The 71,266-nt window shown below is 33.7% G+C and overlaps 7 protein-coding genes and 1 long non-coding RNA gene across 12 annotated transcripts; 4 read left to right on the plus strand and 4 right to left on the minus strand.

The window, feature by feature from the left end:
• The first annotated feature begins 810 nt into the window (after window positions 1–810).
• LOC144551595 (NAD(P)-binding Rossmann-fold superfamily protein) lies at window positions 811–4,079 on the plus strand. Its single transcript, XM_078299629.1, has 4 exons — window positions 811–954; window positions 1,771–2,032; window positions 3,093–3,275; window positions 3,558–4,079. The coding sequence occupies exons 1-4, from the start codon at window positions 908–910 to the stop codon at window positions 3,951–3,953; spliced, it is 888 nt and encodes a 295-aa protein (XP_078155755.1). The 5' UTR covers window positions 811–907; the 3' UTR covers window positions 3,954–4,079.
• Window positions 3,986–6,371, minus strand: LOC144551604 (uncharacterized). The gene is made up of 3 exons (XM_078299640.1): window positions 6,144–6,371; window positions 5,389–5,526; window positions 3,986–4,397 (listed from the first exon to the last, which is right to left on the minus strand). The coding sequence occupies exons 1-3, from the start codon at window positions 6,270–6,272 to the stop codon at window positions 4,218–4,220; spliced, it is 447 nt and encodes a 148-aa protein (XP_078155766.1). The 5' UTR covers window positions 6,273–6,371; the 3' UTR covers window positions 3,986–4,217.
• A 14,678-nt stretch (window positions 6,372–21,049) lies between these two features.
• On the plus strand, window positions 21,050–23,459 carry LOC144551610 (shewanella-like protein phosphatase 2). Its single transcript, XM_078299651.1, has 2 exons — window positions 21,050–21,583; window positions 22,562–23,459. The coding sequence occupies exons 1-2, from the start codon at window positions 21,114–21,116 to the stop codon at window positions 23,262–23,264; spliced, it is 1,173 nt and encodes a 390-aa protein (XP_078155777.1). The 5' UTR covers window positions 21,050–21,113; the 3' UTR covers window positions 23,265–23,459.
• Window positions 23,460–24,369: 910 nt separating this feature from the next.
• Window positions 24,370–34,433, minus strand: LOC144551618 (elongation factor). 3 transcript variants are annotated; one of them, XR_013510841.1, is made up of 7 exons: window positions 34,198–34,433; window positions 33,288–33,743; window positions 32,335–32,645; window positions 31,977–32,033; window positions 31,433–31,866; window positions 31,253–31,361; window positions 24,370–24,492 (listed from the first exon to the last, which is right to left on the minus strand). XR_013510841.1 is itself a non-coding variant. In XM_078299663.1 (6 exons), the coding sequence occupies exons 2-6, from the start codon at window positions 33,701–33,703 to the stop codon at window positions 30,704–30,706; spliced, it is 1,575 nt and encodes a 524-aa protein (XP_078155789.1). In that variant the 5' UTR covers window positions 33,704–33,743; window positions 34,198–34,433; the 3' UTR covers window positions 30,462–30,703. The 3 variants fall into 3 exon arrangements, 2 of the variants coding, with proteins under 2 accessions (XP_078155789.1, XP_078155802.1); XM_078299663.1 differs by lacking the exons at window positions 24,370–24,492; window positions 31,253–31,361 and adding an exon at window positions 30,462–31,060; XM_078299676.1 differs by lacking the exon at window positions 24,370–24,492 and having other exon boundaries at window positions 30,462–31,361.
• Window positions 25,202–26,177, minus strand: LOC144547704 (uncharacterized). Its single transcript, XR_013509146.1, has 3 exons — window positions 26,144–26,177; window positions 25,376–25,474; window positions 25,202–25,299 (listed from the first exon to the last, which is right to left on the minus strand). It is a non-coding gene; the product is annotated as an uncharacterized LOC144547704 (long non-coding RNA).
• LOC144551627 (shewanella-like protein phosphatase 2) lies at window positions 27,810–30,162 on the plus strand. The gene is made up of 2 exons (XM_078299689.1): window positions 27,810–28,341; window positions 29,323–30,162. Exons 1-2 carry the CDS (start codon window positions 27,872–27,874, stop codon window positions 30,023–30,025), a joined length of 1,173 nt encoding a protein of 390 aa, XP_078155815.1. The 5' UTR covers window positions 27,810–27,871; the 3' UTR covers window positions 30,026–30,162.
• Window positions 34,434–45,849: 11,416 nt separating the features above from the next.
• Window positions 45,850–53,396, plus strand: LOC144551657 (Polyketide cyclase/dehydrase and lipid transport superfamily protein). Its single transcript, XM_078299723.1, has 5 exons — window positions 45,850–46,025; window positions 46,421–46,673; window positions 51,499–51,657; window positions 52,122–52,268; window positions 53,122–53,396. Exons 1-5 carry the CDS (start codon window positions 45,982–45,984, stop codon window positions 53,251–53,253), a joined length of 735 nt encoding a protein of 244 aa, XP_078155849.1. The 5' UTR covers window positions 45,850–45,981; the 3' UTR covers window positions 53,254–53,396.
• Window positions 53,397–56,670: 3,274 nt separating this feature from the next.
• On the minus strand, window positions 56,671–66,762 carry LOC144551636 (leucine-rich repeat receptor protein kinase HPCA1-like). 3 transcript variants are annotated; one of them, XM_078299713.1, is made up of 20 exons: window positions 66,705–66,762; window positions 66,530–66,660; window positions 65,818–65,944; window positions 65,633–65,707; window positions 64,801–64,875; window positions 64,404–64,475; window positions 63,805–63,966; window positions 63,645–63,719; window positions 63,201–63,272; window positions 62,686–62,757; window positions 61,858–61,926; window positions 61,355–61,429; window positions 61,113–61,184; window positions 60,856–60,990; window positions 60,019–60,500; window positions 59,250–59,408; window positions 58,880–59,013; window positions 58,379–58,598; window positions 57,887–58,122; window positions 56,671–57,262 (listed from the first exon to the last, which is right to left on the minus strand). In XM_078299713.1, exons 2-20 carry the CDS (start codon window positions 66,630–66,632, stop codon window positions 56,792–56,794), a joined length of 2,886 nt encoding a protein of 961 aa, XP_078155839.1. In that variant the 5' UTR covers window positions 66,633–66,660; window positions 66,705–66,762; the 3' UTR covers window positions 56,671–56,791. The 3 variants fall into 3 exon arrangements, with proteins under 3 accessions (XP_078155839.1, XP_078155825.1, XP_078155831.1); XM_078299699.1 differs by lacking the exon at window positions 66,705–66,762 and having other exon boundaries at window positions 66,530–66,694; XM_078299705.1 differs by lacking the exons at window positions 63,645–63,719; window positions 66,705–66,762 and having other exon boundaries at window positions 66,530–66,694.
• Between the last annotated feature and the right edge of the window lie 4,504 nt (window positions 66,763–71,266).

The raw sequence follows: 71,266 nt of genomic DNA on the forward strand, positions 1-71,266 counted from the left end.
GTGATGCACGCAGATCGGATGGTAGAGGTACTCTTCATATTCAAATTAGAGTTTGATGGGCTTGATATGCTTTTAATAAAAGGTAAAAATGGGAATTTTATATATTTAGAATGAGTTTTAATATAAAAAACAATAAAATGGGTAAATTTGTGAGTTTTTTAAGTTTAGAGGAGAAAATACTTAATTTTGAAGTTTTTGAGGGGTATACGTGAAATTCCCCCTTTTCTTAAAGCCAGTTGACTTCTTTTATAATTTGTATCATTAAATCTAATTAGACTGGAAACAGAACAAGATAATCCTAACATTGAAATAAGAGAAACTAGAGCTCAAACTTTGCATGTTCAATTGTACAGTGTTCTATCGAAATATCAGAAGAAGATGGAGATCAAATCTGAACCGTTATTAATCTGTGCACTTGTACATACTGTTCTATATATCGAAATATCAGAAAAAGATGGAGATCGTGCACAAATCTTAACAAGCTGTGGCTGTTCAGATTAATTAACCTACAATTTAGTGCGTTTTATCCTTGAAATCTCCTCAGCTTAATTAAAAATGATATCACCTGCCCATCAGCTCTCTACGTCTGTTTCAGAAATCAAGTGTTTTTAATGGATTTGCATTTAAATATTGTTTTGTGACTTCTATCACAATTCCATTACAAAATATTGCACGAGTTATATATGTCGTTTTACTCAAGTTGAAATTAAACTTTGAACTACCAAAGTCGTCATCATCGGTCATCCTCTAATATTTAATTTGGCGCGTCGTAAAAATTAATGTCCCTCTCTGACTCTCTCCACATAACTGTATCTATATAAGCACACAGTCTCTATCCCCCAAGTATTACCAGAATTAATCACTTCTTTCTCTCTGTCGCCCTCTCTCTAGAGTCTAGATATCAACAATGGATATTGATTGCATTTACGCAAAGAGCACTTGCCCAACCATCAGGTTAGAAACTTATTTTGTTTTACTTTATTAATTATAGTCATATTTTTTTAATTATTTTTTTCTGAAAACATAGCTTTTTAATTCTTTGCATTTTTCGATCATAGAAGAGCAGATTTAAAGGAATTCAGATCACCCCCCGGTACCGTAACTAGAATTATCAAATCTGGACCGTTCTTTAACTCTGAAACAAATCTCAAAACGGACCCCCAATATCTATGGAACGCTATCCTTTGCGGAGTTTTTCCGTACGGAGCTTTTAATCTGGTCTGTTCGTTTCGGATCGAACGGACTGGATTAAGGGTTCACCAAATTTTGAGTTTTTTTAAAATTCGGGCAAGATTTGATCTGGTCCGTCCGATTCGAAACGAACGGATCAGATTAAAAGCTCCGCACGGAAAAACTCTGCGTATCTATAATAGGCACCGAATTATTTTGGCCAGGCTGGGATTAACTCCAGACCGTTCTTTTCCCAACAATTAGGTACGGTGCCTGAGGGGATACAGATTCGATTTAAAGGGGGTTCACGGGTGGCTGAACTCCCCTGTAATTGAAAAAACCTGTAAAAATTTCACGTGTAATTTCTTTTATATTTAATAAAATTCTATAGTTTTCTCCCCAATTAATGAAGTATTTGTTTAATTAAATCAACAAATATGTCTAGCTCTAAAATACATCTTGCCGATTAAATTCAGCCCTGATGTAGTAAACTTCTGATGCCGCCCCTGAGAGATACTGTAATCATTAACATATCTTCATACTTATTAGTATACTATACAAATTCCTTAATCAACATATTTGCTAATTTCATAAATTAAGGCAATGGTGGAGTAAGGATACTGTGGCTGTTGTCACTGGTGCAAACAAAGGGATTGGATATGCTCTGGTGAAGCGATTGGCAGAGCTGGGGCTAACTGTTGTGCTAACTGCTAGAGATATCAACAAGGGTAAAGCAGCGGTTGAGTCGCTCAAGGAGGTTGGGCTGCATGTTGTGTTTTGTTGGTTGGACATCTCAGATCCTTCGTCAATCGATTCTTTTGCATCTTGGTTGCAGCAGACTTATGGAGGACTAGATATCCTAGTAAGTAGATAAATTGAGTTTGTTGCTGATTCAACTTACATGTGCTGAGCAAACAGTTGGAATTTATATTTCGTTGGTCTTTTATTCCTTTTCTTTTTGGCAAAGACTTAGCTCACATGATTATAATGTCATAACTCATAAGCAATAACATTTAACATTCTAATTCCAATTAACTCCTTTTAGTAAATAAGTACCAGGAAGTTTTACTTTTTGAATTAGTTTATTAAAATAGATTTGAGTGCGGAGCATATGAACATTCCTTTTCTTTTTCTGGTATTGAAGCGCATGACATATTATATACATGGTGCACCCCACGTAGCAACCACTAGTATTTAACTAAAAGATACAATCAACCAAGTTCTATAGAAAAACTTATATTTTATAATAAATAGCTAAGAGCGCGTCTTTACATGTCAGCAAACATATATAAAGGCTAATTGCAAACGTCGGCTTTCGGTTGAACCAATGTAGGTGCCAAAGTCTTTTTTTTCTTTTTTTTTTTTTTTTTTCCGGGGAGTAAAATTAGAGGTTAAGACATCCAATTATAGAACAAAACCAAATCAGTTAGGGGGTGATGTGTTCATCAAATTTAAACCATTAAAATCCATGTACTTTATAAGTGATTTATGTACATACAAAATTTTAAAAGTTTCGAATTTATTTGTTATAAGGTCAAGTGGTCAAAGAAATAATTATTTTCTAAGTTATTTTCTAAGTTGTTTTCTATATTCATTTTTCATCATTTGTTTGACCGCTTGACTTTGTAGCAAGTAAATTCGAAATTTTCAAAATTTTGCATGTACACACATTACTCATGAAATACATGTATTTTAACAGTTTGAATTCGCCGTTTGAAACCAATATAATATGCTTTTGGAGTTGTGCTCACCAAACTCTCTTGATGAGCACATCACACTCTAACTTTGCTCTATTTTTATGATATTTTTCATTTACACACAAAAAGAGCTAAGAAAAATAGAAAATGGGAAAACAAAACTTCTTGTCAGCTAACAATTCTCCAAAAAATTGCATCTAATTGAACACTACAATTGCGTCATAGGTGAACAATGCCGCAGTCTCCTTCAACGAGATCGGTGCAAACTCAGTTGTGCATGCAGATACCGTGATTCAAACCAACTTCTATGGATCAAAAGGGCTCATAGAAGCGCTACTGCCGATTTTTCGTCAGTCAGCCACTGCCAGCCGGATACTTAACATAAGCTCCCAACTCGGGCTACTCAATGTAAGTATTAATCTCATGATTGCATAGAACATGCAACACATTACAACAGAAAGTATAGAAAAAAAGGCGCCTGTTTAAAATTGAATGCCGTTGATCCATCCTAGGATCTCAAAATGAACAGAAAAAAAATGAGCTAGCCCAAAGTGTAAGAAAGCTGAAATACGAACTTAAAAAAGAAAAGTAGGTGCTAAGTTTTAATTTTGAAATTGTTACCAGAAAAGAATAAAAAAAAGGAAGCACGATTAAAATAAATTAAAACTTGCTTAATCTAACTGCTTACAGAAACTACAAAATCAAGCATGGAAAGAAGTACTGATGGATGAACAGAGACTATCTGAAGAAAAAATTGAACAAATGGTGCTACAGTTTCTCAGTCAGGTTAAAAATGGAACTTGGCAAGAGGGAGGTTGGCCAAAGCTTTGGACTGACTACTCAGTGTCGAAACTTGCATTAAATGCTTATTCCAGACTACTTGCGGAGCGCCATAAAAGCCGAAATTTGAGAGTGAATTGTTTTTGTCCCGGTTTCACACGGACTTCGATGACACGAGGCCAAGGCTGTCACACGGCAGAAGAGGTTGCTGATGTGGCAGCCATGTTCCTGTTGCTCCCTAGTAATGAGTTGCCGACCGGCAAATTCTTCAAGTGTTCTAGTTCAAAACCCAGATCTAAAATTTAGGGAAGATTGATGTACTCTCCCCTGTACAGTAATTTATTGAAGAAGAAAAGATATTACCAAAATAATAATTATGCAAATTACAAAAGCAGCAATGCAGCATGGACATTTGCTGAAGTACAGTACATCCAAAATAAGTGGCTAAAAGTGTAAAAAGCTAAAACATTTATTTCTCTTTGTGAATAATTCAGCCCTTAATTTTAAAATTCTGCTGCAAGCATGAAAGGTCAACTCAAATCTGCAAAATGAAATTAAACCAAAAAATGCTCAGCTCATAGAAAGGGAAGATTTAATACGGTCAGCAATGTGAGGCAAAACCCTTTTGCTGTCATCAATGGCTTGATTTACACATGATTCTAGCTCATTTATGGCTTGCGTCTTTATCATTTGAAGTTTTGCATTTTCAAACCTATCTTGGCACACCATCAGAGACCTGTTCATCCTCTCCTGATAAAAGCACAGAAGAATATAGTTAATCTCACAAAAATCAATATGATTGTAACTAAAAATAGAATAATCTTAGTTTCCACAAAACAAGCATATCAGAAACCGTAGAGAATCAGAAATGTCTTAAACACATAAAGAGAAAAGCCCCGACACAGCTCATTAATGCAAATAAGTTATACTAACAGAACTTGGAAATTTAGATGTTTGCTTTCTCATATTTGAGATAAGAATTCACATAGCTGTGCTTTAGATTGGAGGTGAATTCTCCCCAATTTATCATATTTTTCTCAAACACCCATTTGAGCCCGAACTTTTTTTATCAAATAAAAGTGTAATTTTGAAATTAAATCACAAGGAAAAAAAAATAAGAGAAGGATTTCAGAATATAATTAAGGACAAACTTTTTTTCAGTCCCTACACATTATTTTTTTTCTGACACAAACAACAAAAACAAAAACAAAAAAACAAGGGAAGGGAGATGCTACTGTATATAAAAGCTGGGGATAGATAATATTTCCGTCTCCAAAGCAATTTCCCACCTTTATTTTTTCTCCTTTTCCCTTTGGCCCATACAAAGAAGAGGAGAAGTTGGGGATGGGAAAATGTTATCAATCCCCAGGTTTGGACGTTGTTAGCATCTCCTGTCCTTGTTATGTTTGTTGTTTCTGTTAGAAAAAAATACCAGTAGGGACAGAATTTTAAGACCTACTCTACCTTTTTTGAATTTCATTGGTTATTATCTAGAGATTTTATTTCAAACTTAACCTTTGTTCAAAAAAAAGTTAACATTTTAGCATATAAAATTTGGACTACCATACCAAAAAAACTAAAATTAGAACATGATGCAAATAAGAAAACAAAAGACCACAACCACAATAATGGTTGAACAAGGTCTCAACCAATTTGACTGATACCACAACCATACGTCCATACACAAGTGGTCCCGCAGAGTAAAAAATGCAAATGCAAATTATCTCATATTCAGTATTACCTGAAATTTGGCCATCTCAGATTCTACAAAGTTATTAGCATTGAGGACGGGGACACTGCAATTCTCCACACAATTATTTATCTCCTCCTGCCTTCTGCTCCGATCAAAACACTCGTATGCACATTTGAAGTAGGCTTTCTGTCAAGATACCAAAAAACAAAAGATTTATCTTCTATTGAACTAACAGACAAAGCCAGACATTTATTAAAAATAATCAGTCCTTCAAATTTCAAATGTTCTTTTTGGCCAAAGTTATTCAAGTTCCTTTCTAGACATTTAAAGGAGAAAATATCGTCATGATGACAAAGTTCATTTCCCTAAAACTGGGATTTATTATGGGTTCTAGAATACACTAAACTGAAACTAAAAACAAACTCTGGCAATAAAAATATAGGTGTGTTACTTTAGTCAGCACTTTTATTTTAGTTTTTAATGAACAATGGTTATAAAATTGATGATCACAACGTATTTATTGAACAAAGGATGAACAAAGTAACTCTATTTGGCACAAGTACAACAACTCCATTTGGAATATGGTCGCTATTTAGGGCTGACTAAAAAACACTGTAGACAAATTGGAAATACAGATCTTTATGTTATGTTTATCCAACCAATTGATTTCTATGGTACAAATACGGACTACGGAACCTAAATCAAACAGAACTTGTAACTGCCAAAACAGCAATATCAACAAATTGAAGGGCCTTTATGCAAACTTGCATACCAAAATTGAGAAAAAAAAATTGAAAGGGGACCTGAAGCGTGAAATTGACATGGTCTTGAACGGAGGCGAGCTGCTCCTGCGCCGCCGAATTTACCTCTTCCAACTTCTTTCGGATCCTGTCTGTTACGATCCGCTCCTCTACCGCCCCCAGGTGATCCATGTCCGATCCAATGTAGAACCCCCTGCGCTTCTAGTTAATAGCGGCGAGAAACGAGAGAACAAGAAAAATTGAATTCCAAGGGTTATAGAGGAAATGAAATAGATGGGTTTTTGTAGGGTTTTAATCGAGTGCGTATCCTCTGAAATATCTCATATTTTGCGTGACCGACGTATCCGGTGCCTGTTCGGGAGTGACATGGGGGCCCGTATTATTTGAGCTTTGAGATTCGCGCAGAACGTATTGAAACGGTGGATATTTTCCAAAAAGTCATGTAAAATATGAGATATCTCAGAGGATGAGAATTCGTTTTAATCTGGAGTCTACTTTACTTCTGTTATGTGGCACCTTTGTAAGACTTAGGTCCTGTTCGGCTGCACAGTGGGAATGGGAATAGGAACGGGAATAGAAAAAGTTTGAACTGAAATTTATTGTTCACGTGGGAAAAAAAAAATTCAGTCTGAGTGAATTTTTTTTTCCCACGTGAACAGTATTTTCGGGATTACATCCGAACAGGTCCTTAATGTGTAGCACTTCGTCATTCGTTTTAGGTTTAATTTTTTATGTGTCCTTCTACTTATTTTTTTATTTATTTTTTAAGACTTCAATATATTATATTTACCTCTCAACTCTTTTCATTATTTCTTATTTATTCCTTACAATTAGTTCACATACTTTAATTTTAATATTTTTCATTATACCTTTTTTTTATTTCATCTCTTTCAATTAAAGCAAATGAAGACATGGAAGAGAGAAGTATTAGAGACAGCACAGCTGTGCATAATTAGGATAGCTTAGTTTTAGCTTAACGGGCTTGTTAGAGATTAATGGATCCGATATTATGTAAGTTAGTTACAGGCTTACAGCAGCTGCTGATATATCTTGTACTGGCTATATATAGTCAAGAGGCTGTAAGAAACAGAAGCTTAATGAAAATTACAAATCAATCATTGTTACACTTTCTCTGTTTATCACATCTTATAAGAAGAGAGACAATGGTGGTTAGTGCATTTTAGCACCCTACTCCAAATTCAGTAGGAGTGTAGGACTAAATTCGTGATTGGATTAGCGGGTTACCGAAACACATTCTTTTTTACAATGTTCGCTTTACATTTCTTCTCTCATTTACCCTCAAGGTCTTTACTCGCCTAACGCTTTCCCGACCAAGTGCAAAAAGTAACCGAGAGATCCAAATCCGCACTACAACTCGCACTCTGATCCAAATTGTTGTGAATAAAAAAGCTCAGCTAGAGAAGCAAAGGAGAAGCTCAAAAATGGTCTCTCCTCCTCATCCTTCACCTCACCATTGTCTCTCTTACATGTCTTTCATTTGCTTTAATTTAAGGAGATGAAATAAATGAGGGGTATAATCGGAAATATTAAAATTAAAGTGTGTTGACTAAATGTAAAGAGTAAATAAGAAAGAATGAGAAGAGTTAAGAGGTAAATATAATATATTAAAGTCTTGAAAGATAAATAAGAAATAGTTGAAGGGTATACAAGAAATTAATCCTTTATTTTATTATGGTTATGTTTGATTGTAGAGTAAAATTAGTGAAAATTAAATTTATTTATTTCATGTTACTTTTTATATTTTATATTTTATTTGATAGTTAGAGTTATGATTTAAATTAATTTATTTGATGGAGTAAAATGTTAGGAAATGTGTCGACATTTTTATTAATATTCAACGTAAAATAAAAATGAATAATTATGTCTACATTTTCTGAGTATTTTTAAAAGTGTCCAAATCGGACATTTAATAGCCGTTCCTCAATGTTTTTTTATGGCACTATGAAGAGCAAGATGCTAGAATCTAAGATTAAAAATTTGAACTTTTTTAAAATATTTGTTAGATTACTTATTTTGATGTATAATTAGCATAATTATACTAAAATTAGTATCATGCCCGTGCGTTACAACAGAGAACAAACAATCTCATACAAAAGAAAAAAATTACACAAGATCAATCATACAAATGCATATATTAAATTTATGTAGTACATAATAATTTTGTGTACCAGTACGAATTGTGCAAAATGGTACGGACCAAACTTTTAGTTTAAAGTACTTGCCATGTTATGTTGTTGTTATATCGTAATACAAACCACAAATTCCATATTTTATTATTGAGTGATGCTTCTATGGACATAAGGACCTATTTGTAAAATGAACATATTTTTATTTTCAAAGTTCAAACAGTCGATCCGAACCGTTCATCTTGTTCTCCATATTAATATGTGCTTGGAGACCAAATTTTACATTTTTCTGAATTTTTTTACTATTTATTAAGATGGGTACAAAAAATATCAAATTCAGACCATTGAATTTTTTTACTATTTACATTTTATTAAATAAAAATATGTTCATTTTACAAATAGGTCCTTATGTCCATAGAAGCCTTTGCCTTTATTATTTAATAAAATGTAATTGAAGCCCAATCAGTGAAAAATGAATAGTATGTAATGTATATCAAATTTACATTTTTCATTCTACTCCAGTATCACACTAAAAAATTCAACTGATCAAATTTATTAAAAATAAGCATACTGTGTAAGGATTTTTACTAAAACTTGTCAATTCAAAGAACATACAAAAACAGAAACCAGATTACCAAATTAAAAGAGACAAAATTGCATCGATTAAGAGGGACAAAAGCTCATTAAAGTACTGAAAATATAAACAAATCAAACAGGATCATACCTGAACATAAAGATTGACCTTCCCCTTTTTAGTTATTTACAGTGACTACCTCAATAGTATGTACTGGTATAGAGCATGACAATTGTTCGATTTCAATATTTTTTCTTGACATGATCATTGAATATTTACTTACAAACTCAGGAAAATAAAAGACACTTCACAAAATGAAAGTTCCAATGAAGCACCCTTTCACCAGTTATACAAGTTGCAGCTTTCTTTTTCTTTTCAATACAAGTCAAAAGTGCACAATCATAATTAAGAAGAATAAAAACAATTCAAACAAAAATTAAAAATTTGAATGGATGGTACAACTGCAGCAGCACTCACCAACCAAAACTAAAACCATATCAATAATTGAACAATGACTTTTCTGATTACCATTTGAATAGAAATTAATTATTCATGGGGAAGTTGACGAAGTGAAAAACATGTTTCTCAATTTTTGAATAATTAATATTTTCATTAGTGATGTTTTTTCAGTGCCTTTTCATTTTCAAGGGTTTGTGTCAATATTGAGTTGGCTTTGTTATGGTAAATAAGAAATTAAGGTAAAAAGGGAATAAATAGGAATGAGAATAAGACCGGCATCAGGGAGGCCATCTTTGATCACAATAAATGTTCGGTTCTTTTCATGATCTAAGATTGCTATCTTTCGCGGGGCCTCAAGATATATTATATCTAGCTGCCATTCACCATAAAATCAAAATTTTGAGTTGTCATTCAAAAAAAGAAAAGAAAATAAAGCCTAGAGGTGCTACTTTTACCCGATTACCCAGATCCGATTCGGAACTGAACCGGAACCGACCCGGAACAGACCCGGAACCGATCCGGATCCGATTAATTTGGATAGGGTATGGTTTAAAAAATATAACCGGTTAAATTATGGGTACAATTACAAAAATAATAATTTAATATCTGACCCGGATCCGAACCGGAACCGATACTGTAATGGGTAGGATATGGGTATCATTTAATTATCCAACCCATAACCGAACCCGACCCGATACCCGTATAAATACCCGATAAAATATATATTAAGAACTCTGCATCAAGTTTTTGTGTTAGATAATATATTTCAGCTGTGTTATAGCTTGGTAAAACTTAACCAGGTTTATGCTGCTGTTTTACACTAGCTTTTTAATTACGGCTTTAACAAGCTCGGTTCTTCTGTGCTATATTTTACTAATAAAAAAAAATTCTGCTCATATGACTAATCTGATATATGATACTTCCAATTCAGTTTGCTATGTTTATACAAACATGAGCTTCAGAATCCGCTTTTAGCACAAGTAACAGAGTAATTGATGACAAACGAGCAAGTTTGAAGGCATCAACAATTGAAGCTCTCATTTGTTATATCAATTGGCAAAATAGTAATTGAGATAATGTACTTGCAAATGTTGAATCAATAGGATAATATTTTTTTTAATTTAGATAGATAACTAATAATTTATAGTTATTATTTTTATTTTGCTATGTAGCATGATATATTTTATTATTTACGAACAAGATCAATAGTGTAATTTTTATTTTGTAGCAGTTTTTTATTTATATTATAATGATTTATTTTATGAGATGTTTAAGAAATTATAATTATATTTAAATGTAAATAATTTTTCAAATGCTTTGGAGTTGTGACCTATATCCGCTCTGGATCTGGAACCGCTCCGTATCCAAATCGGACCCGATAATCCACAAACAAGTTATGGGTATCTATCTACCCGGAACCGAAAGACTAGACCCGAAATATCTAGGGTAGATAGGTATCCGGATCCGGACCCGACCCGGTTTAAAACAAATAAGTATATGGATTGAAGTTCGGATCCGAACACTTTTAGGGTACGGGTCCAAATATAATAATACTCGGATCCGACCCGACCTGATAACACCTCCGATAAAGCCACTTTTTTTTCGTTTTTGTGTTGAGATTTTTGGTAATTGTACAACAATTCCCGGTACAACAGTAAGATAAGAATAATAATATTTACCTCTCCCTCAACAGTAAGATAAGATAATAATATTTTGAAGTTTCATCGTCGTTTTTTTTTGTTTTTCTAAGTGAATATATCGTATCTCTTAGTATTTTTTAGCGTAATTTAACATAATTTCAAGTAATTTAGCGTATTTTATTATAATTAAGCTAATTATTAATCAAAAGAAGTAATCTGAATTTTTTATTTTAGATTTCAGCATCTTGTCTTCATAGTATCTAAAAATTAAAAAAATTGAGGACCGGTCTTTTAATGGCCGGTTGAGAAAAAGTGAGGACCAGCCATTTAATAGCTAGTTCGGTTGAGAAAACAATTGAGGACTAGCCATTAAATGGCCGGTTTGGGCATTTTTAAAAATACCCAAAAAACATGGGCATAATTATTAATTTCTATTTTAAGTTGGATATTCATAAAAATGTCAGAACATGTGTCTCTTTTTATGACAGTAGATCATACAAGTGGAGTAAGTACTAAGTAAGTTAATCCATCTAGATAAGTTAAATAAGTTACTCCAAATTAAGTTATCTCTTATTCATCTTACTCCTATTTTACTTCTTATTTAGCAGATCAAATGTAGAATAAGAAATTTATTCCACCTCTTGATCCACAATAAACATGACCTATGAAATTATGACATATTGATATATGGGTCTATTTATCACATGAAAAATAAAATTATAATTTTATTTTTTTATATCCGGACAGTCTAATCTAAAACGAATGAATTAGATGAGATTGACTCATGCTATACAGGAGACCTTCTTATGTAATATAACCCGTTTCTTGTAGAGATCAGAAAGTCCAAATATGTAATATTTCCGTGTATCCTTTTTATTTTTCGTGGAAATACTTGCAAAAATAAAAAATCGGCTCCAATGATGATATGCCAAATTTAACTATTTAAGCTATGACCAATGAAACAAGATGAAATACAACTGTGTATTAAAGCAAATCATACAGAACATATCAAATATTTATTTTTGCCGATTTAAGAAGATGAATTGTAATATGGAATGATACTAGAAATAAATATTGGTATTCGTTTTTTTTTTTTTTTTGAAAATAGCATTACACAGTGATGCCGCTTGTTTCAGAAAATAACTAAGAGACCGAACCCCCCTGGCCCCTAGTCCTCCCAAACGCTTAAGCAAACTCTAAAGAAAACACAAAACTGACCTGATATTATTTCAGTATTAAAATAATCCTCTATCGAATTCGCAAATTTCTCAATATATGGTTCAATCCCGGCGTACATGGCAAGGTACAAGAAGCGCTCAAGTCCCAGAGATGAGAAACAAGACATCGTCGACACATATCAGTATACCCATCTCAGCCCTTAACCAGCAAAGGCAAAATCCAGTATAGACAGACAACAAGCTTGAGGATGGAAAATAATTTAAGGTAACTTCTAGGAAAACTAATGAATTTTTGTCCTTGTCACAGTTTGGTCAATAAATTTTGATTAGTCTCTCTACTAATTTGAGGGTAAATTTCAAGGAAGATTACTAAGCTTTGCTTCTTGTTACAAATTGCTCCATGAACTTTGATTGATCCCACCAGAACCGTTCAATTTTCCTTTTGTTTTAATTAAATCGCTTTTTTATCATCTCTTCGTTCAAAATCTTGAGGCAGGTTGATGCTAGATTCACGTTAACAAAACAAATTTGTTTATCTTAGCAGCACATATGTCCTTCTGAGCAAAATAATTGCTCTTAATGGCAAAATAAATGTCCATGTCAGTACATGGGTACATTACATAATCTATTTGGGTTGAGAAATTAGAGATTATTTGATTGAGGCAAATTGAGTCTTTGGCGACTTATGAACAAACAAATCAACATTTAGCAACCAACTAATAATAAAAGACTAGGGGGAATGTTTAATGCACTCCAAAGAAATGAACATAATAATTTTATCCATACTACAGTATTCCTATACCCTTTATTGGCAATTTTTTTTTTTGTTCATGATATATATATGTACTAACTACATGACCATTTTTTTCTCAAACTGTCCGCCTGTAGGCCTGAGGGTCTTTTGGAAATTTGGTTGATTTTAAAGCAATTCTTTTTGAAGTAGTTCAGTATTTTTTTGAAGTAGGATTTTAAAGCAATTCTTAGAAAGCATAAAGCTATTAATTACCCTATCTCGCACTTAATGCAATGTTTAGAATCTTCCAAGTATTTTCACTACAATACTAATATGATTAGGATTCAAAAGTACATTTAGTTTTACTTTTAGGTGGGTAACTCTTTCTGAACCAAGTACTGGTACAGATGCGTGGTACCAGTTTTTTGGTTCATCTCCTGGAGGTGTTATTCTTGAATGTTATTGTTACTACTGGCATAATTGATTATAAATTCAATACAACGCCCTTTGGGTTTTTTTATAACTTCAGAGGGGGGGGGGGGGGGGGGGGGTGGCGAATTTAGATACTACGAAATAACTAGTAGGTTAGTACTCATTGCGAAAACATACAAAATTAGATTAGAGCAGTTCCCCTAATTTTAAAAGAAAAAAGTAACAGCAATTAACAGCTTCAAACAGGATTCAAGTCAAATACAACCATTCATAATCCAGACCTTGCATTAGTACTATCCGAATGAGCCAGTCCTTTCACTCAAAGAAAGGATAATAAAAGAAGAAAAGAAAAAAAAAAAAAAAAAAAAAAAAAAAACTAATAAGACACGAACTGATTCTAAACATCTTCACGATGGCCACTTATCGCAATCCGAAGCACTGTTCTTGAGGAAACAATGCAGCAACATCAGTCCCAATGCTCATTTTCTTCCCTATCCATACCAAATGGATCCACTGGCAACATGCCCGAAATATAATCCTCAGGGATTGCTGGATAATGTTCTGCCATCCTACTACTAGAAGGAACCGACATGGCTTGCCATCCCAAGAATCTTGGCACAGCCTCATTGCACTGATACATCGGGAAAGGAGGTGGGAAGGAAGTGGCCAGGTTTGGATAACACTCCACATATCCACCCAAAATCACACTTCTCGCCATAGGGCCGCTAAAATGCCGATTAAAATAACCTATTGCTCGGGTGAACCGGCAATCCCAACTAACCCTGATTGTGCGGCCGTTCAAACCCATGATCGGGATAATTATGTTGCACCTTTGTAATGGGTAATGAGATAAACCCAACCATTCACTCTCTATGTTGGTGGAAGGAGGACACATAAGGAGTGCATATGATGGTTGACTTGTCCAAGGAGGAAAGGCGATCGATACGAGTTCGATTTCTGATGGGCTGTGGTACGGGTTTATTGAAGCAGCAAAGATGGGACATGAAAGCATCTCTCTTTTGTGATGCCTACATAGAAGAGTAGAAATCACATTTATATTCTTCTGTTAGTACATATATTGAAAAAATAAACTTGAAACACAAATTCCTAGAAATTAGGAGTAGATTTACTAGTAAAATACTTTCATATTGAGAACCAGTTGGGTGGCTTGATCTCCAACATTTACTAAAAAAAAATGCTTTCATATTAACAAATTATTATGTCTCTTCGTCCCTCCATGTTCCAGTAGAGTCACTCTTTCTTGTTCAACCTTAAAACCATGCTTTTTTTTTTTTCTTCTAACTTATAACTTGCAAGAACATAGTTAACCTGTCTAATGATTTCTGATATTAGGCTTTCAAATAGAGCTTAAAGAAATAGTACGAAGCTATGATATTTCTCTTAAGGTGACAAAAAACCAACATAAACAAATGCTCTTCCATCCCCATTTCAAAAAGACATAAATTCTCATAGTTCCTTCGCACGGCTGAGATGAACAAAATATGCATAGGAGGCTAGCTCTCCACTATCCAAAGACCAGCAGACAATTACTACACTTTTTTTATCCCCTACGTATGGTCACATCGTACTCAATTTTAGTTCTACCATTATATAATGAGCTAAGTTTTTTATATGAATTTTAAAACAAATATGAAATATTATTGAGTTATGATACAGGCATCAAGAGGATTTGGTGAGGACGACTCCGAATTCAAACCATTGAAACCCAACTACTTCGTGAGTGATGTGTGTACATGCAAAATATTGAAATTTTTGAATTCATTTAGCACAGAGTCAAGCAATAAAAAAAATAATGAAAAATGAATGCATTGAAATAACTTATAAAACTTCATTTTTTTTCGCTTTACTTTGTACTAAATGAATTTCAAAGTTTTGCATGTACACGCATCACTTGTGAAGTAGTTGGGTTTCAACGGGTTGGATACGTTGTTTGAATCCAATTCAATAGATTTTTGAAGTTGTGCTCACCAAACAAAGAGAGCACAACACATACTAGCTTTGCTCTCTCTCTCTCTTTGAAAAACTTGGCAGCAGCTGCCAAGGTCTCTCTCTCTCTCTCTCTATATATAATCAATGAATTCTCTAAAACATGGTTTCAAGGTTGAGTTATGGTACAGGCATCAAGCCATCATCAAGCCATATATATGCAACCTTGTGTATTACAAAATTTTGTTACAGGCATCAAGCCATAATGTATTAATTATATATCATTGGTTCCATCCAGTTTACGGTACCATTGTCGTGTAATCCATTTGTGCATCAATGATTCCGTCGTTTCTCTAAATTAGAAATCTTTGCATGTATTTTCTTTCCAAAATAACTGAATGCACATATATATAATCAGTGAATTATCTATAATTGCAGTATATATTTTCCCCTTGAGCAACTTCTGATCATAGTCATGTGTCTTGGCACAAGGAACTTATTAGAATAAAAAAAGTAATTTAGAATAAAAAAAACTATATACTTGTAGATTTTACCAGATGCATGGAATATTCTATAACAATTACATCCTTCTTGCTTGCCAAAATAACAAATCTCTATCCTCAACAAAAGCATACTATAATTAGTAAATTTTACTATTTTTATAAATGACTGAATTGCCAACAGTAGACACTGCTCTGGAAAGGAGAAAACATGATATCAAACCCTGTAAAAATCTACATCTTACTTTCTCATAATTTTAATAGAAAACCACAAAAAGCACATACATTTTGATTATAAAGGACCTCCAATTAAAATCAATGAAAATTTGTACCAGATCAATCAAAGATTAGAGCCATGGACATGAAAAAAGTATCAAAGAAGACCTGATTCCTACATAAAACTTTCCACAAAAATGAGATAAATCTAAAGCAGAGAATCATGTGAAACCAAAATTCAGAGAAATTCTATAGAAATCTAACAGATCGTGTATAGATCTATTAGATTAACAAGCTGCTAAGAAATAAGGAATTTTTTTTAATAAATGTTAAATTTACCTAAGATTCAGGATTGCTTCTTGAGATAGAGCGAGAGAGCTGCGAACAAAATCCGGACTTGAAAATTTAATTAAATGATTTGTTCTTAATAGATTATCTGGGTTTGGAAGCGAACAATCGTGATTAGGATGAGCCGACATAAAAGAGGGACAAAAAGGAAGCGTAAATGCCACAAAAGATCAGACCTTTTTGTTCAAAGATGGACGATAGGGATCAAACCATAGTTTTCGACTGCCTTGTAGAAACCTCAAATTTGAATGGCCACAACATGGAAGAATTTATAAATTTACTTGGATTTTATTACTGTTCAAGTTCGTTCTTGCCAAATAATGGCCAGAAATTTTTTGGTCCAATGTTTAGCATGTTTAGCATGTTTGATCCCTATCTTCATTTATGTTCTGTTTATGTCTTACTAACCAAAATTTATTTTTGTAGCTTGTTTTAATCTTTTGTTTTTTTTAGTTCTTTTCTTATTTTTCTTTCTGTTCTTATGTAAAAATGACACTCCTTGTGTCTTGATCAATGAAATATAGAGGCTAGACCTCTAGGTTTCTTCTTCAAAAAAAAAAATTTGAAAGGAACCTTTTTTTTTATTCAATTTCAAGAGAATACACACATATCATCATGTTTATAAACTTATGATTGATAAGTATGGACATAGTCTTTTGTAAGGAAGATGATTAAGTTTTGAGGTTATGCCACAGTCTGCATGCTATAAGCCTATTTTTTTTTTCCATTTCTTTATCTTTTTGAAGTAGAAGCCTAAAATTGTTTACCCCATTGTTTTTATTAACAAGTAATTATATATTGTGTTCGGAGTTGATATTTTCTTTAAAATTGTCAACAGATAATTTTGGAAATTACACATTGTTTGCATTTGCAAGTACCACCAAATTTCATCTCTCTAATAAATCATGGACCAGATTTTTAGATTATTAGCACATGAACCCCAAATAGTAATGTTTTGGAGTAGACATTTTACTTAAAAAACTTGTTAATTGGTAACTTTCTACCAGCAGTGAAGTATTGTACTTTCACCGACCCCTTAAAAAATAGAATCCGTATCCTCTCAGGTATTGCACAGATATTGCAAAGGATCACTTACTTTACGGTTTGAGATTAAATCTCAATCAGCTTGGGATTCGGGTCACTGTAGGGGGCTGTATTTTTGGGCTTTGAGATTCATGCCAAGTTAAAAAGTACGGTTCAGATCTAGTAATTGTAAAAGATTCCCTTATCAGGTATTGGAGAGGATGTGAATTCTAAAATATATATAGGGCAGGTTGATTGATTAACATTTTGGTATCAAGTTTTGTATATACTAGCTTTGCAGCTGCTCGTTTGACTGTATGAAGAAGTTCAATAGTAGTTTACAAGTTGCTTTTATTTTATTTGAAACTTGGTTTTAAACGTGGGATTTTGTTTTGGATAATAAAGTTTTCGCAGGTGCAAATTTGACTAAGTGACCTCGCTTTTCTAACTAATGATTTGTTTAATTATGCAATGTATACTAAGCAATAGTCTTTAACTTTTGTGCACGAATGAAGATACTTTAACCAGGGCCGGTCCCGAAGATTTTGGAGCCTGGGGCATGAGAAAATTTTGAACCTGTTATATATACAAGTTTTTTATGAGACTGACACTTTCATAAATACTTCAACATCATATGCTTATTAAGTCATTTTTGCATTTTCAGAGTCCAAACAGTCGATCAGAACAGTTCAATATGATATCCATATTAAAAAGTGCATGCCTGGAGACCAAATTCTATATTTTTTTGGAAGCTTTTTACCATTTTTTAAGGTAAGTAGAAAATCATTATTTTTTATGGTTCAGAATCTTGTGAATCAATGGATTTTCTACCTATCTTAAAAAATAATAAAAAAATTCAAAAAAAAAAATGTAAAATTGGTCTTCAAGCACGTTTTAATTTGAAATATCATGTTAAACGGTTTGGATCGACTATTTAAACTTTTAAAAAGAAAAAAACAACTTATAAACATATATATGGTGTATGGAAGCAATTAACCGGTCTGATTTGTTATTGATATGTCATTAGATCATATCTATTTATAAAAAAAAATTGAGCCTTTGATATATACAAAATTTGAGCTCTAATATTTTATTTATCTTTAATATATGCAAATTAATTAATTTTATATTTATACAAATATTTTTTTAGGGGCCCCTTGGATATTGGGGCTCAGGAAGGTCGCCCTGACTGCCCAGAACCAGGGCCGGCATGACTTCAACCAATGTGTTCTTCGTGTTGTATTGTTTTGTTAGCGGACAAACTAATATACAGTATTTTTATATTTTTCTGAGATTATGTATATATGTGGTGCTCTAAAATAATACTTTCACTTGTCTGTTATTTATTTGGGCTAAATTATATAAAATGCAATTTTATTTGATAGTTATTGGTCATCCACATGTTCTTCTTTAATCTTAATTGATATAAAAGGATATTGATAAAATCAAGATCTTAACAATTAAGGATTATATTCGAATAAATTATTATTTTTCTAGTAAGAATAGGAGTCATGCTCATATTTTATTAACCATAACGGGTTACATGGTTTCAGAGTTTAGAGAGAAAACCCTATGATATATTTACAGATGGAAAAAAAAGAAAAAAAAAATTACCAGAAAAGAGAGGGAAACAAAAAAAGAGAATAGGAAAAAACAGAGGGTACTATGCTTCTTTTCTTGTCAATATAAATGTCATGCATTTGTTAAGCTCCACTGAGTCTTCACCTCTTCTATCAGTTCATCGATCGCGAATAAATTATTTTTTGTCCATTCCCATATTTGTTTCACACTTGAACTTGGTAATGACATTTTAGGTTTTATTCTTGGAACCGAATCCTCTGCTTCTTGGGGGTAGGAATTTTCTGTCCTAGAGTCACTGTGTGTGGATCCAAGGTGAACCCCCAGTTTAAAAATTAAAAGTGACCAGCCTCACATGCAGTGACTAAATTAAAAGCGAGCTAATTTATTTTAATATATTAGTATGTCGCCTCCTCTCCTTATCAGGTCGAGACTAAAATAAAAGGGATGTGATATGAGTACCCGCACTCTCATCCCCCCATTATCCCCCCAATTTTATTTGTTCAATCTCATCCACATTTCTCATAATCTACAATGAATTTTGTGAATCTAAAACCACGAACGTCTTCTACGCAATTTTATCTTTCAAATGAGATCCATGATGACATACTTTCGAGCTCGTCATCACACAAGTATTTATACCTCGTTATTTAAGTATTTATACCTAGTATTTTTCACATATGACACTGCTGACATTTAAAAGTATTAATATCAAGTATTACAAGTATTTATACCTATGCACGGAAGTATTTATACCTATGTGGTCAACTATTTTTGTTAGAGAAAGGTTGACACAGGGACGATTAGGGAAATGTGATGCGGAGATGTGGGGTCCACGATTAGAGATAAAATACTTATAAGTATAGGTATAAATACTTGCACGATGAGGTATAAATACTTGCACAATGAGGTATAAATACTTGTGTGACGATGAATCCGAAAGTACGTCATTATGGATCTCATTTGAAAGATAAAATTGCGTAGAATACGTTCATGGTTTTAGATTCGCAAAATTCCTCATAGAACGTGAGAAATGTGAAAGATATTGAAAAAAAAAAAAAACTCACATCTAAACGTGTATGATTCTTCTCCCATATAGTTTGAGTGATCTCTCTATATAGTTATATCAAATTAGACATGCAAGTATTAATTTATTATCTTCCAAGTATTTATACCCATGAATTTAATTAAACTTGAAAGATCACAGTGTTGTGAATAAATTTAATTAAACTAGTTAGTTAAGTTAGTTTATGGGAAGTTAAAATCTGTTTAAGAGATGGGGGTACAATGTGGGTACTGGAGTGTGGGGATTGAAATAATTATTCAAAATAAAAGTAAAAGAGTCAGTATTTTTCACGCAAGTGTATATAGAATACTAGTCTACGGCTCTACGACAACAATTTCTGGTGTCAATTTTCCGACAAATAATAAGATAAAGAAATCTTCTACGAATTTTCTAATTCAAACTAGTTCTACGCCTTCAACGAACACAAACAAGATTTTGTTCCTGAATCCTGACCATCACAGTATTGGCATTGTCCCCTGCAATTTGGTGAATTGCCATTTGCCACTATGCTAGGCGGCTAACAATTCAAATGCAACTATTTAATTGCAAAGCACTAATTGAGTTCGCGTTCTTCACGTTTCAGAGTGCATTTGAACGCTGTTATAATAAATTAGAACTGCCAATAGGTTGGTAGTTGGTACTGCTATTAATTAAGAATCGATATTGTCATAAATTAACAAATAGTATAGTGAAATTATAACATTATTATTTTTGAGAACCAACTTTGATCTAACAACGAAGACAAAGCATTCTGTTTGTGTAAGAGATCGCAAGTTCTAAACCAGTATAAATAATTTTTTTGTGAATATTAAATAGTTAGAAAATTTTGACCTTCAATTTTTTACTAAGAAAAATATTACTATTATTTGGAAAATAATAGTACATATGCTTTTAAACCAATCCCCTATAAACAAATAACAGATAATAAATAAAAAAAATTTCTAGATATTAAATAGTTTGACTTTTATTCAAAAATCATTACTGTTTAGTATTTATTTCCAGAGAATAACACATCAGTTTCTAAACCAATCCCGTAAAATTCTCTCCGAATTTCAGAGATCTCGGCTTTCGAACTATCCCTCGTTAATTTGACAGCCTCCCTTCCCTCCCTCCAAATCGCCCGAAAAATGCCAAAATAATCCCTCACCAAATCTCTAATCAAACCAAATCAATGGAGGCCCCGACTTGCGCCAACCTACCCCATTCCTTGTCCGCCTTCATCGACGCCTTCGTCGACTTTTCCGTTAGCGGTCTCTTCTTACCTTCCTCCGCCACCGCCACCGCATCTCCCTCTCTTCCCCCCGCCCGCCTCCCACCCGCCTCACGCTTGGTCGCAATTGGCGACCTTCATGGCGATTTCCAGAAATCCATTCAGTCCCTGTCCCTTGCGGGTCTCATCGACCCGGCAAGCCTCCGATGGGTTGGGGGATCTTCTGTAGCAGTCCAGGTGGGAGATGTCCTGGATCGTGGTGGAGATGAGTTGAGGATATTGTATCTGATCAGACGGCTCCAGACTGAGGCCGAGATGTCAGGAGGAAGGCTGTTGATGTTGAATGGCAATCATGAGACCATGAATGTGGCGAGGAGTTTTCGGTACGTCACGCCTGCCGGTCTGGAGGAGTTCAGAAACTGGGCAACATGGTAAGTTTAACAGATTGGTGATGGCATTAGTACTTAATATTTGTTAAATCCAAATTGAGGAATTGGCTTACTTGAAGTGGAAGTTAAGCAGATAGCTGAATTGAGTGCACAACTGATTAAAACAACACATGTATTTCTGAAACATTAAACTGTTGGTACACAGAATACTTTAGATTAGGCACGACAAATGGTCTTGTTTCTGCACTTTTCTTTTGCAACTAATTTTTAAAGTACTTTTTTTTTTAACTTTTGCATTGCTGTTTTGTGCTTATGGTTAGAATATTCCTGTTCCTTTGTTTTATCCCGGAGTCTGGTTGAGATGGTACCGCTGTACTGGTACAGTCTTCTTTCCCATCTACCATGGTGTCTAAACTGTTGGGAATTATATATCATTGCAGAGTATCAAAAGCACAGGCCTGATTGTTTCTGTTGATGGTCAAACTTATCTGATATGAGAGGAATATACATTTTTTTAATTAGTCTGTGGATTAGGCATGCTTTAGATGTTTGTTTGAGTCTTAGTGGTAGACAAGGAAAAGGAAGATGTACTGGTACTAGTTGGTGTGGTAGTTATTCATTTTGATACTGGATGCTATTTATCCCATCAAATTGTAGTAATCATATATGGTCTCTTTAAGGATCAATAACTTTTTCATTATTCTGGAAAGAATAGGAGGACTAATCTTACCAGGTACATATCTGGTGTCCTAAAGGGATGAGATTTTCCTGTAACATGAATTCAAACTGTCTGATATTAATAATCATGTAGTGGTAATTATATGATCAAACAATTTCGATTGCCACTCTAAATATTTAGTTAGATTCTTATATTGGGAATTAATGTGGTCCGATCTGAGCAGCTGATCGCTCCTGGTAATTTCCAAGCATAGCAGCTAAGTCGGGCCCACCTTTTACTGTACTTAAATAACTTGAATATTTTACTAGATGACACGTTGTACTAAATGAGGAGTATTATAGGTACCGTACTGGGCTCGCCATGAAACGGCTATGCCTGGACCTACCCCCTCAAAGAGACCCCTTCAAAGGAGTCCCCAAATCCTTCCCTGGGATAAAACCGGAATATTGGGAGGGTTTTCATGCCCGTATAGCCGCTTTACGACCCACCGGTCCAATCACCACCCGCTTCCTATCTAGCAACCATACAATCTTAGTAGTTGGCAACTCAGTGTTTGTTCATGGAGGTCTCCTTCAAAAACATGTTGAGTATGGCCTAGACAGAATTAATCAAGATGTGAGAAATTGGATGGCTACAAATGAACCTAAACAACCGATGTTTGTTTTTGAGCGGGATGCAGTAGTTTGGCTACGAGCATTTTCAGATGGGTTCAATTGTGATTGTACAAAACTTGAAGAGGTCCTTGGTTTGATACCGGGAGCTAGAAGATTGATAATGGGGCACACAATACAGACTGAAGGAATTAATGCAGTTTGTGGGGACCAGGCGGTTAGGGTTGATGTGGGTTTGTCGAAAGGGTGTGGAGATGGTGTGCCTGAGGTGTTAGAGATTACTGAAGGAGGGAGGGATGCTAGGATTTTGACAGCTAGTTGGAATAGGGTTTATGAGGGAAAAAAGAGAGCTTGGGAAAGAGAGAAGGATGTGGGCGGGTTGGCTTGGTTGGTTAGAGATAGTGTTGTAAAAGAGGTTGAGACAAAAGCTTAATTTAAATTTGATTCGTGTAATTTGTAGGCGTGATATCAATGAGTTTTTTTAAGTTGTGATTTAGTATAAAACAAGTAGATTTTTATGAGGTTGTATAAATAAATGTATGATTCTTGTATTTACCATTACATTTTATTATTATTTTATGATATGTGTCTGATGGTTAAATGAGGAAGAGATATTTATTCACTGCTATTCTTCATATCCAGCTTGAAGTTGGTTTACCCTCCCAGCGCCGTGTTGTGGAAGATACAGGCTCGGAAATTTTGCAAAGCTTGTGCGTGTAATTGTCGGGTAACAACTCCAGGAAAGTATCCACAAACTTTGAAGATCGACTTGTAGAAGAATCTGATAGAACATAATTTGACAAGACATCATCTGTTTATGGTCTTTATTAGATTTCCTAAAACTTCAAAAATTGAAGTTTAACAAGGGTAACAACAATAAAACATAACATTACCATAATAAAGCAATCCTACAATAGACAATTATCTCATCTCTTCTTAACCAATTTCAAAATTAAGCAGGTAACAAGCTTTACACAACTAACATAGCTTGCATGCCACAACAAGTACAGTAGTAATTCTATCTCCATAGTCTATCTATACTGAAAGTCACATGACCAACTAATTCCATCCACACAGAATGCTATCCAAAATCTCTGAAAATAACTAACCCTAGTCTAAAATTTTGGGCTTTTTATCCCTCTCACTCCTCCAGAGTCCCGAAGTTGTTGCTCCTGACCCAATGCTGGTTTTCTTGCATTTCTTCAGCTGCTGCTTCTTCTGAATCTTTGTAGGCTTCTTTCCTCGTCGCTTCAGGTTCATCCCCCTCCTTTGAAAACTGTTGATGTGCACTTCCTTCATGCTCAATGACTGACTAGGGGCCGTACTCTCCTCTTCTGAGACCAGTGTCTCCTCTGTCTTTACCGCAGAGACATGGTGTGCTTCTAGGGTTACTGCTGCAACCCTTTCAAAATTCTGGTATTGTTCTCCTGCTAAACCTTGGTTGTCAATGAGCACATCTTCAGCATTCTACGTATAGATCAAGGGGTATTTCATTAATAGCCGTGAATAATGTCTTGTGGAACCCCAGCAAAAAAAATGGTCCTATGTCCCTCTAAATCACGAGTTATAATAAGACACTACGCACATTAAACTTCTTCATATACTACCCACATTACTCTTGTCATCAACTAACTTAAAACTTGATAAAAAGAACATAAAATCTGGAAATCTTTTGAAATCGAAGTGAAGATCCACTAGTGGAGAACCATGAAATAGGAACGGTCAAAAATGCCTAACAGTAACGGACCTACGTGCGTTCCACCCAGGGGACACTGATAGTACCTCTAATCAGGGTCGGTTGTTCAGGCGTTCCTATATATATAATCAAGGATGGTCATATATTCAACCTTCCAGTTTCTTATGACAAGGACGGTCGTTTAACAAGGACGGTCGTTTAATAAAAAGGTGTTCCTGTTTGTACAAATAGGAACGGTCATTTAATAAAAAAGCGTTCCTATTTGTACAAACAGGAACGGTCGTTTATTAAAAACCGTTCCTGTTTATATAAATAGGAATGTCTTTTTATTAATGACCGTTTCTATTTGTACAAACAGGAACTCTTTTTTATTAAACGACCGTTCCTGATACAATCAAGAACGATTTTTTAAAATAGCCGTTCCTAATTGGTTATTTTCAAGGATGATTTTTTACAAATAGCCGTTTCTAAATTGAACTTTAATTTAAAAGAGTTAATTTATTATTTGGCCAGCTACCACATATTTTTGTTGGCCTATAAAACAGAAATCAGAATATGTAAGAATCATATTAAACATGAGATAAAAGATTAACACACACTTCACAAATAAACAAGCTCAAGTACACCAAATTTACAATAATCCTAACTTATTACAAAATAACACATCCTAAATAGTTTTACTTTTTTCTACTAATACTTCATTCAAGAAAAATATAACCCATAGTAATCGGATGTAGCTGAAGTTTGTTTCATTGTAACTTGTGGGAAACTCCTGCATTTTTTAAATGATAGAAGATCACAATTACAATTTTAATTGCGTATTTTGTAAGCAACATGAATATGCATACCTTTATGTTCGGAAAAACATCGAGGAAGCGAGTTATTATGTCATGCATGAATAATATGACATAATATCCACATTTCCAATCTTCGAGTTGTTGTGGGCACTGTATTAAAAAAAAATCAGATTCAAGTCAATATTTTGTTTTGAGCAAACATAAGACCAATTGTCTCTTATCTAAAAGAAAAAGAACAGTTGACCCCTTGCATGCACCATTCATGAACTATCCTTATAATACAAAATTGAAAAACTGAGATTTGACAGAGTATAAAAACTGACCCCTCGCAAATCGAAAAGCTGAGATTCAAAAATTCATAGAAAATAGTATAAAAATCCAAATAATACAAAATTTGGGTCTAAACTGCTTGGAAAAGAGTCTTTTTTCTGTCTGTGAACTTGGATTTGACAGAAACATGGCCTATGCCCTCTGATTTGTCTGTTTTCTCAGAGGGCATTTATGGTATTTTTGCAATAAGGTCCAGCATACATATCCAGCTTGCATTCATATACAGACACATCCAGCTTTGAAATTTGATTAGCTAATTAATGGAGATATTATGTTTGATTGCTATCTTGTATTATAGTAAGCAAGTCATTGGCTTGACTCTGACCCTAGAGGTTATGGTCGTTTATAATTTCAATCAATTCAAATTTGGAGGAAAATAAATTCAAACAGAAACATGGCCTATGCCCTCCGATAAGCAGTTTGAAAAATTAATGTTATAATTTCCTTGGCAATTTACAAATAAATTTCAGATTCACTAATAACCATTACCTCGAAATGTTTAATCTTCAAGGTAGCATTTTTTTTCCAGGCCCTCCACAATACCTATCCATTCAGTAGGCGCTGTTCAAATATGGTATGAAATGAACAAAATTGAAATAAATTATATAAATAGAGAGATAAAGAACTAACTACTGATGATATAGTATGAATATAATTTTCTTGTCTCGGTTTTCTTTCAATGATTTACTTATGTATTTATCGACAAAGTCTCGGTCTTCATCATTGCCCGACAAATAAGTGCAATTGGTTTTACTAAGAAAAATATTACTATTATTTGGAAAATAATAGCACCTATGCTTTTAAACCAATCCCGTATAAACAAATGGATCCTGATAACAATTCCCGCAGTCTCAACCCCGCAAAAAAATCCGCACTAACTGTCAAAAAAGACATGGGGGGGACCGCTCAAATCATTAATACTCCGCAGAAACTGTTAGTATTTAACTTGAAGCATCAAAGTATTTATCGTGGATTTGCAAAGTATTAATCCCTATGCAATTATCTCTATTTATGACTGAATAAATCGATCCATTAATTTGTCCCCGCACAAAATTTCTTTTTTTTTGAATTGTCCCCGCACAACTGGGGACCATTAAATAAACAATCCCCTCATAAATACTTGTCAGTTATCCCCGCACAAATTTCCTTTTTTTTTTTGGATTGTCCCCGCACAACTAGGGACCATTAAATAAACAATCCCCTCACCCAATGATAAATACTTCTCACACATAATGATAAATATTTTATGTTACATGGATAAATATTTTATGTTACATAAATAAATATTTCTCAGACATAATTGCAATTTTCAGTAAATCATCAATTATAAATACTCTATGTTACATGGATAAATATTTTATGTTACAAAGATAAATACTTTATGTTACAAAGATAAATATTTTATGTTACATAGATAAATACTTCTCAAATATAATTGCACTTACAGTAAAACATCAATGATAAATACTCTTAGACATAATGATAAATACTCTCATGTATAATGATAAATACTTTATGTTACATGGATAAATACTTTATGTTACATAGATAAATACTTCTCAAACATAATTGCAACTTACAGTAAACATCAATGATAAATACTCTTAGACATAATAATAAATACTTTATGTTATAGGGATAAATACTTTATGTTACATGAATAAATACTTCTCAGAAATAACAAATAAACATTTATTAACGGGGATTGTTATTAGATAACAGTATAATTAATGCGGGAATTGTTTTTAAAGGAATAATTAATGCGGAAATTGTTATTAGAGGAAAGCATAATTAATGCGGAGATTGGTATTAAATGACAGTCTAATTTAATGCGGGAATAAATGAAAATTTTTAGCGAAATAATTGAGGAGATATATGACAGTTAAGGAAGAAAGAGAGTGCGTGGATAAATGGGGGGACAGGCGTGGGGAAATTAGTATAATTATTCTAAACAAATAACAGATAATAAATAGAATTTTCTTTCTAGATATTAAATAGTTTGACTTTTATTCAAAAAAACATTACTGTTTAGTATTTATTTCCAGAGAATAATAACACATCAGTTTCTAAACCAATCCCGTAAAATTCTCTCAGAATTTCAGAGATCTCGGCTTTCGAACTATCCCTCGTTAATTTGACAGCCTCCCTTCCCTCCCTCCAAATCGCCCGAAAAATGCCAAAATAATCCCTCACCAAATCTCTAATCAAACCAAATCAATGGAGGCCCCGACTTGCGCCAACCTACCCCATTCCTTGTCCGCCTTCATCGACGCCTTCGTCGACTTTTCCGTTAGCGGTCTCTTCTTACCTTCCTCCGCCACCGCCACCGCATCTCCCTCTCTTCCCCCCGCCCGCCTCCCACCCGCCTCACGCTTGGTCGCAATTGGCGACCTTCATGGCGATTTCCAGAAATCCATTCAGTCCCTGTCCCTTGCGGGTCTCATCGACCCAGCAAGCCTCCGATGGGTTGGGGGATCTTCTGTAGCAGTCCAGGTGGGAGATGTCCTGGATCGTGGTGGAGATGAGTTGAGGATATTGTATCTGATCAGACGGCTCCAGACTGAGGCCGAGATGTCAGGAGGAAGGCTGTTGATGTTGAATGGCAATCATGAGACCATGAATGTGGCGAGGAGTTTTCGGTACGTCACGCCTGCCGGTCTGGAGGAGTTCAGAAACTGGGCAACATGGTAAGTTTAACAGATTGGTGATGGCATTAGTACTTAATATTTGTTAAATCCAAATTGAGGAATTGGCTTACTTGAAGTGGAAGTTAAGCAGATAGCTGAATTGAGTGCACAACTGATTAAAACAACACATGTATTTCTGAAACATTAAACTGTTGGTACACAGAATACTTTAGATTAGGCACGACAAATGGTCTTGTTTCTGCACTTTTCTTTTGCAACTAATTTTTAAAGTACTTTTTTTTTTTAACTTTTGCATTGCTGTTTTGTGCTTATGGTTAGAATATTCCTGTTCCTTTGTTTTATCCCGGAGTCTGGTTGAGATGGTACCGCTGTACTGGTACAGTCTTCTTTCCCATCTACCATGGTGTCTAAACTGTTGGGAATTATATATCATTGCAGAGTATCAAAAGCACAGGCCTGATTGTTTCTGTTGATGGTCAAACTTATCTGATATGAGAGGAATATACATTTTTTTAATTAGTCTGTGGATTAGGCATGCTTTAGATGTTTGTTTGAGTCTTAGTGGTAGACAAGGAAAAGGAAGATGTACTGGTACTAGTTGGTGTGGTAGTTATTCATTTTGATACTGGATGCTATTTATCCCATCAAATTGTAGTAATCATATATGGTCTCTTTAAGGATCAATAACTTTTTCATTATTCTGGAAAGAATAGGAGGACTAATCTTACCAGGTACGTATCTGATGTCCTAAAGGGATGAGATCTTCCTGTAACACGAATTCAAACTGTCTGATATTAATAATCATGTAGTGTTAATTTTATGATCAAACAACCTCGATTGCCACTCTAAATAATTAGTTAGATTATTATATTGGGAATTAATGTGGTCCGATCTGAGCAGCTGATCGCTCCCGGTAATTTCCAAGCATAGCAGCTAACTCGGGCCCACCTTTTACTATACTTAAATATGATAACTTGAATATTTTACTAGATGACACGTACTAAATGAGGAGCATTATAGGTACCGTACTGGGCTCGCCATGAAACGGCTATGCCTGGACCTACCCCCTCAAAGAGACCCCTTCAAAGGAGTCCCCAAATCCTTCCCTGGGGTAAAACCAAAATATTGGGAGGGTTTTCATGCCCGTATAGCCGCTTTACGACCCGCCGGTCCTATCACCACCCGCTTCCTATCTAGCAACCATACAATCTTAGTAGTTGGCAACTCAGTGTTTGTTCATGGAGGTCTCCTTCAAAAACATGTTGAGTATGGCCTAGACAGAATTAATCAAGATGTGAGAAATTGGATGGCTACAAATGAACCTAAACAACCGATGTTTGTTTTTGAGCAGGATGCAGTAGTTTGGCTACGAGCATTTTCAGATGGGTTCAATTGTGATTGTACAAAACTTGAAGAGGTCCTTGGTTTGATACCGGGAGCTAGAAGATTGATAATGGGGCACACAATACAGATTGACGGAATTAATGCAGTTTGTGGGGACCAGGCGGTTAGGGTTGATGTGGGTTTGTCGAAAGGGTGTGGAGATGGTGTGCCTGAGGTGTTAGAGATTACTGAAGGAGGGAGGGATGTTAGGATTTTGACAGCTAGTTGGAATAGGGTTTATGAGGGAAAAAAGAGAGCTTGGGAAAGAGATAAGGATGTGGACGGGTTGGCTTGGTTGGTTAGAGATAGTGTTGTAAAAGAGGTTGAGTCAAAAGCTTAATTTAAATTTGATTCGTGTAATTTGTAGGGGTGATATCAATGAATTTTTTAAAGTTGTGATTTATTATCCTTAATTGTAAAACAAGTAGATTTTGATGGGGTTGTATAAATAAATGTATGATTCTTGTATTTACCATTACTTTTTATTATTATTAATGATATGTGTCTGATAGTTAAAATGAGGAAGAGATATCTATTCACTGCTATTCTTCATATCTAGCTTGAAGTTGGTTTACCCTCCCAGCGCCGTGTTGTGGAAGATACAGGCTCGAAAATTTTGCGAAGCTTGTAAGTGTAATTGTCGGATAACAACTCCAGGAAAAACTTTGAAAATCGACTCGTAGAAGAATCTGATAGAACATAATTTGACAAGACATCATCTGTTTATGGTCTTTATTAGATTTCCTAAAACTTCAAAAATTGAAGTTTAACAAGGGTAACAACAATAAAACATAACATTACCATAATAAAGCAATCCTACAATAGACAATTATCTCATCTCTTCTTAATCAATTTCAAAATTAAGCGGGTAACAAGCTTTACACAACTAACATAACTTGCATGCCACAACAAGTACAGTAGTAATTCTATCTCCATAGTCTATCTATACTGAAAGTCACATGAACAATTAATTCCATCCACATAGAATGCTATCCAAAATCTCTGAAAATAACTAACCCTAGTCTAAAATTTTGGGCTTTTTTACCCTCTCACTCCTCCAGAGTCCCGAAGTTGTTGCCCCTGACCCAATGCTGGTTTTCTTGCGTTTCTTCAGCTGCTGCTTCTTCTGAATCTTTGTAGGCTTCTTTCCTCGTCGCTTCAGGTTCATCCCCCTTCTTTGAAAACTGTTGATGTGCACTTCTTTCATGCTCAATGACTGACTAGGGGCCGTACTCTCCTCTTCTGAGACCAGTGTCTCCTCTGTCTTTACCGCAGAGATATGGTGTGCTTCTAGGGGTACTGCTGCAACCCTTTCAAAATTCTGGTATTGTTCTCCGGCTAAACCTTGGTTGTCAATGAGCACATCTTCAGCATTCTACGTATAGATCAAGGGGTATTTCATTAATAGCCGTGAATAATGTCTTGTGGAACCCCAGCAAAAAAAATGGTCCTATGTCCCTCTAAATCACAAGTTATAATAATACACTATGCACATTAAACTTCTTCATATACTACCCACATTACTCTGTCATCAACTAACTTAAAACTAGATAAAAAGAACATAAACAGAGCAGTCTGGAAATCTTTTGAAATCGAAGAGAAGAGGATGATGCAGCCAATATTTGTGATACATTTTAGGAGAATCTACAATACTTCTGGTCTCTCAAGAAGTGTCCCTAATAATTATACAAAATGTAAGATACTTTATTGCTAATCATAGACTTTAAATAAAAGCAAAGGCACTTACTTCTTCTTTGCAAAAGTCATGGATTTGAATTGGGTCCAGAGCCATGTCTGCAGCAGAAAAAGGGTACCTGCTCTCAGTAATCCCCAAATCAGTTGCATCACCATAGCTTGAAACAGTACTTCCAGGCAAGACTGCTTCCGCCATGTCATCATCAGACCCGATATTGGGACAGTTTAATGATGCATTGTCTCTGTTCTTACCAGGTGAGCAGCTCGGGCTCTGAACTGCGTAGTTGTTGGCTCCCGGTAAGGTTGTGATAGTCAAGACAGATGGCTTCTTTGTCTTCTTGCATGTGGCCTTGTTTAGATCGGATTTGAGGTTAGAAACTCGGGATTCCATAGTTTCAATCTTTAATAGAAGCTTTTCTAGAGAGTTTCCTGGTCTGGTGCCATAGAGCCAGTCTGTGTCATCGTTACCTCTCAAAGTCTCATCAACTGAAAAAAATATCATTTATTAGTAAAACTAATTAACTGTCGAAACTTAAAAAAAAATGATAGTAACCAGAGATTACTCTAATTGTCTGGTGAAAACTGATTAAAAGTACCTTGGTCACCACAATCATCGTCAACAGAATGGCCGTCTGTTTCTGATCGCTTGTTTTCTGCAAAGAGAAGTGCCACATAAGATTAAAATAGTTTGAACAAACTTCTGCTCATACGACCCCAGAAGCCCCTAGATTTGCAAGCACATGCCCCTCTATAAAACAATACCTGCTCCACACTCAAAAAGAAGAAAATAGGTATCAACTGTACATAATTATGTAACTACACCAGACTAAGAACTCTTCGAATCAACATCGACCTGACCTCATATGACCTGATGCCACCCCTACTTGTAGATTGTGTAAACAAACACTTGAAAAGATATTGAAACTAACACCCTACAAGAAACAAAACAAGTACCATAGTATGAGAATATAACATGGCCAGAGATAAAAGATGTGCTATCCTTCGTCTCTTCCACTTTCCTTCTTTTTCTTCTTTTCATGGCTTTTTTATTGCGACACCTAGAAGAAAGAGGTACAACCCGAGAGCAAGAGTTGTCAAGTTCAATAATTGTTGTCTGCAAGGCCTTCTCATGCTTCAGCATTGCAAGTTCCTTGTCATATCTTGAAGCCTGGTTCTGAATCTCTTTGATTCGTAGTTCAAGCCACTGACATCGCCACATCAGTGGGCTGATAAACTTCCTCCAGTGTGCCGTCACCTTTTTCTTACTGTAGTTTGAAACATTCTTAGTCCAAAAAAATGTGAAGGGTCTTAATCAAATTACACAAAATCCCAGCATGTATTTGCAAGTACAACCCAGTACTTCGTAGTTTTTACATTAACAAGTAAACACAATATTAGCCATCCATTTAAGAAAGGGGCTGATAACAGCAATCAATGTTTTGAGCAATGAAATGTAGAATATACACACATCATTCCCATTCAGAAGACATCTGAAGGCTCAGTTGGTTAATTATTCAATTGCACACAACATTTTGAAAGTGGAAAGAAACTGGTTCCCATAAAAAATAAAAAATCCAAGGCCCTTTTGCCCCTTTAAAATATTTTTTTTTTGCACTTTGCAATCAACACAGAAGTGTTTAGAAGCATATGCAAATAGCACATTTGCACCCAACAGTTCTAAAAAAAAAAAGCAAAACACGGTTTTTTTGTAATTCTTTTGAAATTAACACTGATAAAACATCATGCAAAAAACAACTTAAACAAATTTCCTGTAAATAAAATGAAGTTTAATTTGTAGTTCAAGTTCGAACAAAGGTCAGATTTGCTCGGGTTAAATAAAAATTGTATAATATTGATCTAATTTTAGGATTCCCAGATCACAATTTTTCTTTTGGAAAAAAACTTACTTGAATGTTTTAGTAACATGGTTCGAGAAAGTAACATCAACATTAGGTCGAGCAAAAGGCGACTCAACCTCACTGTCACTCATTTCTGGGTTCATTTCACTACATGAACCTGACAATGTGTCCCCGAAAGAGCTGGAGCACTCAGTGGCATTTAGGTCATCTTCCTCTTTCACTGGTGTCAGCACCCTATCTGCAGTGCTATTGAGAATGTCTACCATCTCGTCACTAAAAGAATCTGCTGGTTCAGCATTTAATACTCGGTCCCGGCAACTATTAATGAATGGTTGCTGTTGATTATCGGTGGGGGCATCGGCCAAATGTATAATTGTTGGCTCAGCTTTAAGCTTTGGCAATAACATTGGTTTTGCCACCTTTTCAGCTTCTTCTAAGGACTGTGTTGGGGCCATTTGGTTCATGCTCCTTGCATAAATTGATAACTAGAAATCGAGCTTTAATCTGATCAAAGGAGCGTAGAAATTTAATATTAATAATCATCAATTGATGAATGATATAACTTTCTTCCAAGAAGCAGCAAAAGTAAGAGGCAACTAATATTTATCAGATAAAATAGGATATGCAGAATCGAGAAGTGGATTTCAAGAACTTGGTAGCAAAACAGCTGAAAATGGTACATATTCGTACCATCTTCAGCTGTTCCAAATAGAGGGAAATCTTTTGACTACTTCGGAGAGGTAATTGATACAACTTTTTTAACCTTTCACATTCGCTTTACAAACTAACAAAGAAATCAAAATTTAGTAGTAGAAAGAAATAGCACCAATGGTTCTCACCGATTTTCCTGTAAAATAGCAGCGAATCCAGAACTTACACTACAGAATTGCAACCAAAGAACGAGCGAATGCATGAATTGTAGGGAAAAGAAAAGAAAAAACAAAGAAAGCGAGGATACCAGCTACGTCTCCGGCGAAGGGACAGCCGTCGAAGGAGAACGCCAGGTGGAGCGCTTTTCGGAAGGGTCGAAAACCCTAATTTCGAGGGGCGGCGGTGGCGGCGGCGGCTCTGCAGTGCAGTAGTGAGAGAGCGAGAAAGCGAGAAAGGGAATTAGGGTTTTGCGAGTGAATGGCAGAGATCAGGTTCTATCTGGAATGATCAATTGATGCCATCTTGATCCGTTGAGTTTGTATCGGACAGTTGGTTTCCATCCCCGTCTGGGCGGTCCTCTTAAGCCCGTAATTAGAGAATAATTTATGGATAATAATAGGTAATAAATCAACCTGTCAGTCGACACAGAGAAATCTTCCAGCATCGAAATAAAAGGAATTCTAAAATTATATATATTCTCGATTTTAATTTTAGATAAAGTTAAATCATTTTTTTCCGAAATTGTCTTGTCTTTATTTACGAGCAAACAAGCGAGTATATCTGGATCGTGTCAATCATAGATAGTTTTCTAAATTGTGAATCCAACCGTACATGCGTTATAGTATCCGCAATGTATTCATACCATAAATATCATAATTATTTGGAGATATTGCAAAAATTCTAGTACTGATTTTTTTTCTAAAATATTAATGCATATGCAAATAAATATTTATACCTATACACAGAGTATTTACAGCTATGAGGTGAACAATTTTATGTAAATAATTGTCTCTTTAATCAAATTTCAAATGTACCTGCACTATCAATGTATGTGGGGTATCACTCAAGCTATATGGGGAGTTCGTGTCCTCCCAGGTACCTGAGGTACAATCCAACAAAACAGATGGCCCAGATTAATCTCAGTTGATTCAAATTAGATCCGGTGCCTATTGAAGCTATAGGGGGGCTGCTTTGAGTTTCATGCCAGGTAAAAAGAACAGTCCAGATTTGACACTTGCACCTCATGTACCTAGGGTGATATACGGATTCCTACATAGGGGGAGAGGGGTACACGTTTTTAGATGTGTTTTTTTTTTCGTTCAATCTCGTCCATATTTCTGACGATCTGTCAGGAATTTTGCGAATCTAAAACCACGGTCGTCTTCTACGCAATTTTCTCTTTCAAATAAGATCAATAATTGTTGGTCTCAAAGGCACCTAAAGGGGGGGGGGATAGGCATTTTTATATTTTTGGTCTAAGTAATAATAATCTAGCGTGTCTATAAGTTATTCTTGGCAGAAACTAGAATAATTTTGTCCTAAACTAAATGTAAAGTAAATAAAGTAAATAGTAGAGTTTAGAGACACTTGACACGAAAATTGTTTACGGAGTTCAACACTAACGCTTATGTCACTGGGGCTCGTGAACTTTTTGATGGCGTGCCTTTCTTTACCCAATGAGAAAGGAGTACAAGGTGGAACCGGTGAGCCCTTATAATTCTTCTCGGAAGTCACACGGCCCTAACAGAACAACCCGAGTCGCAAGGACTTCAAGGGTTGCAAGATGATCACAAAGCTCGAAGTAGTAAATGATTCGATCACGCAGGATCACTATAGGAGTTGGTTGATTGATTGAATAAGCTTGAGATTGATTGTGTATATTGAAGTTGGAGTGCACAAGCAACAACGGCTTTCTCTAGATCTGTAAATACAAAATATTGAAGTTGGAGGCGGCTAGAGTGATACTCCAAACCTTGGTATAGCTTCTATTTATAAAGAGCTGATAAAAAGGAAGTGGTGCTGACCATTGTAACGGTACAGGGGACCGTTACAACGGTAGGTCAATCGGAGTGGTTTGGAGTATAACGATGGTCACTGTTGATAACGGTAGATGACCGTTACAACGGTTCCCATCACGAAAATCCTCTGGAAGGATTAGCATTCGGTGACGCTAAAACCTATTTTATGCGTCATGGGATTTGTACATGATTTATTTATTCCGTTATCATGGTCACTGGACCGTGACAACGATAGGCCTCACTTAGGTCAATCTCAAGCTTATTTTACCAATCTTACATATACATTATTCTTAATCTTGAGGTAATGTTTTTGCTATCCAGTGTCTTGTGTCTTCATAACCACATCCATGATGTTTGCAGTGTATTAATTCATCCTTGATGTGTAATTACTATTCCTTCACTTGTCATGAACCTGCACAGATTCTCAAGAAAAAAACTGTAAAATGCAATTATGTATGTTTTGCAAATCTAGTCAAACAGATAAGTTGAGAGCTCCCAAAAGCCAACAATAATGACGTGTTTTCGACCTCATCGTTACACAAATATTTATATCTCGTGGTGCAAGTATTTATACCTATACTTGGAAGTATTTTTTACATATGGCACTGGATGACATCTTAAAGTATTAATATCAAGTACTGCAAGTATTTATACCTATGAACTAAAATATTTGTACTTATGTGGTCAATTATTTTAATATTTATACCTATGACGATGGGGAATGTTGATGTGGTGACACGAGTCCCCATTAATTAATTAGAGGAAGGTTGACGAAAGGACGATTAGGAATTGGAAAAGAGAGGGTGTTGATATTGACATAAAATCCAAAAAAATTATTAATATTAAAAAAAATTGTTCAGACCGGTCAAAATTTCACCGGTTTCCCAAATTGGGACCGGTGAGATTTGGACCAGTTTCAAGAAGAGCGGTGAGACTCACCGGTTTTTTGTTTTTTTGCAAAACAGAATATTTTTAATTTTTTTTATTAAAATATTAGAAATGTTTAATATATTTTTTAAAAAATAGATGGAATAAATATAATTTGATTTATTAGAAAGACTATGACAAATAACTTGGATCAATATTTTTCAAGCCGGATTTTTTGCGGCTGTAAGAAAAATTAATATATTTCTTACGTGTTATTGAAAAAAAATATTTTGAATTTGAGTTATTGATCGTGATTTAAAAGGTCACTTCTAGATAATACATAAAATATTGTGATCCTTCTAATACATTTAATTTCTAAAAAGCTGTATCTATTTTGAAATTTCTTTTTGAATAACAATCATTAAATAATTTAAAGTTTTTTTTTTTTAAATAGATACAACTTTTTATAAATTAAATATACTAGAAGGATGACAATAATTTATGTATTTACTTAGTAGTGACTTTTGGATCGGGATCAATAACTCAGAATCCAACTATGTTTTTTTTTCTTTCAATAACACATAAAGAAATATATTAATTTTTCTTACAGTCGCAAAAAAACCAGCTTGAAAAATGTTGATCCGGGTTATTTGTCACAATCTTTCTAATAAATCAAATTATATTGTATTCCATCTATTTTCAAAGAAATATATTAAATATTTCTATTATTTCAATACAAAAATAAATAAATTAAAAAAATCAGTTTTGTAAAAAAAAAAATACAAAACCGGTGAGAATCTCACCAATTTCTTTTATTGAAACCGAAAACTCACCGGTCTCAATTCTTGAACCGGTGAGAAAATAACCGGAAACAAGTTTGAAAACCGATGATATTTTGACCGGTTTGGATAATTTTCGAAATATAGCACAAAAGTGGGTAGAATATGAAATTTATTATTATTTTTATATTAATAAAAGTTTCGAAAAATCCAACTGTAAAATTATTGTTACCAGCACAACATAATTCTAAAGATTTAATTAATATACAACTTTACCCTTATTGATTTTCCTTATTTCAATTTATTTTGCTTCTTTAGTTAGCAATTTTTTTTTAAAATCTTTTGAAAAAAGAAACAACTCACCATAGTTAAGACTATGATAATTCATATTGGTCCGCATTTGTTTATAGTATATAAGAGAAAAAAAATTTAACTTATCTTCCTTTTAACATGATTTTTTCGAAAAATTAGTAATTATAAATCCAAAGTACCAGCTATACTAGAAATTAAATATCATTATTTTTCTTTAATTTCTTTTAAATTAAATGAAAGGATATTTTAAACAAAATATTTTGTTTTATTTGATTATGACAAAACGTTGTTTTTACATATGGCTTAATTTGTTACTTTTAACTTGGTCGATTGTTTTGTTCTTGAAATTTTTATAAAATATGCTTAGTTCATTATCTTGATGTTTGTAATTGCCACAAACATGTAAATAAAATGTGTTTCTTATGATATATAAAATAAAAGTTTGATATACTTTAAATTTCCAATAAAATAACGAAAAAGTAAAAAAAAAACTATTAATTGCTTCTCATTTGAACTTAAATAGCTACGAGGATATTTATGAATCTATTAAAAAAATTAACTAATCTACTAGGGACATTAATTGTACAAGATATTTATTTTCTTTATGGAATTGTCTCTTAAGGAAATTAATATTGCAAAATAGTTAAGGAAAGATGATCAATGTTTGAGAGGTGACAATTGAAGGGTAAATTTGTCCATCAAATTCAAATTTTAAATAATATTGTGTCATCAACAAATTATGTTGTGCGGATATCACTATCCGAAAAGGGATGACCATAACAAGTTACGCATCAAAGTTTTAATATCTTATTTTTCAAGTGTTAATATTTTATCTTTCAAATATTTATATCTATGAAGGTTGATGTTAGAACAATTGCGGAGACTGAAAAAATGGTGACCATATAATTAGTGAGGACTAGAGAAGAAGAGTGTTTTAGGGATTTTAGAATAATAATTAGTGGGAATTATATAATATCTTTTCAAAATAATAATTAGTAGGGACCATATAATATTCTTTTTAGAATAATAATTGATAAAGACTATAGTATATAATTTCTCTAAATAACATGCATAAATTTTTAAAGTACTAGTAAGAATACTCAAATAACTATTCTATATGACTATATCTTTAGGTTGAACTTAAAAAAACAAAAAACAAAAGATTTCCATAACCGGACTATTTTTATCCATGATTCCATCTTTGAAGTATTTATCGGATCTTTTTGGGCCAATTGTGTTCTGAGTCCAAGAGAACGAAGAACATCATTTGTGTTGCATTAATTTGGTTTCCAATGGGCTTTCTTTCTAAAAAAAAAAATAATAACAATAATAATTCCATCACACTGTTGTCCATTATCTTTTATTTAGCAATTTATACATTTTCTGTTCGGCCGCATTACTGTTTTTATGAAAAAAATAATTTAGTTAAACAGAATTTTTTTTTCTCACGAAAACAGTACTTTTTAGTTCAATTTCTGTGTCTATATTCATTCTCAATTAGAGACCGAAAAAATCCTAAGACTGGAAAGATTCACAACAGGAAAAAAGGTATTCCAAAATACAATCTATAGTTCTATACAGTTTATATGGCATCAATATCTATCGAGTAGAACTAGGGTGCTCTTAAGTTCACTAAAGTTTTGGTGAGCTTAACTCCAAAATTCATCAAATCGATTTCAAATGACGAATCCGAACCGTTGAAACCCGCCTACCTTACGTGTGATGCATCTACATGTGAAATTTTTAAATATTCGAATTAATTTAGTATAAAGTCAAGCGGTCAAAATTAGAAGGTTAATAAATTAATTTTAGTGCATTAATTTTTGAATGTTTTTTGACCGCTTGACTTTATACTAAATTAATTCGAATGTTTAAAAATTTCACATGTAGATGCATCACATGTAAGGTAGGCGGGTTTGAACGGTTTGAATTCGTCATTTGAAATTGATTTTATGAGTTTTAAGAGTTAAGCTCACCAAAACTTTGATGAGTTTAAGAGGACGCTAGTTCTACTCATATCTATCTATCCTCGATTCCGATCCAGCGGCTCAGAATCCTCTATCTTTCTTCCTTTTCTTTATAGAACAAAAATTGTGCAGTCTTTCATGCAGTGAACTGTACAATGGTTTTCTCGAAGCTTTAAAAATGATCTGCAGCTTCTTTTCACGTGGAAGCAAGATGTAATATATCCGAGACAAACTCTGACAACACACATGGTAGGACCCGCCGATGCATTTTTCCAAGCACTGGAGGAATGGAACGATTTGGTATGGTGCGATCTTTTGTACTGGACAAATGGAGTAAGCGCTCACCGTTCGATACCATGAGCTGGCGTTTTAAGAGAGAGACGCTAGATCGGTTGAGAAAAACGCAAAGGAATAAAATGGTATTGTATATTTTGCATTTAATTTTTTTTTTAATCTTGATGCTAATAATAAGGCGAACAAAATAAAATCATGCACTCGTCATTTTCGTTTTTCTAAAAATAAATTAAAATAGGAGTCAAGTCTTAAAATTATAAATATAAATAGAATCCGGCTAATATGCTTTTGTAAGTACTTCAGCCAAAAAAATTATTCGAAATGCCGAGTAATATCTTAATAAATTGGTAACATATTGAATTTGTAGAATATCAACTTTTACTATTTTTTATTTTTTTTACTATATTTTATAATTTTTGAAAAAGGTCTTTTTTGACATACCAACAAATGCATCATATGCACAAAATTTTTATTTTTTGACCGCTTAATACTAAATGAATTCAAAAATTATTATTTTTTATATGTAAATGAAGCTTTTTGAAGAAGATCGGTTTGAACAGTTTGGATTTTCCGTTTGAAGATGATCAGATAGATTTTGTAATGAAAACATATGGGTTAAAATGCTACTGAAAGCATACTAGCCGGACTATATCTAAAATTTAAATAAAATTAGTGAATGCAAGAGTAAAATTAGGGCACTCTTATGCTCACCAAAGATTGGTAAGTTTGACTTCAAACTTATCAGAATGGTTTTAAATAATAAATTATTGAAACCGATGTACTTCACAAGTGATACAATTATATGTCAAATTTATAAAATTTTGAATTAATTTATTATAAAATCAAGTGGTCATGAAAAGAAGATTTATAGGTTAATTTCAATGCATTCATTTTTCATTGTTTTTTTTATCGCTTGACTTTATACTAAATTAATTCAAAAATTTATAAATTTGACAAGTAAACGCATCAATTGTGAAGTAGATCGGTTTTAACAATTTGGATTCGTAATTTGAAATAATTCAATAAATTTTAGAGTTAAGTTCACCAAAGTGTTTGATAATCTTACGAACATGCTAATTCTACTTGTAAATATAGTAGTTTAGAACAAGTAAAAGGAAAAAAAGAAAAAGAAAAATAGCTCAATTAGTATTGGGCCTAAATAGTGAAAGGCACACTTTCAGTCAAAGGCGGAATCGTCTATGCCAAGACATTTAGGCCTGAATTATACTTTGAATATTTTTTTTAAACAAAATTGTTACTTATCCTCTGGAATATACAAAGTAGATATGAGAAAGTAATATGAGGTACTAAACAGTAGGAAAATAAACGGGACAAATTTCATAATTAACCTATTTTTGGAACAGTTTTAGCTTTTGCAACATGTGGAAATTCAGCACCCAAGTTTAATTTCAGCTGAAATTGACAAGGTTGGCCTTTGTCATATCGCAATACAAACATTAAAGGAACCTTGATCTTGCATTCAAGAGCTTGGAATCTATATATGATAGAGGAATTATAACCACTTGGAGCTAGTTGTATAGATAAGTAAGATAGGTTGAGGTACATTGTCCATGTTCAAATTAATAACAACATCATATCATTATTCTACAACGTCACATGTGTAAAGTAATTTCTGATTTTATATAAATTTAAGAGAAAAGGTAATGTCCCCCGGTCTACAGTCTTCCAAAAATCTCCGTGTATAAAAGCCTTATTTTTTTAGCTTAGTTCTGACGCGTTTTTAACTGCCACAGCTGCCATAATTTCAACTGCTATAATTTCAAGTACAATATGTATGTTTACAGAATTATATGTGTTTGTTTACAGGATATTATGTGTATGTTTACAGAAGGTGGTCTCCAACAGATGTCACGCGTTTTCAACAGCTGTCACACGTTTTCAACAGCTGTCACGCATTTTCAACAACTTTCACGCGTTTTTAACAGCTTTCACGCGTTTTTATGTTTACAGGATTTATTGAATTAGTTTACATGATTTAGTATTAATGTTTACAGGATTTAGTATTGATGTTTACATAATTAGTTGAAAATATCCGAGGATTTTTGGGAGACTGGAGTTGGAGAACTGTTAGCTGCTTCCTAAATTTAATATGTGCCGAGTTTAACCGGTTCCTATTATAAATTGAACACAATTAATTAAGTTGCTCCAGATCTTTAACTGGGTTGAAGAAAAGCTTATTCTACCCGTTTTCACTTTTCAACACTAAGTCAAGATTGATTGTGCTTCAATTATTAATTTGTAGCGTTTTCTATTTGTAAAATTAAAGGTTCACTTAAAAGTTCAATGAAGTAGCAAAATAATAATTTTTTTTTTTTAAGAACTAAGGGAAGACAAAAAAAAAGTAAAAATAAAACTTATTTGTAATCTCTCTCTGACTCTATGTTTAAAAAATTAATTTGCCCAGAATTCACAATACCCATCACGCTTCACTATTAAACATGCACTTTTTTAAATGGAAAAGTGATTAATTGATTATATTCTACTCCAACGGTCATGAATTTGGAAAGGGAATTCAAATACACCCTCTGATTTATTCAAGTGTTCTGTGCGTTGATATCATGTTTCATCATTTTAATTACAGCAACAAGCATCTGAGGTTAATTATCGGATAAGAGCTATAATAAAAGCTAGCATAGTAGCATGCATTCTTGTCAGATATCTGACAGGTGAGCAATTGACTTTGATTATTCCTTTATGTCAACTCTTAGTCTTAAACCATATTATTTTAATTGAGTTCCTAAATCTCGCAATTTTCCTCCTTGCTTAACCAAAGGTTTAAATGATTCCGATCTCTTACTTTCCCTTTTTGACCCTGTATAATTAATTTTCCGGACAGCAACAAATTAAGTGTTGTTCTAAATGGAAGCATGAGGTTAAGTAATTTCACACATTTTGACATGGCAATTTTTAATTCATACAAAGTATAGACACTAGAGTGAAAACTGTCTTATGCATATTTTGTGCTATGCGTGAATTAAAATCTGCTCTGTTAAAATGTGTACCCAGGCTAAAAAGATTTAGCTTAATTAAGTCATGTAAACATGTTTCGTGAAGGATTCATGACTGTGGGATTTTATGACACAATTTACAAAATTTTATAAATATAGGAAAATAATGGAAAAGAAATTAGGTCAGATTGAATTTTTACATATGGAAATGATGATTTATGTAGTTGGTAAAGTATCTGTCCAAATGGCATAGGAAAAGTATTTGTTGAAGATTACTTGAGAAATATGTTATATGAAAAAAACATCTACAAATGATACTTATTAAAGATATTTTTATTGAATTAAATTTTCCTATATTCCAATAGAAATGGAATATAGATATTGTACAAGTTGAGGGCTCGGTACACAGTATGACGCTTTTGTCCAGCTCGCAGAGGATTTGCAAAAAGAGCCTTCATAAACTTTAAAAAGAAAAAAGGAAACTTTAAAGGGTTTGGAATTGATTCTCAAAACAGATAAAATCATACTTTTTCAGTTAAGAAAAGTTGAACACAATTAGTATGTTTGCAACATAGCGGACAACTGTCAAAAGAAGGAACGATACCTATAGGCTATATTATAGCGCCAAAAGCGCATTCCTTATTCCAATTTATGTAAATTTGGATATTTGGTTTAGCGGCCATATGCTATACATTATTTTTATCCAAATCGATCGTCGATTTATTCATCAATGCTGGTTAGAAAGTTCACTTTTATCAAATTATACATTCATATTCACAATACACTTATATATCCATGGTGACCCCCTTTAACAATTTATTGCGTGTATCTGATATAAATTCGGAGAATTTTTTTCCTCCACATATTTTGCCATAATGTAGTGCGACGTGTTAAGTAAAAATGTAGCAAAACAAAGTGGAGAAAATGGTGGCCACTATTCCAAAACCGACTGGGTGATGATTAATTCAAATTAAAGAAGGTCAAATTGTACACAGCACATGTCACCATGCCGCGAACTTATGTGGCCATCCAAGTTGCTGCCATGTAGGACCAATTCCTTTCAAATATATCTTTGCATGCTATTGTATCTTTTGTCTTCTGTGACCTCCACAGATTGTAACATTGTGTGACGAGTCACCGACCATAGGGACCCACATTCATTGTTATTTCTTATGACCACAACTTGTCACACAGTGTGATATGTTTGTAATTTTTGGAGGGAATCCGGATTCAAGATTGAGTAGTTGTTCCACCTTCCACCAAACCCACTTTAAGGTATCTAGTAATTATAATCAACTAATGCCTTTTAATAAAAAGATAAATATGCATGTGTGGTACTTGTTACATTGCTTCAATGAAGCTAGTCCCCTTGCTGAGTACTAACTCTAAAGTCTAATCCCTTCCTTCTCGTTCAAACCAACACTACATGTGACCTCCTCTGTTTTTTTAAGAAAAGAATATTTTCTTTAAGCACTTAATTAGGTTCAACTCTTGCTTTTGTATGTCCAAGTTATTCATCATCAGCAAATTAACAACCAACAAATTCTTGTCATCTAGCAATTATTTATTACAACTTGTCTAAGAATCCTCTTATTTAGTTGTAAAGATATAATTTTTTTTTTACAAAAATCATTTCTTGTGATAAATTTTACCTTTTGATGATATTAAATTAAAGAGGGCCATATCAAAATAATCCACCGCCCATTTTATTCATCTGTGGAGCGCTTATTTTTCTTTGATATTCTTTAATTTCATAAAATATATATACGTTTCTGAAATCTTATACAATTTTCTTTTCACTTTTAGTTAATGGATCGAGAATAGCTTTTAACAATAATGAAGATTTATTTGACAATATATAACTTCCGTGTCTTACATTACCAGTTATCTATAACAATATTTTGCAAATAAATGGAATCCAATGATAGCTCTTTTCCGTAACACATGATGAATACATCCATCTGTGTTATTAATTTTAACAACTGATCTTATTTTATATCACGATTATTATTTGCTCATTGGAAATTATAAATTTAGAGTTCATTTCATGTGCAATTAAAATGTAAAGACAACAAAAATATTAATTGCAACCTACATATCACCATTGATTCGTTGAATTATTTTATTTTGTACTAAACAAATTTTAATTATTATGTTTTTGGTGCTTACATATGTTGTTTATAGGATAAGTCTAACGTGAATACACATTTTTATGTACATGTATTGTATTTTAAATTACATTCAATTGTTAAAATTTCAACTTAAAAATGTAATAACATCTTTTTAATTGATTAAAGTAAAAAGTATTATGGTAACTTTACTTTTTAATTGATAAAAATAAATAAATTGCATTTAATATATAGAAATGGCGACCAAAGTTTGTGATATAATTTTACTTATATGAAAGATAATTTAATTAATCAATTGTTCAAAATCGTACTTTCATGCACCTTTAATTATTAACAATATATTATTCTGAGACTTATACATATATGATTTACATACAAATTTGGATACATGTGAGAATTATTATTTTTTATAATTGTAGGATAAAATCAACAATCAATGTTTTTTGAATATAATGAAACAAATTTAGTGCTAGCTGTTTATTATAAATTGAAATATCTCTTCATCTCGTATATAGTCATGTAGTTATTTTTTGTACATACATTGGATATATATATCTAGTATCTATGCTAGCACGTGCTATCCCCATGATCATGATCCATGTATAGTGTCTCTGTGCCATATGCATGTGCACCAATAACACCACCGAGCCCATGTCTCTTTAAAATTAAGTATCGTCCTCTCACCGTATTTCCTTCATCTTATATGTAGTCTAACACAAGCCCAATGTTTTCATAGCTATATTCTTTCCTTTCACCATGAGCACACCAAGCTCTCCTTCTCCTGCTTGTATCAATTCCTGGTAGGTGCCTTTTAATTTATCTTCTTAATTATTCGTAATATATTTTCCTTTCCATTTCAATAAGATCTTTTTTGTTTTTTTTGTTTTTTTGCCTAATGGCTACCCCGTGATTACGAACTCACACTTTCATAATATAATTTTGTTTTTAAATATGATGTTAATAGCTAGAAGGAACACATTGAAAACATTAATTAATTCATAACATCAAATGGGCATACAATGCTAGATGATGATGTTAGCTGACGAAATTATTCCAATTAAAGTCAAAACTATTTTTTTTTCCTTAACATATATAATTAAAGCACGCACTACTGAATTGAACAAATAATACTACATTTGCCTAAAAAAATTTCCATGTTCCGGCATTTAATTAACTAGCATTTATTCATCCAAAGGTCGATTAGCGAAGATTCGCTGCGGAGATATGTGTCATACGCAAGCGAGAGTTGCATACAGGAGCTTCTATCAGCCTCCGACTCGAGCCGAGAAATAGGAGATGATGGATGGAAAGTTTTGGCATTTGAAAACGGCGTCGAGATATCAAAAAGACGATCGGGAGCTCTGCACGTCTTCCGAAGCAGGTGGCTTCTTCAGTCTGTCTCGCTGCAACAGTTTATCACAGTAGCCAATGCCATAGACGCCGCTAAGGTACATATATATATACTAATTTTGTGAGCCTATATTACCGAAATTTTTAAATATACCATGGTTCAAAAAAAGATAAATCCAAACACTCTTTTTTTGAAAAATTTCGAATTTTGACACGGCCGCATTCCGAGGGAGCGGCCACCCTGTTTTCAGTTCAAAGTCACATGAGAAAAAGGCAAAAAAAAAAAAAATGGGCCGCTGCCCCTAGATGCGGCCCACAGAAAAGTGGCCGCATCTAGGCGATGCGGTCATGTCAAAATTCGAAAATTTTCAAAACCGGGGTGTTTGGGTTTATCTTTTTTGGGATGATGGTATATTTAAAAATTTCGGCCTATATTACATATATGTTATTTTTTTTTATTGGTTGTACTTTGAAAAATTAATGATATAGCACAATTTTCATGAACGAGTTATTTTATTTGCATCATAGTTGTAATCAGGTGATTAATTATTATTATTATCGTTTCTCATCAATCTTTTTCTTCCTAGGTTTAATAAGGATATATAAATCATTTGATTTTTCTTGATAAGATAGGTTATAAATGAAATCAGGGGTACTATTCGAGAGCAGGTTAATTAGTCACCTATCAAGTAATTTATAGATTTAATTTGAAAGTTCATGCAGCTTTATCAGTTTTTATTTAGTGCTTAAATAATTTAAATTTGCACCATATAATAATACATAATTCATTCAATTTATTATAGAAATGACTAATTAAGCGTGGCCAATTTTAATTAAATTAGATCTATGAAGTATATATCCTTTTTAACTATCGCATTAAACTCGCTGCATTATAAATGTAAAGCTCTCATATTAGGACAAGTGGAATATGTACTTCAGATCGGAAATTGATGCACCTGAAAATATAGGTCATAGATAGATACTTTGCCTAACCATTTAGGTCCTGTCGGCCACCTGCTAAGGAATAGGAATAAAAAATTTTAAACTATTTTTTACTGTTTACTGTGAAAAAAAAACTTCAGTCTGAATAATTTTTTTTTGTCCACGTGAACAGTAATTGCCGAGCATGGCTTATACTCCCTCAGATTTGGTAATTAAAGAGATAAAAATGCTTTATATATATATATAAAAAAAAAGGAACAGACAAAGATAATATAATTGGATGACGGTTTGACCCTAGCTAGCTATATACTAGTACTGTCTACTGTGAGTCTTGGTTTTCTGTAGCTAATATCAACAGTATTAATCATGTCACATGGTATGGCAACAAACGGTCATGAATAGAGGAGGGATCGGATGACACTCTTTTTTGGTGACATCGAATAACATCGTGCATTTTCAAAGTTTTCAAAGTCAACAGTCGATCCAAACCGTTCAACATAATGGATATGTTAAAATGTGCTTGCAGGTCAAATTTTACATTTTTTGGAATTTTTTTACTATTTATTAAGTATTTAACAAAATCGCTATATTCAGACCGTTGAATTTTTGTACCCATCTTAATAAATAGTAGAAAAATTTAGAAAAATGTAAAATTTGATCTGCAAGCACATTTTAACATATCCATCAAGTTGAACGGTTTGGATCGACTGTTTGGACTTTGAAAACGCACGGTATCATCCGATGTCATCAAAAAAGGGTGTCATCCGATCCCTCCTCATATATATATATATATATTTTAAATAATTATTGATATTATTATTACCTGAAAGCCTGTCACAGTGGGAGTGGGGAGTGCGACTGTACATATGCCAATATAACTAGATGCGCGTTAGATGGAATACACAACCTTTTTAGCGGACAAGAGTTCAATTCATTTTAATTAGTAGAAACGATCTTAATAAAAAAGAAATTTGTAGATGAATTCATTTTATGAGAATTTTTAATAAATCTCGATTTACATTAACATCTTGATATTAACGTTGCAAATAAATATAAAATTAGGATTTGAGATTATAATTAGAATAAAACATTTAAAAAAAAACTGCAATATTATGAGGCAAAGAACGAGATGCATGGGAATTATTGTCAGAGTTCTACTGCAACACCTCACGCCTCAACATACAGCTGTCTTTGGTTTATTTGAGTTGAGAGCAGCAGCAAAGGGGCAAACTCGACTTAAAATATCTTCTATTCTGACACTGCTTTGAACTCCTCCAGTTCACATTAAAAATGAACAACCTCTCACCTCTTCTTTAATTGCTTACCCATCGATAAGAAATTAATTATGTCAATTCTCTTTCTATTCACATATGATGAATTGGGGAGTCGTTATATTCTTATTGTATCTCATCTATTTTTTAGCAATTCATAAATACATTTATCTACTAAGAGAAAAAAAAAAAAAAACCAATTGATCATACATTTTAACGCATTATTGTTCTCTGGTGATATATATAGTAGGAAATTAAACATACATGCACAAGGCAGCCATGCAAAACAGCAAAAGGACAGATCAAACACTTGACAGAAAAATCTCTGCACTAAATTTTAAAAAAGGACAAAAGCTTCTCTGCAATATAAGCAAAAATCCAAGCTCTTTCCCTCATTTATTTACGAGGCACATTGGTGTTAGCAAATTTGTCGTCGTGTCACAACTCACAAGTCAGTCCAAGGATAACAACATGAAATTTCGAGCCCAAAGTACAGATAAAAATTCCAAATTATCATTTAGCCTGGTAACATCAGAGATGCCTTTTATATATTGTTAATTCATTTTTAGCACACGACACACACAACTGTGGATGCAATTCCACGTGAAATTATTATCTCATTAACTAACTTTGTTGTGTATGTGTATGTATGCATGAGAGGAGCAGGCGTGCAAAAAAGAATATTAACAGTAGACTGGCATTAGCCCCAAAATTAAAATTGAATAGTTTAACGCACCACGAGTCCCAATTTAGATGCTACACAAGAAAGTGCTAAAATTGTCCCTATAGAAAGGTCTTGATTACTTTCATTAAGATAATTAAGTTTCTAGGTTGGGACCCGGTCTTAGGATCCTATGCAAGTACTTTGTATAAAATAGAAGGCTTTTCTTTACTTATATATTTGTTTAATTATTTATTTTCTTTTCCGTCCTTTGGCTTCTTCTTTTCTTCTATCATTCTTTTTGGCTTTTTCTTAAAGCATGACTTTAAAGTACCAAGCATCTAATTAGATGTTTAATAGTTTTATTAGCTGCATGTTCAATTTTATTGGTGAAAATTTTAGTGTTAATTCTTGCTTTTATAATAAAATCTGCCTCAAATTTTCATCTATAGATCTAGTCTTAATGAGGTACAACTAGCTGGTATACTGTAGATATTTTATCCAGAAAAATGCTAGCCATTCATGCCATCAATTTTCAGATTTGCTAGTGTGTACTCCATAACTCCAATATCCTACTTTCCAAAATGATGCATTATGGTACCGGATTTTGATACCCTTTCAAGGGAGACAATCATAAAATTGAGATTGAAAAGACTAAATAAATAAATTTTATATAATTTTATTTTATGAAAGAGGCTAATAGTGATATTTTTTTTTTACAGAATACAAATGAAAATTTTCAATCTACAGGAGGGAATAGTCATTGTACTATATATTTTTATTTGTTTGGTTTTGTTATTAATAGAAAAAAAATTATTTCCATTTCTTGATGTCATTAATTAATAACCAGATTCGCTTTTGGTGTCTATTGAAATAGTATTATAGACTTGTATTAAATATTTTTAAGGACTAAAGATTGAATACACGATTTTTGGGGTTTTCTTGAATAAAGAAATTGGGAGGTGAGAAAAAAAAGAATGAAAATTTTCAATTTACAGGAGGGATTAGTCATTGTATTATATATTTTTTTGTTTGTTTTTGTAATTAATAGAAAAAATAATAATTTTGATTTCCATTTCGTGGTGTCATTAATTAATAACCAGATTCGCTTTTGGTGTCTATTGAAATAGTATTATAGGCTTGTATTGAATATTATTAAGGACTAAAAAATAAATACACAATTTTTTGGGTTTTCTTGAATAAAGAAATTGGGAGGTGAAGAAAAAAAAGAATGGTTCCTTTTATTTAGCATTGTTTCTGTCTTTCAGAACATAGTGAAACCGAAACAGGCTAGAAAAAGTTCAAAATAACTGAGTTGAAAACTTGAAATGGTCAAACTTATACCAAAAGCACAACAAACCTGTAGGAGCTAGCACTAGATCATGATATGACATGTCAGAATGACAACATAAGTACGAGGAACTTAATTAGACAAGAATAGCTGCAGCACACAGCTAACTGAGCATACATGATGCAAAGGAGGTTTGATTTGTTTGCATGCATGTGAGTGCACATGGCAAGCACTTGCTCAACAAATTCACACTTCACACTGAGAAAAAATTTATTGTTGGACCAGCGACAGCGAGCGACCGACCTTTCAAGTTTGCACCCCCCAATTAAAATTTCATACCATTTATTTGAGTTCAGCTGTTAGCAGATGGTCCTACATTTGTTCAAATTTATTTCCAATCTGAATTTGAGTACTTATGTAGTTGTCTTTATGTGACGCATATTTAATTGAGTGGCGGTCTATGCAATTCTGAAGGGAAGTCGATATCACATTTACCAATTATAAAAACGGTCAATTAATTGGTCATACAGTATCTGTCTGTACCAGTGGTCCAGTACCATTCTGACTACTGACCTAATGCAAGCTGGTTACTTGGCAGTTGGCACAGTATGTATTAATATACTTTTTTTTCTGAAGGTATATATTATACTTGTTGTGGAAACTCAATTGTTAATTTTATTTTTATCAAAAATTGTCAATTCATGATTACATATGAAGCTTAACTAATACAAATGATTTTATTAATGTTTTGACAACAGCAATGGGATCCAGATTTGGTGGAGGCCAAGTACATAAAGGACCTAGGAGAAAATTTGAGCATTATCCACCTTAAATTTGGCGATGCCTCCAAACCCTTATTCAAGAAGCGCGAATTTGTTGTTTATGAGCGCCGAGAGACCATGGATGATGGTACTCTGGTAATTACTATACCTCATTTTTTCTTCCAGATGTAACCTTTGTTAGTAGTTTCAACATCCAAAAATGGAAAATTGGAAAAAATATAACTAAAAACCATGCATTTATGAAAAAGCAAAGGTATTCTCAAATATTTGTTTGCTTACGGATACATTTCTAAATTTTTTTTTTCGGTTAATAAGGTTTCCTATTCAGTTCTGTTTTACCTATACCATTAGCAACGGAGACGTAATGGATTATCATTTTGATCTTCTAAAAGAAATTATTTCTTTATCTCTATGGTTAGCAATATTTTCTTAAATAACAAGAGCAAACGAAAGAAATATTAGCCAAACTGGTATGCATTGCATATTAAAACTCAAAATTTGAGGAACCAGTACCAATGTACCATCACTGAATTACAGTCACCCGCTAAATTAGCCTGCATACATAATAAAGGAGTGTTTTGTTATGTATGTAAATGAAGGTAGTGGCAGTGGCATCTCTACCAAAGGAGATAGCAGCTGGATTGCTACCAAAGAAAAACAACTCCATAAGAGGGCTATTATTGCAGTCTGGATGGGTAGTTGAGAAACTTCAGGATGATTCATGCATTGTCACATATGTTGTTCAGGTATATGTTTATAATCTTTCAATATAAGATATTTATTTATTTTTTCATGAAAAAAGTACAGTATTTGGAAGCCAGGATTTCTTTGAATGATATCAGTCCATAATAGCGAGCATACATAGTGAGAACTGGTACGGTACTAGCTCGTAAAAGTTAATTGTAAAGATATTTGTAAATTAATTTTGGTCCAGATTTAATAGGTACCAATTAGAGGTGTTCATTGGGTCCGGTTTATTCGGTTTTGAACCGAACCGAATTAGTTCGGTTCAAACGGTTCGGTTTGTTCGGTTTAATGGTTCGGTTCGGTTTGCTTTTTAAAACCGAATTATAACTTCGGTTCGGTTCGGTTTGAAAATTTTCATAACCAAAATAACCGAACCGACCGAACTTTTATATAATATGAATTTGATCTGAACCGCTCCGGTTTATTTCTTAATCAATTGCTTTAAATTCTTGGTTTATTTCTAAATATCTTAGTTTATTTCTTAATAATATACTTCGGTTCATTATAAATCAATTGTTTTAAATAAAAAAATTAATATATTTCGGTTTGAACCGAACAAACCGAAATAAAACTTTGGTCCGGTTCGGTTCGGTTCTATTTTTAAAACTGAATTATAACTTTGGTTTGTCAAGTTCGGTTCGGTTTCAACTGAACCAAACCGATGAACACCCCTAGTACCAATCATAAGGGATTTAATTGCGTCAGTTTAGCTCAAATCAATGAGATTAACGCAGTACGGTAACAAACCATTGAGATAGTGCTTGCCAAAATTACCACATGGATAACCTTAACACAGATCTTTATTTTCAAGTGCATGTTTAAAACTTTTTTTAATTATCTTTTACATTGCAGCTAGATCCGGCTGGATGGTTGCCAAGATTCTTCGTCAATCGGCACAACACAAAGCTGGTCATGATCATAGAGAATCTTAAGAAATTAGCACAAGACTGTCCTACCAGTAAAGCAATCTGTGAAGATAATTAAGGAACAAAAACCGATATAAGTTTTACCTGTATATGAGTAAATACGCTATATTTTAAGCTTGTTTTGATCCATGCTGGCTAGCGATCATAGAATAGAAAAAATAGCTTTATTTTTCTATTTTTACTCCCAGCATATTAACTAAAGTCCGGTTGTGATTTATTTTTTATGTTTGATCCTCTGACATGTTGGCTGGGCATTAAACTATATACAATTGATACCCGAGCACCAAATAATTAAGCAAGGTTGGAACACATAAAACCAAAGAAAATGAAAAAAAAAAACATAGTTCAAAAAATTGGAATCGGAATCGGAATCGAATTTTTGACCGCCGAGTCAGAATCGGATGAATCGGCCAGAATCAGAAGAATCGGATCAGTAACTCGGGTATTTTTGGCAGAAGCCTTGTTTTGTAGCCAAAAAATAGGAAAAAATTGATAAAAATAATTTGTAAAAAACTATGTTAATTAAGACAATATTACACTCACATAATCCACTAATTATATAATGTATTACAAACATTACAAATATAAGAATTGGATAGATAAATATTTATATAAAAACATAGATGATTAATATCGAATCATTCGAGATTATAGTTGAAATTAAACACGTGAAATATTTGAAAAACATAATATTATAAAATTTATAAATATCGATTTATTATAAATTCTAGAAGTATGGTTAAATAAATATTTATATACGTATATATATTCTAATCGATTCGAATTTATTAAACAAACTTGATATTTAAAGGGGACTTAATGTTAATAAATAAACTTATTTTTATACTATTCCCTTTGCCTCCCGTCGGAATGAATTCACACCATATACAACCATGTATGAATATTTATTTATTTTGGAAAATCTCAACCGTTCATTGTTCAATCAGCACAAATTAAGACTTGTTTCAAATTAAAGAATTGAAATTAATCAAATCTAATTTTCAGTTCAGGTCCGCCCAAATGCCTTAACCCGATCAATTATAACCTTTGGATTACATCTAGCACGAATCCTGAAGCAATATCATCCTTTGATCTTTGAAAACATTTGAAATTGGAAAGTTAACTCCATTTAATAAAAATTACGGGTCCACAGATCCTCTCCTTCTCTTCGTTCTTCTTCTCTGTTTTGCGCAAGGAGGCAAAGCCTCCCTCTCCTCTCTTCTGTCTCTTCTCCCTCTCTTCTCTCCCTCCCAATTTCCTGCACCGCCTACGAGAATCGGACAAAACTCGCACAGGTTAGTGAGAATCGGACAAAACTCGGCGGACTCGGCGGGAAAAATCAGAAAATCGGCCGATTCCATCACTGTAAAAATCAGCCCGATTCGGTCCGATTCCAAGTTGACTCGGAATCGGCCGATTTTTTGAACTATGAATATAGAGATCTAAAAAAATCACGGCACGATACGGTTTCGTCAAGGCATATGCAGGGGCGGATCTAAGGCTTAGCCAAAGGTGGCTAAGCCACATCTATAATTTTAAAATTTTAATTGTACGTGTAGAAATTTTATTGAATTTTTTTTTTAAACTCTTTATATAGCTATGTTACCCTGACACTCCTAGAAAGTCATCGTATTCGTGTTCGACACGTATCCGACACCGACACGCCTCTGACACGCGTACGATACGTATCAGACATGCCAATGGGCGTGTCCCTACCCTCTTGACACGGTCTCCGACACCTGGTTGACCCCTGCCGACACGACTTGAAAATTTAGATACAGAGGGGATACGCCTCAAGAGCACCTGTGAACCGCACGTGGACCGAATCCATTTCAATTTTTGCGTGACTGCAGCGAAATTAGGCAAAATTCAATGGCTGCACCTGGATTCGAACCCAGGTTATAAAGTGACCAACGCTGCACCTTTACCACTGGAATACAACAACTTTGTTGTTATTACGTATTAGCTTATTATATATATAACTTATATTGAATACTTATTCAGAATTTTTTATATTTATTTTATATAATACAAGTGATGAATTAATAATATAATTAAAATAATATATAATAGCCGTGTCGTATCCTCTATTTTTGAGAATTGCCGTGTCGTGTCCGACACGATACCTGTACCCGTATCCATGCAACATAGTTATATAGTCAAGCCACCCTTAATAAATGACAAATATTTAGTTGTAGTCTAGTGGTTAAAGTTTTATTTTATGGTTAAGATGTATTGAGTTCAAATACCACCCACTATAATTATGTATTTTAATTTTTAGCCACTCCTATTAAAATTTTCTAGTTCCATTCTTGGGCACATATGTCTGTTACGTGCTATGACTCGCGTGTCTTGTGTCATGACCATCTTTCAAAAATTTGGCACGACAAGACACATCATGCAAAAGATTTAGTCACAACACAACACGTGTGGTCACGTATAATTAGGATCGTTAGATCTTAATCGAATAGTGAATCATGAATAAACTAACTTAAATTATGAAAAAAAAAAGATAAATATGACCAAACTTGACAAGTCACGTTTGGACACGTTACGTCATGGCGTGATTAACGTGCTTTGACCATTCACGTGCCATGACCATCCTTCCAAATTTAGTTGCCGTACGACACGACACGTGATCCAATTCACGGTGCATATTCATATACTTAGTAGTTGATCTTTTTTTTTTCTCCTAACAAATCAATGATTCTTCTAAGTGGAGTAGCGAATCAGACTGTCTTTTTTTTATTTCTTTCTTTTACACGAATTAGTCTGAACTGACGTTTTTTTCCATACAGTTTTCTTCTACTGGACTGTGAATTAATTCAGGGGTAGGCACAAGTATAAAATACTATTGCGTCTAAATTTTTTTTTGAATCCAGGAGTAGGCAAGTGCCTACCCCTGGATCCATTTGGATCCGCCACTGAACGCATGGATGAAGAAGGTTGATGCAGGGATGCGGGGTCCCCACTACTTCATTTGATGAAGGTTGACGTAGGATTATTGAGAGCTGAAAAAGGGTGATCATATCCAGTTACGTATGCAAATATTAATATTTTATTTTGCAAAGATTACTTTATTATATTTTAGTATTTATACTTATGAATGTTAATGCAAGATGAGTATGACAACTAAAAAAGGAGACCATATAATGAGGACTATGATACAATTTTTCTTTAATGTTGCATAGGGAATAGAGGGGGACAAGAGTATGGGGATAATTATAATTATTCATTAAAGATCATGGCAATTTTACCATAAAAATTTATCAATCTATTTCAAAAAAAGGTTGCAAATAATATAGAAGGTTCGCAAAATAGCTTTGTAAAACAATATCACAAGATAACAGTTTCATTGTATGAGAGCAAAAAAATAAATAAAAATAAACTCACTACACAAAAAAGCACTCAAAATTAAGTTTTTTTAATTTCGTCTGCTCAGAGTAGTCATGACTGTACAAGAACCTGTACAATACGTATGTTCAACAAATCTTCAAATATAGGTAAAGTATAAGGTCATACAAGAATAACAACAAGCTAGATATATTGTACATCTTTACAATCTCCTATTGGGAACTCCATTTAGAGCAGGACTATTACTTGGGCTCAATTCTATCATAAGTTGTATCACCACTATAATCAAACCGCCTATCAACTTCATATGGGTGTCGAACAGGGGTCGTGGTAGACCCGGCAACACTTAAGGAATTAGATGTTGAACTTGGATCTACACCTGCCTGTTGCATGATCTTCTCTATCTCATTAACGACCTCACTCATTGTGGGCCTGTCAGCACTGGTCTCATCCACACATCGCAGTGCCAAGCTGATGTACTGCTCGAATCCACCGACTGAGGTTGTAAAACCAAGTGATGGATCAAGAAGGTTTTTTAGGTTGCATAGATCCTTTGACCTGTCAAAAAGATTTTGGACTTCTCTGACAATGTACCGGCCACGCTCAAGGGGCTTCTTGCCAGTAATTAACTCTAGAAGCAAGACGCCAAAGCTATATACGTCGCTTTTATTGGTTAATTGTTGGGTCATGTAATATTCCGGGTCTAAATATCCCTGCAAAAATATAAACAAGAGCAATCATCAGATCCTTAATTTTGAGATTAATGATCTCTTATTAATGAAGAAAGCAAGCAGAATTGGATATTTTCTTCATGCAATCCCCGACAAAATATCTCCTCCTTTACAAATATTGAGATAAATAATAAATAATAGGGTTACATAAAGTTAAGTGGAGAAGATAAGAGGATGGGATAACTATTTCAGCAACAAATATATTTGACAACTGAGACAAGTCGTACAGCACTTATCACATTATGAAATCAAAATTATAATTTTAACTTCTCCAGTTTTTAGATAGTCTGTATCAAATGAGGTACAACTTGAAAACTTATTCGTCTTCCATTAAGTGGTTTAAAAAACAAATGATTAAGATTTATTGACATTTGATTTGAGATCAAATTTGATGTAAGGTCTATGTAAAAGAACACATCTATATTTTAGTTCTTGACAAACTATGATGTGGATTCTCATGGTTGTCAATTTTGTCTATTTTCATTGTTATCCTACTCCCTGGGAGGACATCATCTTGATGTTTCTGTTTCTCTGATATGGAGGAAGCATGAAATATTGTGATGATAAACTAGTAAAATAAAACAGAGAAAGAGAGAAATAACAAACCATGGTGCCTTTGACTTGCGTTGTGATCAGACCTGTACCATCAACTCCATGAGATTTAGAGAGGCCAAAATCGGAAACCTTAGCATTCAAGTTTTCATCCAACAGACAATTGCTTGATTTTATGTCTCGGTGAACTATTGGTGGGTCTGCCAGCTCATGCAAATATGAAATGCCCTTCGCCGCACCAAGGGCCACACGGAGCCGCCGTCTCCAATCCAAATGGACACCAGATTTTCCTATATAGACAAATAAAAACATAAATTAATTAAAAATTGCCTCTACAGTATTGTTGGTATATTTTATAAATGTAACTAACAGCATACAAGATTTTTTTTTAAATTAATCTATCAATAAGGAAATTCAGTATTAACCAACAAAATATAGAAAATTCAGTCAGAGGCCCAAAATCTAATTGCATTTTGTTCTGTCAACAAAGGAGCTGAAATCAGCCAGTACTTTTACTATAGAATCAAAATTTTAAACAAGGCATACCTGATAAACTGTCCTTGAGAGTACCATTTGGCACATACTCATATATCAGCATCTGTTCACCTTTATCAAAACAAAATCCAACCAGACTGACAAGATTTCTGTGATGAACTCTAGAGAGAAGTTCAATCTCTGTCCTGAACTCATTACTTCCTTGCGATGACCCCTCTTGTGCCCGCTTCACTGCTACCAGCTGCCCGTTGCCAAGTGTACCTCTGTACACCTGTCAATACCAAGAGGAAGAAATGAAATCAAAGATTAATGAGATGCTATGAAATAGTAATAAAGACCACTGTTTCCCACCGCCTTAAGACCTTTATGGAACTGGGTAGTTAGTTCAAAACTAAGTTTTGATGCTGCTTTGCAGTGTTCAGTTTTTCATATGATTCAGTTGCTGCCCAGTGGTATAGTATTGTTATGTTTGACTATTGAATCTACCATTCATTTAGCCCTCATCTTGTTATAATTCATAAAATGTCCAAATGGTACAGAATGGGTAATTACCAAGCCATAACCTCCGCCGCCAATTTCATTCGTTTCAGCGAAGTTATTGGTGCATTTCTTGACCTCTTCAAATGTAAACATTCTTGCTCCCTTCAGCTGTGGGATGCTGCCACTGCTCTTTGGGTCCCACGAGGCTACCAACAAAATAATTAAGTAAAATTTGTGTTTTGTTGAATGTATCACTACAACGGAAATGCAATTTTGCGAGTTTGACAGTTGCAATCTCTAGTAGGACCCTTTTTCTTTGGCACGGTCTTATTTTCTAGGATTTTCACTATCTATGATTCTACCACTGAATTAGAGTTTCATAAAGGTTGTTCCCTCCTGATTTTACAACTATAATAAAAACAAACAGAAAATAAATCAATACCAAAAGATTGGCTTTTCTCTTCAGGCCGCGTGGTTTTTTTCCTTCTTACAATAAAAATGCAAAAGCCTATCAATCCCAAAAGAAGAAGAACACCAGCTGCTACTCCAATAATAATTGGTAGTGATTTGTTGTTTGATTTCTTCGATGATGGAGCAGGTACTGCATGACAAAAATAATTAATTAAAATTGGTTTTATAGTGATTAAGACTCTGCCTGTGTAGTTTCTACACAACCTGTCAGCCTATCCAAAGCCAGAAAAAAGGAGGGTTGTGATAGGCGTGGCAAGCCAAGGTAAAATACAACCTTTTTATGGAAATGAAACCCTCACTCTGGTTGAGTTTCATTTCTAGCTACCCCAACTTGTTTGGGACTAAAGGCTTTGTTGTTGTTTGTTGTTGGTTTTATAGTGATTAAATAAATAGCTAATGACTGACATATATTTGAATGGATGTTTGGAACAAAATCACACATGCTTAAGGTCTGTCATCCCAATACCTTAAACCAAGACAACGGAGCATTTGGCAAAGCATACAATACCAATAGGCAATTTTTTTTTTTATAATATATTTTAAAACTGTAGTAAACAAAATCGGTTCGTAAAACAGTGAATGCAAATCAGCATAAGTACAACAGAACGAGAAGTATATATTTCAAATGTAACCGTCCCATATGTTATTGACTTATTCTTTACATTTATGTCAGTCTGATGTGTATATACTAATCAAATTCAAACCAATAAAAAAAACAAGCAGAAGTTAAAAGTTCATACCATTAAAAGCAGAATATTGCTGCCCGAGGAAAAAGTATGGCCCGAAAACAGACGGAGGCTTGTAAGTCTGATTACTTAAAATAAACCCAATTCCCGTCACATCCTCCAGACTAAAATATGTCTTATTGGATGGGTAAACTCCCAAGCTCATCTCAAGATTATTATTTGAATCCACAAAAACATTCTGAAGTGAAATTGAATCCACTGGCAACCGAAACTCTACAAACTTATCCTTCAGGCCTTGCTCGAGTATTGTGTAGTATGTGCTATTGCTGAGGTCTGAGAAGGAAGGTGACCTGAAGAAAAGAGTCCCAGTGTAGGGAGAGGCACACTGGCAGTTTGGACTCAGATCTTGACCACTCAGACAGGTTGGAGGTAGAGTTGTGCATTTCTTAGATGTGTTGTATGAGGGGGATGCAGATACGGTCATTTTGCAATATGGGATGTTGTTCCCCTGAGTGCACACCGGGTTCCCTACCAGTCTGAAAAATGAAAAATCAAATAGGTATTTTTCTTATAGTTGTAGAAGATCTGGTAACAACTTCTTATTAAAACAAAGTCAGGTAGGTCACTGATGCTTTTGCCCACCATTTTTAGGGTTTAGTTCATGTGATCTCTATTGAAACTAGTTGCTATCAAGTGATAGAATCGGTGCCAATCTTGGATGGACATGGCTGTCAGACAAGCATGGGAATAGCTGAACTGACTTGAACATCGATTGAGTCGGGATAGTTTAATTATCAGTAGAATACATATGTTAGAGATTTCATTAGTGAATCAGCATCATTGCTTGAATAATAATGGGGACCAACTAATAAATTTGAAGCAGCTGCTTACATTAGTTGTTTAGTGTATCCACCACCAACGGTCAATGAGTCAATTTTGTTGTTCGTTAGATCAATTAATTGGAGCTGATTACTATAGGCTGTGCCAATATTTAGCGTTCCATTGAATCGGTTATCCCTAAGCCTCCTGTAAAGCCAGAAAATAATAAAGTTAAGTATGAGACCCCATGCAATCTTTTTGCAGCTAGAAATTTGTATTTGCAAATTACTTAATACTTATGTCAGAGATTGAAACCATAAAATACTGACAGAGTTTGAAGTGGAGAATTGCTGAACAGAGACTGGGGCAACTCCCCTCCTATTTTCAGGTTCTCAAGGTATCTGCAATTTTTGTAGACTTGTAGTTAATATATTTTTATATAAAACTGTAAACATGTCTTGAAGTACATAAAGGCTCCGTGAGTTTGTGTGTGTGTGAGAGAGAGAGAGAGATAGAGATTCCATGGCAGTCCCTGCCAAGATTTCAAAAATAGAGAGAGAGAGATGCATACAGGGAAGTTAAAGATGGCAATGAAGAGAACCATAGTGGTACATCTGATGAGTCGAAAGAATTATTGCTCATGTCCCTGAAAATTTAGAACTATTTGCTAAGCTTGATGACCAGAAATCACTACTGGGATTATACCACCTTCAAATAAATAGAGGCTGGTGTATCATTTAATAGATAGCGCGATTACGGACACCTTGCACTGGATCAATGAGAAGTAACAAGTGACAGCGAATGGCACAAGCAGCGAAAAATTTAAATGGTCTAGCGGCTTAGACCATAGAATTTGTAATTTTATTTTCAGCAGGAGTTTCGTGCCATTCGATAGTAGTTTGAAGTTTGAATTTTAATGTAACCTATTGTACTCTTTTGATCATTTGATCTTTTCTTATCAATATAATTGTTGGCGGATACCCGCTAACATTCAAAAAAAAAAAATTGTACAGAGCAAGCTGGGTTCATATTAGTGTCATAGAAAGTTGAAATTTGATAAGAAGATTTTCTTACACAAAACTAAGAGAAATCATTCCCGTCAGATCTGGCAATGCTCCATTTAGCTGATTGTTGGCCAGATGCCTGTTTTCAAAAATAAAAACATAGTGATAATGACAAACCATTCATCAAAAAGAGTTGAATGATAACATGATAACATGCAGACTTAACATTCCACATTATGGAAGGTATTTGTTTTCAGTGTAAAGAAAAGACCCTGTGGCTTACTATCCAAAACCCAAAAATGAAACTATATTTTCATTAGTTTGAGGCTATGGTGATATGCATATTACGGAGCCATCCGTGCTATGAATTCATGTGATATGCATATTACGGAGCCATCCGTGCTATGAATTCATATCTCCTTTTTCAAAGTCCAAATAGTTGGTCTGAATCCCTTAACATGTCTCCATATAACAATGTCCTTGGTGACCAAATTTTACATTTTCAGAAATTTTTACTACTTTTTTAAATAGGTAGAAAATCACTCGATGTAAAGATTATGAACCATAAAAAAGCAGTGATTCTCAACCTATCTAAAAAAAAATATTAAAAAGTTCTAAAAGACGATGAACTTGGTCTCCAAGTACTTTTTCATATGGAGATCATGTTAAGTGGTTTAAATGGACTGTTTGGGCTTTGAAAATGGAGATATAGATCCATAGCACAGGCTGATCTGTAATATCATATCACCATAGCCTCACACTTTCCAAATGCATTTTGATACTGATAGTGTTGTTCTGGCAAAGTAATCAAACTCTTATGATGGCAAACAACAAGATGGAAATCGTAAAATAGCAATGAAAAATGCCCTTGTAAACTTCATAGAAGAAAGCAACTCACATTTCTGAGAGCTTTGTAAGCACACTGAGGTTGGCTGGTGCTGGACCTGTTAATGAGTTTCTATCCAATCGCCTGTCTCGTACGAAAATAAAATGACTTCAAATTTATGAAAAATTGTAAAATTACTAGCAAAAGGCAAAGATTAACAATAAGAAAAAAAAATGCAATTTATGCTGATACATTTCCTCTTTTGTTTGTTGGAAGTTACTTGACCATATTATTACTTGCTTACAATATTTTTGATAAAATATTTGCTTAAATATAAACTGTGAATAATCTCAAGTAACCTACTAGGAACAAAATACCAACAAAGGGATTGTAATGGAATTATTTTATGAAAAGGAACTCATTTCCACCTGCTTCCATTATCTTATTGGAACAACATGTAATTGTATTGGGATTACAAACAAAAGTTTGACAGTACAGACCTGATGGAAAGGGATGAAACATTAGCAGAAGGCACTGAATTATTTGCCAAAAAAAAGTTTAAACAGCTTAAATAAATGCATACTTACAAGACCTCTAGCGTTTTGACTAGGCTTAATGTAGAAGGAATGCTTCCATTTAAGTTATTGTTGTCAAACAGCCTGAGAAAAATATATCAAACATGAAAAAAAAAGACCACACTATAATTTTAATATACTTTAGCACTGTTTTTGGTCCTATCAAGATTTGCGGCTGGTATGTTAATGCCTGGTACTGAACCTGATCTGTTTACTCACACTGAAAAAGACACCAATTGAAATTTGTTTAAATTATCTGCTTAACCCTAATTTCTTCATAAGATCACAAGTAAGCAGAAAAGAAATAAACAAGCAACAAAAATGCAATTGATATTTGTTTACATTAAACTTCTATACCTAATTCCTTCATAAGACTGCAAGTAAGCATAGAAGAAATAATAAGCAAAAATAATGACAGTGTTTGATCAAAAGCTTGCACAGACAAAGTTTGCTTACACATGTATAAGCGCCATGTTTGAGCTAAAAAGCTTGCTTGGAATGGAACCAGACAACTTATTAACTCCGAAATGGCTGCAATCCAAAAACCAAGGTTAAAAATGGAAATTTCGAAACATAAGGTAATTAATTAGGTGGAAGAAATTTTTATTTGGCATACAAGTGTTTTGTATGTGTTAACAAGTCAAGTCCCGGATTGGTGGAATCAGAGACCGGTATGGTACCGGTCAGTTGGTTATCTGCCAAGTCAAGCCAGTATAGCTTAGAAAGGTTTCCAATAGTTGCAGGGATCCTTCCAGAAAATTTATTCGAGTTTAAGGATCTGTATACAAAAGTAGAAAAAAATATATTTAGGCACATATAAAATACTTCTCAACAAAAAATGAAAATTTCATCAGCGCGCTACAAAACTACAAGTATCATGTAGGCATGCATCTGTCCTATGAAGAACATACCATAGAAAATTTTGGAAAACATCACCTATACCACCTCCCGATCTCTTCTAATTACTCAGAAAAGTTGCCAAAATTATGCCATCTCGGTGTCTCATAGATGTACAGAGAAATAGCTAATCTGGAGGGTAGTTTAGGAATATTTTGTAGACAACCAGAAAATACAAGAGTCTACAGGAGAATGCTACTTACAATTCATGGGTACTTGATACATTTTTTTTTCTTCTTTAAGGGGTATTAAAAATATTTTTGAGGTTTTTTCAAGGTCACGCATGAAATTAAAGAAAAGGTATATGAAGGTTCTTACAGAGAGACCAGGTTTGATAGTTTGCCAATCTCAGCCGGTATTTCACCAGAGAAGCTACAACCAATCAAAATCCTGAAAAAAAACAACCAAGTTAAATAAACAAAGCGGTTGGAAACATACAAAATTACAAACCAACTAATAATATATGTTTTGTACTTTTTGTTAGGGTTATTTTTCACACAACATATCTCTGTGGCAATTCGTCAAACACTGGAGTAGCCCAAATACCAAGCTCTTTCTCTTTCATCAGTGGTAAGACCAGACAAGGCAAGCGCTCTCTCTCTCACAAAAATCCTCTACAGTATACACGTAACGTATAGCATAAATTTTCATCATCGATCAATTTAGGCTGATTTGGGCCTGAAAACCCAACATCTGTTTTCTCTAATATACTCACAAGGTGTGTAATTGTTTCAAATTCCCGATAGCTGATGGTAGCGACCCCGTCAGTCCTGGATTGTAAGACAAATCCCTGTACACCGAATGTAGAGAATCACATAAATTACAATAAATAAAAGGGAAAATTTCAGATTTTGATCCTCAATTTAAAAAAAAAAAAAGTGATTCTTGAACCTTCATTTCCACCGACTTAATCAATCAAATTAGTCCTTCTAATTTTCAAAATAGACTAATTCAGTCATTTCATCAAATTTTTACTGATGTAATTAGCTTATTTGCCACGTGGATTTCGGTTTATCACTTGAATACGAACCAGGTGCAAATAAAAATTAAATCAAAGTATTTTTCAAACTTAGTTTTGTCATAAGCTTTGCAATGGTCATTATAAATTGATTGCAACAATACTAAATAATTATTTTAATTTTTGTTGTGCAACATTATAAAACAGAAATATGTATGAAACTCTCATTATAATTATTCATATATGATAAAAAAAAGAAAAAAAGTTCAAGCTTACTTCTAGTACAGTAAGCTTCGCTCAAAATAATCTTTTGTTTTGTTGTAGTTCATGTGGCAGTCCAAAATACACATGGCAAATAAATTAAATCAATTATGTCAGCAAAAAGTTTGATAAAAAAAAAGGACTAGTTTAATTTTTGTTTACAAAAGAAGTTAAAAAAACCAAGTTGATGTGAATTGAAAGTTTAAGAATTAACCTAGTTTTTTATTAAAAAGTTTTGAGGATCAAAATTTGAAATTTCCTAAATAAAATAAAACATCTATATTCTCATGGGACGGCGAAAGTAAATTCGTTGTTGTGGATAGCTTACAGTGTTTTTAATTCTTCCAAATTTTGAATGTCTCCTCCTGATAATGTGCCTGTAATACCTATGCTTGACAGTGTTCTATGAAAAACACAGAAACATAACATGATTGCATGAATAGGCATTTTTTTTAATGGAAGCAAAAGAACTTTCCACAAGTAATAAAGACAAAACATATATTGCAGATTTACATTTCAGTAACACGGCTGGTGCTGGTACTGCAATTGATGCCGACCCATTTAGCACCGCATGGGTCAGTCCCGACCCAGTTTGATGGAGTGTTCTGCCATTCACTTTCAAGTGCCATTAGTGCAGCACCTAAATACAAAATTTTTGAAAGACAAATTATATATAAATTAGAAAAGTACTTGGCCTAGTTTTTTTCTTAATTTATTTTTTTTATCGAAAACTATTTTTCGTGTAAGAACTAAGAAGCAATTATATTACTAACCTTTCTTCCTCACAAAAAGAACGAAAAGAAAATTCATTTAGTTAGATTTAGGTTATGATAAATTCAATTCATGCAAGGTTCAGATGGTGCAAAGCAGGACTGGTTAAGACTTTTCAAACATTTAAACCAAATAAACATAAACCAAGCAAAGGAAATGGAAGAATCGCCTATGACTATGAGTGGTCACCATTATGTCACCTGTACTTCTAAGAAGCACTTATAGTAATTAAATATAAATTAAAGGAAAATTGAGAAAAATCTGCTGATATAAAAACCTCTAATTCAACTCAAAATTGAGAAAATCTGCTGATATACCCACCTCTAATTCAACTCAAAATTGAGTTGTAAATTAAAGGTCAAACGAAGTAACCAACACGAAATGCAAACTTTTCTAAATAATCATACCAGAAAGCATACACCGAAATAAAACAAGCAAGCAAGAACATGCATACCATCGTTCAAGTTTGTATCTCCTTGGGCAAAGATAATTCCGACTAAAATACAGAGCAAAATTACCCAATGTGATCCTCTCAAGGTTTCCTTCCATAATCCCATTTTCAATAAGTTGCGAATGTTTCTCTGTATTTCTCCTCAAATTTCCTGAATTTCTTTCTTTTTTATCTCTGAAGATCAGCTCTTCTTCTCCTCCATGACTCAGTTTGACCCAGTATGCATATGGAGAATGATACCTTGCAAGTGGGAATACATGCACTTAATCCAACTGTTAGTCGTCTACCGTCTCTTTCTCATCTATAAAATAATTATATATGGGGTCACCAACAGTGTCCCCGGTTTCGTTTCTAAATGTTTTGAAATATATCTTTTTTTTTGAAAAATAGTGGTATTTTACCACCGATTTTATTGAAATCAAGAATCATAGCATATTTGACTTAGTACCTAAAATTGGTACTAAAATCAAATATGTCAAGTCTGTACAGCTGTTCAAAACATAAGCAAAAACAATAGAAAAAACCAAAACATCTTAACATGTCCACAACACAAGAAGGCAACAATCCTAGAAAAACACAAAAACATCATAACATGCATAAAACTAAGTATTACAAATCTAATAAGTCTTCATCCTCTTCCTCGACGCCAAACATTGGAAATGGGGGGTTGCCAACCCCAGAATCCTGCATCAGGAGGTCCAAAGTTTGGGTCGTGTCTGAGCTTCTTTTCTCTTCCAGCAGAAAGAGACGTGTCCGAAATTTTTTTTCTTACCACCCCATAAAATTCGAATTAAATAAATACCACTCGAATATTCTGTTTTCAGATTCCGCTACGAACTCGGACCGAATCTGCGGATGAATCATCAACCCGTTTGCATATTGGACCTGCGGACTGATCGGGTCGCATATTGGGTCTGCACATGCATCCGTGCGTATACTGAATCGGCTCACTGATCCGTTCGCACCCGTCTGCGTTCCGACCCGTTCGACCATTTCCGAATTTTAAATTTTTAACGGGCGTGTGAACTCCAGCTGCTCCATGCCTTTTCCGAATTTGAAATGAAATGGATATCTCCATTTCAGCTGTTAAGCATTAAATGAAGCGGTTAGAAGATAATTGTTTTTTTTTTTTTGGTAAAAGTGGAAATATTCCACCAATTTCATTGCGAAACTACAAAGTTCATACAAAATTAGTGCAAAGCACCGAATATAGATCAAACTAGTGGAACCTCAACCACTAAGAACTACCATTCACAGAACACAAAACATAAAAACATAAAAGAATATCCTAAGATACAAAACTAACATAAGAGCAAAAACACAAGAAAATCCACTAAATGTCACTAATATCACTAATATCACTCAGAAGGGACGATCCTTCTAAACCAAGAGAAGGGTCCACGTCTGAATCCAACCGAGGACTGGATCTGTCATGTGAGTCCGAGTCTGGTAGAACTATCATAGTGCTTATCTGAGTCAAAGAAGAAACATCAAAAGACAAAATTAATGATAACTTAAAATAAGAATTATCTAAACGCGTTTTACACCAATATGATGTCATAGCAATAATAGAAGATGTCACATAACTAATAGATGGTACTTGGATATTTTGGAAACAAATTTTATTTCTAGTTAACCAAACAATCCACAAAGTAGCTGCCCTAATTAATTCAACCAATAATGCATCCTTTAATGGTATCCAATACTCAAAATTTCATAGATCAGATACATGCGTGCAATTATAAACAAAATTATTATGATTACCAATCCAAGACCACAAAGTAGAAATAAATGGACAAGTAACAAAAAAATGATCTACAGTCTCAGGGGCACCACAAAATACACAATCTATATTGCCTTGCCAACCTCTATTTAGTAAATTGCATTTAGTAATAATTTTATCATGCCGAAGTAACCAAACAAAAACTTTGATCATAAGAGGAATCTTTGCTTTCCAGAGATTATTAAAAATATTATTAGGAATACCCCTACATGATAACTATTTACAAAGAGAGTCAACAGTAAAAGAACCCGTAGAAGTCCATCTCCAGTAAACTCTATTTAGCTGATTTGGATTTAAAGAGTGACAGGGGAAGAGCCCCAATAGTTGATTCCATTCTAAAAGGATAATCCCCGTTAATTGTCTATTAAATTGCAAACTAAATGGAAAATTAGAGAACACGACAGATACAATAATAGATGGATTAGATGCAGCTCGAAAGAGATTAGGGAATACACTAGAAGATAATTGTTTAATTGATCAATGTCATTTTCTAGCTATTTATTGTTACCTGTACAGCCTCACACCAATATATTTAATTGATCTAGCTTGGTGCCCATTTTCTAGATATATTTGTAAATTAGTGAATAGTTTAAATATTATTTGCTACTATTCCTACTCAAAATTAATGCATGCACTATCTTCTTCTTCTTTTTTTATTCACTTAATATGTTATGTTAGATTTATTTTTAAATTCAGTTTTTTAATTTCGGATTATTTTGATTTTAATGTGTTAGATTTATTTTTAATGAGTTAGATTTTTAAATAGATTAGATTTATTTTCAATATGTTAGATTTATTTTTGGATATGTTAGATTTTTAAATAGGATAAAATTATTCGTAAATTAGTGAATAGTTTATATATTATTTGTAAAAAGATAGTGAATAATTTTACAACTAACTATAACATGGGCACCAAGCTAGGTCAATTAGCATTTATATTGGTGTGAGGCTGTACAGGTAACAATAAATAGCTAGAAAATGGCATTGATCAATTAAACAATTATCTCCTAAGCGCTCCATTTAATGCTTAACAGCTGAAATGGAGATATCCATTTCATTTCAAATTCGGAAATGGAGACATAGAGCAGCTGGAGTTCACACCCCTGTTAAAAATATTCGGAAATGGTCGAACGGGTCGGAATGCAGATCAGGGGTGCGAACGGGTCGGTGCGCCAATTCAGTACGCGCACGGATGCGTGCGCAGGTCCAATACGCAATCCGATCAGTTTGCATGTCCAATATACGAACGGGTTGGCGATCCGTCCGCATATTCAGTCCGAGTTCGTGGCGGAATCAATTCGGATTTTATGAGGTGGTAAGAAAAAAAATTTCGGGAGACGTGCATATAATTAAGTCGTTTATTTGTACTGTACATACTTATGAAAGAGAGGAATTAATTTTCGTCAAGGTTAGAGGATGCCAAATTACAGCTCTTGTTATATTTTTTAATTTATCGTTTTATTAATGAGATCATTAAAATAAACAAACCAACCACAACAAGTTGTCTACATGGTCATGTGCTGCTACGAAAGCTTCAATCCGATTAAATACAATTTCGACGTCAACAATCACGGTTTAATTATTTTTTTATTATTCCTGCCACCATTTTGTAATCGCTGATACTGATTAAATTATGCATTCGCATTTATGGCTAGCCAATGAGCTGTAGTGGTAGAACCAGTTTGCCAAACATATTTTGAAAAGATTTTTATTACAGTTTAGAATGGGACTGAGACGGTGAATTTACAAGCTTGCAGTATTAACTTGGAGTTTAAACGAATCTAATCCTATATTGCATATCTTGAGAAAAATCATGTTACATTTACTTGCAAGATCCTCATCTGCAACTAAAGGGACCTACCCGTCAGGGACTCGTTACAAGCTCTGTCCTGAGAACCTGCAACAGAAGATCTGGGAAATGTAAATCCACCAAGCTTGAACGAGTCAACCATTGACATTTATTGTTGCTGATTCACCAGCAACAAACATTATCCCTTGTTGGAACCGTATTTGCTGTTATTCATTAATTAAGTCGCGAAAAAAAATACAAAAAAATAGTATTTTTCGGAAAAGAGAGTATTACCAGAACAGTGAATTATATTATTTGATAAGAATAATTATTAGAGTCTCCGCATCAGTATTTTTAAAATTACCCCAGCAACATAAGAGAAATAATCTACCATGGCTTTTACTAATTATATGGTTCTCTTTTCTCAGTCTCTGCACTTGTTTCCGCATCAAGCTTAATAGGTATAAATACTTAGAATATAATATATTAATACTTAAAAAATAAAAACATTAATACTTTGATGCGTAACTTGTTATGATCACTCATTTTTTAGTTCCTCCAATCATTCTCGTGTCAATCTCTCTCTAATAAAGTAGTGGGGACTCCGTATCCCTGCATTAATCTTCCTCAATCATCTCCGCATTAACCTTTCTTTAACAAAAGTAGTTGACCTCATAGGTGTAAATATTTTGATGCATATGTATAAATACTTGCAATACTTGATATTAATATTTTTAGACATCATCAAGTATCATATGTAAAAAAATACTTGCAAGTATAGATATAAATATTTGCACGACGAGGTATATATACTTGCGTGACAACGAGCCCGAAAGTATGTCAACATGGATCTCATTTGAAAAAGAAAATTGCGTAGAAGACGTTCGTGGTTTTAGATTTGCAAAATCCTCATAGATCGTCAGAAATATGAACGAGATTGAACGGAGTAAAAACCCCCCTTCTAAAAACGTGTATGGTCCCGGGTCCCCCATATAGTTTGAGTGGTCATTGATAGGTATTTATGGTGCGAGTAAGTTTGAGAGATTTGATTGGAGAGACAATTATTTATGTAAAAATTATTTACCATTTTTGTATATAGGTATAAATAGTTCCATGTATATGTATTATTTTTTTTAGAAAAATATTCAGTGTTACAATTTTTATGGCC

The sequence above is a fragment of the Carex rostrata genome, chromosome 1, assembly GCF_964058835.1.
Source record: "Carex rostrata chromosome 1, lpCarRost1.2, whole genome shotgun sequence".
Classification (NCBI taxonomy): domain Eukaryota; kingdom Viridiplantae; phylum Streptophyta; class Magnoliopsida; order Poales; family Cyperaceae; genus Carex; species Carex rostrata.

Coding starts and splice junctions, on each gene's coding strand:
- LOC144551595 (XM_078299629.1), top strand. CDS start 908: ATGGATATTGATTGCATTTACGCAAAGAGCACTTGCCCAACCATCAG. Junction 955..1,770: donor AGCACTTGCCCAACCATCAG/GTTAGAAACTTA, acceptor TCATAAATTAAG/GCAATGGTGGAGTAAGGATA. Junction 3,276..3,557: donor CCCAACTCGGGCTACTCAAT/GTAAGTATTAAT, acceptor AACTGCTTACAG/AAACTACAAAATCAAGCATG.
- LOC144551604 (XM_078299640.1), bottom strand. CDS start 6,272: ATGGATCACCTGGGGGCGGTAGAGGAGCGGATCGTAACAGACAGGATC. Junction 5,527..6,143: donor ATGTCAATTTCACGCTTCAG/GTCCCCTTTCAA, acceptor GTATCTTGACAG/AAAGCCTACTTCAAATGTGC. Junction 4,398..5,388: donor CTGAGATGGCCAAATTTCAG/GTAATACTGAAT, acceptor TGCTTTTATCAG/GAGAGGATGAACAGGTCTCT.
- LOC144551610 (XM_078299651.1), top strand. CDS start 21,114: ATGGAGGCCCCGACTTGCGCCAACCTACCCCATTCCTTGTCCGCCTTC. Junction 21,584..22,561: donor TTCAGAAACTGGGCAACATG/GTAAGTTTAACA, acceptor GGAGTATTATAG/GTACCGTACTGGGCTCGCCA.
- LOC144551627 (XM_078299689.1), top strand. CDS start 27,872: ATGGAGGCCCCGACTTGCGCCAACCTACCCCATTCCTTGTCCGCCTTC. Junction 28,342..29,322: donor TTCAGAAACTGGGCAACATG/GTAAGTTTAACA, acceptor GGAGCATTATAG/GTACCGTACTGGGCTCGCCA.
- LOC144551618 (XM_078299663.1), bottom strand. CDS start 33,703: ATGAACCAAATGGCCCCAACACAGTCCTTAGAAGAAGCTGAAAAGGTG. Junction 31,867..31,976: donor CGATGATTGTGGTGACCAAG/GTACTTTTAATC, acceptor TATTTTTTTCAG/TTGATGAGACTTTGAGAGGT. Junction 31,061..31,432: donor ATGACTTTTGCAAAGAAGAA/GTAAGTGCCTTT, acceptor ATCTATACGTAG/AATGCTGAAGATGTGCTCAT.
- LOC144551657 (XM_078299723.1), top strand. CDS start 45,982: ATGAGCACACCAAGCTCTCCTTCTCCTGCTTGTATCAATTCCTG. Junction 46,026..46,420: donor CCTGCTTGTATCAATTCCTG/GTAGGTGCCTTT, acceptor ATTCATCCAAAG/GTCGATTAGCGAAGATTCGC. Junction 46,674..51,498: donor ATGCCATAGACGCCGCTAAG/GTACATATATAT, acceptor TTTTGACAACAG/CAATGGGATCCAGATTTGGT.
- LOC144551636 (XM_078299713.1), bottom strand. CDS start 66,632: ATGGGATTATGGAAGGAAACCTTGAGAGGATCACATTGGGTAATTTTG. Junction 63,967..64,403: donor CTATCAAACCTGGTCTCTCT/GTAAGAACCTTC, acceptor TTTTGTATACAG/ATCCTTAAACTCGAATAAAT. Junction 58,599..58,879: donor GCGGCGGAGGTTATGGCTTG/GTAATTACCCAT, acceptor TGGTATTGACAG/GTGTACAGAGGTACACTTGG.